The following is a 72,089-nucleotide window of genomic DNA, read 5'->3' as shown; positions in this document are numbered from 1 at the left end:
AGCCAAGTGTCTTCCTCCATTAAGACTGTTGATTTGGAATATTTTACATACAGTAGGCTAAGTGTGGGTTCGAGGTTGGATTCACTATAAACTTCTTTAAAATAACTGAAAAACTGCCATCGGTAGGACGATAAGGAGAGTGCAACCTGTAATCCTATTACACTTTGTAATGTCCTCGAGTCAAATAACACATATGTGACAAAGCAGATGATTATAAAATGAATATAAAATGTTGAAGGCCTACATTTAGGTGTACACGTCAATGTAATATAGCCTATGCAATATGATTATTAGGCCATAGCAGTGGGTTTGTCTGCAAGACTGACTAAAGACGTAGCTCCTTATTAAATGTATTCTTAATTTTCATTTGTTGATTGGCTGTAGGCTACTTGTTGGCTGTGGACTACTTCCCTTCTCAACACACTAACACAATAAATGTAATTCTACATTTCAATGGGGGAAAAAAACAATTGTGAGATTTGAACCCTTGTCACAATCTGTGACAATTACATGGAGCTAGTCACTGAAAAAAGAGAGCCATTTGACCAGTCAGTCGAATAGATGTTACATAGTTGCTTTGATTATCAGAACGTGCCGTTGGACTTCTGTTAAGGACGCTTCTATGAGCAAGTGTTGGATCACGATTTTAATTGGCTGATATGGAATTTGAACCAGATATAATCAGGGCCATATGGTGAGGTTAGCATAGGGCTTAAGGTTATGCAATGAGAACAGCTCAAATGTAGCCTTTGTTTACATGTAACTAAGTCAATTGGCTGATGCTTAAACTTGAACTAACATGTGTTCTAATATTTGCAAGTATGGCCCCATTAGTTTCTATATTGTGATTCACTAGAATGTGGAGAAGTTACAGGCCTGTCCCTGAAGGGGGCGGTACGAAACCCCAGATGTTTACATGGCTATACCCACTAAATGTGATGTCTGACTGCTTTTCCCCTGTAATCTTTCTCTCTCTATTTATTTTTGCACCACATGTTGCACGTGTGTCACATACTCTACACTCTACAAAAATACACCTCCATATATTTAGAGGTAAATTGTTGGAATAAAAGGGAAAATGTAAAAATAACATGATTAATTCATCTACCACAACAATGTAATGATGTGAAGCAAAATGGAAACCTAGTTACAGCTTTGAAACGCCTCCCATCTCTGGTCAGTGGTAATGAACTCCCCACAGCCATGCCTCTGACGTCAATAGGAAGCTGTTGAGGGGAGGACGGCTTGTAATGACGGCCAGAATGAAGTTAATTAAATGGTATTAAACACATGGAAACCATGTGTCTGATGTATTTGATACCATTCCATTCATTCCACTCCAGTACACACACACACACACACACACACACACACACACACACACACACACACACACACACAAACACACACACACAACACACACGTACATGCACAATACGTGATCAATTACACTGACACACATCATGTAAACAAACCAATTGAAGCACAACCATAAACAACACAATAACAAATACATCTATATAGATTTCTCATAACAAAACCATCTAACTAATGAACAAATTAACCACCAAACCACTGAGAAAAGTCAGCTAGCTAGCTGACTGTGGTTTGGACACATGCTCTTCCTAAGTAGCAGTGTGTGTTTTTGTGTGTGTCTCCTTTTCAAGTTTCAAGTTTTAATGTCACATGCACAAGTACAGTGAAATGACTTCCTTGCAATCTCTAAACCCAACAATGCAGTAATATATAAACACACAAGACAAATGAAAATAAGAAATGAGTCTGTGTGTGTGGCGTGTGTGGCGTGTGTGTATGTGTGTGTTTGTGTGGGTGCATGCACGTAAGTGAACGCGTGTGTGTGGCTGAAGTTGTCCAATTTCCTGTGTGGGCAGTACAACAACTGAGGGTAGCTGGCTAGTCTTGTCGCCTGCCTGCCTGCCTGCCTGCCTGCCTGCCTGCCTGCCTGCCTGCCTGCCTGCCTGCCTGCCTGCCTGCCTGCCTGCCTGCCTGCCTACTATGTCTGTCTACTATGTCTGTCTACTATGTCTGTCTACTATGTCTGTCTATCTGTCTGTCTGTGCAAAAATGAAACAACCATCTGCACATTCTTATATCCAACTACAAGCTCTGATCTCATCTCAGTTCTCTATTCTCATTTCATCCTCCTTTCCTCCAATAAAGAGGAAGGAACCAGTTTGGGGCCATGTAGCTAATAAAGCCAACCATAAGGACCAGATGGGATGGCGTATCACTGCAGAATGCTGTGGTAGCCATGCTGGTTAAGTGTGCCTTGAATTCTAAATAACTCACCGACAGTGTCACCAGCAAAGCACCCCCACTCCATCACACCTCCTCCTCCATGCTTCACGGTGGGAACCACACATGCGGAGATCATCTGTTTACCTACTCTGAATCTCACAAAGATACGGCGTTGGAACCCAAAATCTCAAATTTGGTATCATCAGACCAAAGTACAGATTTCCACCAGTCTAATGTCCATTGCTCCTGTTTCTTGGCCCAAGCAAGTCTCTTCTTATTATTGGTGTCCTTTAGTAGTGGCTTCTTTGCAGCAATTCAACCATGAAGGCCTGATTCACGCAGTCTCCTCTGAACAGTTGATGTTGAGATGTGTCTGTTACTTGAACTCTGAAGCATTTATTTGGGCTGCAATCTGAGGCTGGTATCTCTAGTGAATTTATCCTCTGCAGCAGAGGTAACTCTGGGTCTTCCTTTCCTGTGGCGGTCCTCATGGGAGCCAGTTTCATCATAGCGCTTGATGGGTTTTGCGACTTCAAAACGTTCAAAGTTCTTGAAATTTTCCGGATTGACTGACCTTCATGTCTTAAAGTAATGATGGACTGTCGTTTCTCTTTGCTTATTTGAGCTGTTGTTGCCATAATATGGTATTTTACCAAATAGGGCTATCTTCTGTATACCACCCCTACCTTGTCACAACACAACTGATTGGCTCAAACGCATTAAGAAGGAAAGACATTCCATAAATTAACTTTTAACAAGGCACACCTCTTAATTGAAATGCATTCCAGGTGACTACCTCATGAAGCTGGTTGAGAGAATGCCAAGAGTGTGCAAAGCTGTCATCAAGGCAAAGTGTGGCTACTTTGAAGAATCTCAAAAATAAAATTTAGATTTTAGATTTTCTAAACACTTTTTTGGTTACTACATGATTCCATATGTGTAATTTCATAGTTTTTATGTCTTCACTATTATTCTACAATGTAGAAAATAGTAAAAATAAAGAAAAACCCTTGAATGAGTAGGTGTGTCCAAACTTTGGACTGGTACTGTCTGTATGTGATGTGAGAGTGAATGACCACCCTCCATTAAAGTTGCATCTCTGTGAGAACCTGAGTTTATATAGCAGATGCCATGCAGACCTGTGTAGTGTGGTGGTGTGGTGTACATTTAACCAGGTCACCACTCAGGAACTAAAGAGTAGCGCTAACTCAGTGGTTGCAAAATGTGCTGTCAATGACAATGAATGCAAAATGCAATATTTGTTGCTTGTGTTCTAGTATCAGCATGTGATTATTGTAAATGGTTGAGAGTTCCTTTGCTACAGTTATAGTAAACTGTGCTAAGAGATTAATGAGTGGTGTTTTGGTGTTTGGTCCATTTAAAGCTGCAGTTTGTAATTCAAACAACCACAAAACGACCACCCTGACACTTGTTTTGGTATATAGCTGAGGGATGGGGCTAGGACAATTATTAATCTAGATTGTTTGTTTAAAATGTCGTTATTTTCAAACATTGTTATAAAATAACCTTATATTTTGGGTTATGATAAGACAAGACAGTTGTACAAAGCTTATTGAGGCAATTAAAAGTTATACTCTTCAAGAAGAAATGTCTATGATTCATTGAAACATGCAAAAATGTATTTAGAAATCTCAGATTGCACCTTTAAAATAAAGTACAGGAGAGATTTGGTAATCAGTAACATGAATATGGCATGTTGTTATTTATTCCAATCTAATATTGGTGCAATGTGACTTTCTTTGTTGTAGTGCTGAATACACTCATCAACTCTGGACACTCTGAAGATGATGATGGTAGATATTTGTTCACTTTATCAAGCCTCCATCTCTTAATGCTTCATTATATTTCTTTATTTGTGATTTTTAAAGCTGCTTTTGGCTGGAAATATTTTGAGTTTTGAGTCTCTCAAAATAACATGTGTAAAGTAATTGTATCATGCTGGTTTGATTTTGTGCAGGAGCGGCAAAGGCTGTTCTGACCATACACCCCAACAGCTCCCAGATATTTAGTGGAGAGTCTGTCACTCTCAGATGTGACATACAGGGGGGAGGAGTCACTGGCTGGGAGTACACATGGAGTATACCCAGTCCAGATCAATGCCCACACAAAGAACATTAATGTATGATCAGTGCAGCTGAGTTTTCATGCAGTTGTCTGGGTTCACATCAGCAGCAGGATTCTAAATGGAGTGATGCAGTCAGACTGTCAGTGACAGGTAAGTTATATTATCTCTCATTCACATCAGTGCCTCCATACTTACAACCATTTCATTGGGCACAATTTTAAGGATGCTATTCAGTTGTTTTAAAAACGTCTGTTGTGTGTTTCTGAAGCTCTGCCCAAAGCTACCCTGGAGAGAGTTACTCTGACGTGTTCAATAGGATCTGACAGTAGCTGGAGCTATCAGTGGTTCAAAGACAGGAATGATAATGTAGTATCTCAGTCTGGTTATAGTAACATTGGAGTCTCTCACACCTTCAGTAGAGCTGGTGTGTCTGACCAGGGTCAGTACTGGTGTGAAGGGAACAGAGTATCTAGACCCACATCTTCACTACCAAGTGATCCTGTCACTCTCACTGTAAAAAATACAGAAGTGTCTCCCGAGTGGCGCAGTGGTCTAAGGCACTGCATCGCAGTGCAAGCTGTGCCACTAGAGATCCTGGTTCTAATCCAGGCTCTGTCGTAGCCGGCCGCGACCGGGAGACCCATGGGGCGGCGCACAATTGGCCCAGCGTCGTCCAGGGTAGGGGAGGGAATGGCCGGCAGGGATGTAGCTCAGTTGGTAGAGCATGGCGTTTGCAACGCCAGGGTTGTGGGTTCGTTTCCCACAGGGGGGCCAGTATAAAAATAAAAAATAAAGGTTACAAAAATAAACATTGTATGCACTCACTTAACTGTAAGTCGCTCTGGTTAAGAGCGTCTGCTAAATGACTAAAATGTAAATGTAAAAGGTACATTACTTTGTTCTGTTCTCTCTCTGGTCATACAGATAGATAGACACTGTTGTTGTTGAGACAATCATGTAGAATTTTTTTGTGTGCCTGTAGACTATTCTGCCTCACTGCATTTTGATCAGTTTCCCATCAAGAGGACATATCATGCATCAGATCAGATCCATGTTTTCCAGATGCATCACACACATTCCTTGATTCCATCAGATAGTCGTCCGACGGCTACACTGAGTTTAGACCAAGCGAACGTATTCACAGGAGACAGTGTGACACTGACCTGTACAGTAGAGTCTTATGGATGGAAGTTTTACTGGTACAGACACAGACCAGACTCTACACCAGTAACCTCAACCTCTGGATACTCATACACACTCAGCAGGGTCAGTGTCTCTGATGGAGGACAGTACTGGTGCAGAGCTGGGAGAGGAGACCCAGTCTACTACACCCTGTACAGTGACCCAGTCCAGATACATGTTACTGGTGAGTTAATACTTTTTATTATTGATCAGCCTTTTAATTTTGGCCTGTGGAATGTTGTCCCACTCCTCTTTAATGGTTGTGCGAAGTTGCTGGATATTGGCGGGAACTGGAACACGCTGTCGTACACGTCGATCCAGAGCATCCCAAACATGCTCAAAGGCTGACATGTCTGGTGAGTATGCAGGCCATGGAAGAACTGGGACATTTCCTGGAGAGCCCTGCCCTTCCCGTGACTGAAGGAGACTCTGTGTCTCTGGGCTGCATATTTACAGTGGGAAAACAAAGTATTTAGTCAGCCACCAATTGTGCAAGTTCTCCCACTTAAAAAGATGAGAAAGGCCTGTAATTTTCATCATAGGTACACGTCAACTATGACAGACAAAATGAGAAGAAAAAAATCCAGAAAATCACATTGTAGGATTTGTAATGAATTTATTTGCAATTATGGTGGAAAATAAGTATTTGGTCAATAACAAAAGTTTCTCAATACTTTGTTATATACCCTTTGTTGGCAATGACACAGGTCAAACGTTTTCTGTAAGTCTTTACAAGGTTTTCACACACTGTTGCTGGTATTTTGGCCCTTTCCTCCATGCAGATCTCCTCTAGAGCAGTGATGTTTTGGGGCTGTCGCTGGGCAACACAGACTTTCAACTCCCTCCAAAGATTTTCTATGGGGTTGAGATCTGGAGACTGGCTAGGCCACTCCAGGACCTTGAAATGCTTCTTACGAAGCCACTCCTTCGTTGCCCGGGCGGTGTGTTTGGGATCATTGTCATGCTGAAAGACCCAGCCACGTTTCATCTTCAATGCCCTTGCTGATGGAAGGAGGTTTTCACTCAAAATCTCACGATACATGGCCCCATTCATTCTTTCCTTTACACGGATCAGTCGTCCTGGTCCCTTTGCAGAAAAACAGCCCCAAAGCATGATGTTTCCACCCCCATGCTTCACAGTAGGTATGGTGTTCTTTGGATGCAACTCAGCATTCTTTGTACTCCAAATACGACGAGTTGAGTTTTTACCAAAAAGTTCTCTTTTGGTTTCATCTGACCAAATGACATTCTCCCAATCCTCTTCTGGATCATCCAAATGCACTCTAGCAAACTTCAGACGGGCCTGGACAAGTACTGGCTTAAGCAGGGGGACACGTCTGGCACTGCAGGATTTGAGTCCCTGGCGCCGTAGTGTGTTGCTGATGGTAGGCTTTGTTACTTTGGTCCCAGCTCTCTGCAGGTCATTCACTAGGTCCCCCCGTGTGGTTCTGGGATTTTTGCTCACCGTTCTTGTGATCATTTTGACCCCACGGGGTGAGATCTTGCGTGGAGCCCCATATCGAGGGAGATTATCAGTGGTCTTGTATGACTTCCATTTCCGAATAATTGCTCCCACAGTTGATTTCTTCAAACCAAGCTGCTTACCTATTACAGATTCAGTCTTCCCAGCCTGGTGCAGGTCTACAATTTTGTTTCTGGTGTCCTTTGACAGCTCTTTGGTATTGGCCATAGTGGAGTTTGGAGTGTGACTGTTTGAGGTTGTGGACAGGTGTATTTTATACTGATAACAAGTTCAAACAGGTGCCATTAATACAGGTCACGAGTGGAGGACAGAGGAGCCTCTTAAAGAAGAAGTTACAGGTCTGTGAGAGCCAGAAATCTTGCTTGTTTGTAGGTGACCAAATACTTATTTTCCACCATAATTTGCAAATAAATTCATTACAAATCCTACAATGTGATTTTCGGGATTTTTTTTTCTCAATTTGTCTGTCATAGTTGATGTGTAGCTATGATGAAAATTACAGGCCTCTCTCATCTTTTTAAGTGGGAGAACTTGCACAATTGGTGGCTGACTAAATACTTTTTTCCCCACTGTAGATATCAGAAAACAAACCCTAACCCCAAGGCTGATTTCTATAAAGATGAAGTACTCATCAAGAATTAGACCACAGGAGAGATGACCATCGCTACAGTATCCAAGTCAGATGAAGGATTCTTTTAGTGTAAATCTGGTCAAGGGCAGTCACCAGAGAGCCAGGTGACAGTGAGAGGTCAGAAGAGCATTGTGGGTGCATGTGAGAAGAGCAATGTGTGTTCAAGTGTCTTGATGGTAAAACATGTGTTTTGCTAGTCCCTCCAGGTTCCATTGTCTCCATCTCTCTGCCCAGGCCGCTGTGTGGTCTACTGGTGGTGTCTCCCTTTCTACTGGTGTCCATCGTGATGACGGTGAAATGCTGCAGGGCTCGAGGTGAGAACTTTCTTTCAGTGTATCTACAATCAGTATATCCAGCTTGATAATCACCTTCTTTGTGTCATGCTCTCTGATGGAGTACATGTTATAGCCGTGTATAGTTGAAAGAGCAGTTGGATCAGTTTAAATCTAATGCTACTTTCCATCCGTTATATTCCTGTAGGTTTGTGTTCAACAGTCAAATCTCCTCAAGACCAGATACAATGTGATGATGTCATCGAACAGAACGAATCATCAGTGTGAACATTACAGTATGAAGTGTAAGCTGAACAACCATTTTTATGATTGTAAAGTTTTTACGGTTGATATATGATAGTGTTTACTGAGTTGAATATTACTGAATAGAATCTCACAAATGCTGAATGTTATGATTTTGTAAGTTGACATTTTCATATTTTGGTGGCTTGTATGCTTTCCTTTGTAATTATTGATTGATGTTTATTTTTCTTGAAATATTACACTTACCTGTCTTTATTTCAGTTTGTTAATTAAACACGAGTGTGGTGCCTGTTTTTGTTTAAAAGTATAATTTGCTGCATTCTTTGAATATTTTGTATTTTAGATAATGTCATGCTTTTTACATGCAAGTGGATATATACAGTCTGTGAAACTTTTCAGTTTTTAATTCGAATTTAAAATATTAAAGATGTGTTTATACTTGGTTGGTTGACCTACTATAACAGTTAAGATGGAACATGTAGATATAGTTTGTTATTAAAAATGTATATTTACATAATGCAGCTTTTATGCTTATTTTTATATTGAAGGTAGACTCAGCGAAACGACGTTGCCACGAGTGGCACTGCAGATATTGAGAAGAGTGAGATGCAATACTTCACTCTCACACAATCACACACAGTATCTGCGCATATGTACGGGTTCGCTTCACGCTGTTCAATTTGACAGCAGATATACATTTTCAACATGTAAGTATTTTGTCAAATGGTTTCAGTTGTTGTTAAATGAGACAGATGAGTATTCCACTATGAAACCTAAAATGGAAAAGGTGTGTTGTATTTTGTATTAATTCTCATGTGTCAAATAAAAAGTGCTGATTCCCCACATAATTGTATATCTTTGAAATATAACTTCATTTAAGGATGTATTCATTTTACTCTCTGTATTTCTGAGTTGAAACAATGCATTTACATCTTGAACTTTTTTCTATACATTTCTTATTATGTAAAGCAACACTTTCTAACAAAATCTCTATGCACCATAGTGCTGTCAGTCTATTGTAAATCACATTCACACTTGACTTCTACTGATATGAACCCATACAGGAGTGTTCCATGTCTGTACTATTATGATGAGATAGAGAGAGGAAGGAATAAGAGGGCAGACCCAGTAGACTGAGGGCTTATGCTGTTGCTATGTGACCAATGACCATATTAGTTTCTATATTGTGATCCACTAGAATGTGGAGTAGTTACAGGCCTGTCCCTGAAGGGGGCGAAAAGAAACCCCAGATGTTTACCTGGCTATAACCACCAAAGGTGAAGTCTGACTGCTTTTCCCCTGTAACCTTTCTCTCTCTATTTATGTTTGCTCCTTCACATGTTGCATGTGTGTCACACACTCTACACTCTACAAGAAAAACAATTTTATATATTGAGAAGTAAATTGTTGGAAAAAATTGGAAAATGCTCAAATGATACGATTCATGTACCCAGTTACCCATTTACAACTTTGAAACTCCTCCCATCTCTGGTCTATGGTAATGCATGTGTATACATCTGACGTACACACACACACAATCACACACACACACACACACACACAACACACACACACACACACATGCAAAATACATGAACAATTGCCCTGATACACATCACATAAACAACCCAATAACAACTAAATATCTATGTAGACAGTATCTAACTAAACGTATCCCTCAGAACAAAACTATCTGACTAATGAACAAGTCAACCACCAAACCCCAGAGAAGAGTCAGCTAGCTGACTGTGGTTTTGACACATGCTACTACTAAGCAGTGGTGTGTGTGAAGAGAGGGGGTGAGGAGGGGGAAGGAGGTGGGGGTGAAGATGTCTATTTGAGGGCAGTGGAACAACTGAGGTTAGCACCCTAGGCTTGCAGGGAGGCCTACACTCAGTAAGGGATATCTATCTATCTATCTATCTATCTATCTATCTATCTATCTATCTATCTATCTATCTATCTATCTATCTATCTATCTATCTATCTATCTATCTATCTATCTATCTATCTATCTATCTATCTATCTATCTATCTATCTATCTATCTATCTATCTATCTATCTATCTATCTATCTATCTATCTATCTATCTATCTATCTATCTATCTGTGCATTGTGGGTGCAAAAATGAAACAACCATCTGCACATTCTGATATCCAACTACAAGCTCTGATCTCATCTCAGTTCTCTATTCTTATTTCATCCTCCTTTTATCCAATAAAGAGGAAGGAACCAGTGTGAGGCCATGTAGCTAATCATAAGAGGTTGATCAGAAAATAAACACGCAAGCAACTGTTACTCTTTTTCCTCACAGTCTTTGTACATTTCTGTAGAATATTTCTCTCTCTATTTCTCTGTGTGACGGTAAAGAGGCGTGAACTAATCGGTCTGTCATCTTATAGGAAGTAGAGGGGTTTGTCAGAAGAACTGTAGTTCAGAGATCGTTGGCAGGACAGAATGGAACACATCTTGCTCTGTGTGCTACTCTGTAAGTACTGAGTTAGTGTTTTTGTGTATCAACACTAGTTACCTGATTTACGAAGGCTTTGATGGAACAAAGGAATTAGACAATCATGTAAATGAAGACAGTTTCAATGCTTTAGATTTTTTGTGTGTTTCATCCCTAATTGATAAAACAGTGCACATGCTTATTAGTAAATGGCACTAAAGTGGGATTGCAGGACATGGTACGTCAGTGGTCATTTAAAGCTGCAGTCCGTAATTGAAATTACCAAAAAATGATCACCCTGCCACGTTGTGATATACGGCTGAGGAACAGGTCTAGGGGAATTCATTAATGTATATTGTTTGTTTATACTGACATTTTAAACAAGCATTGTCATAAAATAACAGTAGATTTTGTGTTATGATGGGATATGACAGTTGTACTACCCTTAAGGAAAAACGGCATGAAATTCACATGATCACGTGTCTCACAGCTAAAAGTTAAACTGTTCAAGAAGTAATGGCTATTATTCATTTAAAAGCGCAAAAATCTATAAATCACAAATGCAATATTTTTTGGATGTGTTGTAGCATAAATTTGTTATTATGGTAAATGGCTGAGAGTTCCTTCATTACAGTTAAAGTAAACTGTGCTAAGAGATTGAGTGTTGTTTTGATGTTTTTGGTCTCTGTATTCTCTCTCGATTGATTCACCGGTGTGTCAATCTAAGTTACATAACAAAAAAATCCCCATCAAAATCTGTCAATTTAAGCTAGAGATATCTGTGTCATACTTCCGTATCTGCGGTGAAAGGTGGCAGAGCTAGAGCGGTGTTTGTCAGACCATGAGACATCCTGAAAATTGGTCTTCTCACATAAACATCTGTAGTGTATGACCACTATGGAAAGGGGAGACTCTCATGAACATGATGGTGTTTTCCGTTTTGGTCTTCGACCCCCACAAGTGCCTTGAAACTCGTCTGAAGTCGGTACCGTCAATGTGCCAACTTCTGTGTGGTAGCGTACGAACCGTTTGGGCTAAAAACTAATGGGAACCCACTGTGATAAGGGGAGATTCTCACGAACATGGTGGTTTTCTCCATTTTGCTCTACGATCTCAACAATTGTCACGGGACTTGTCACTGGGCTTTAGTAGTAAAGGCCAAAATCAATATTTTTGGGATGTGTCGTAGTATAAAGTTTTGATTATTGTAAATGGCTGAGAGTTCCTTCGCTACAGTTATAGTAAACTGTGCCAAGAGACTAATAAGTGTTGTTTTGGTGTTTTTGGTCTCTGTACTCTCTCTGTGTGCAGAACATGGGAAGTCAGGGGACATTTACTAAAGCTTCAGTCCGTAATTCAAACTATCACAAAACGGTCACCCTGCCACTTGTTGTGGTATAATGCTGAGGCATGGTGCAAGGGAAATTCATTCATCTACGATGTTTATTATAATTGTAATAAAATAGCCTTATATTTTGGGTTCTCTTTCAATTATTTATTTCGGTATCTCTAAATGGGAATTGATAGGAACACCTACTCTCAGAAAAACCTCAAGGGTCTGTTGGAGACAGACAGGTGGAGTGGCAAGTGAGGTGAGTCACTCAACTCCATAAAAGGAGCCAATCTCCCTCCCTCTGAGTGTTCTCACTTTTCCTCACGAAGTTATTACTCTCAAGCTCTTCTCAGTTCGACTGGATCCCTGTTTCCTGCAACCCCCTAGAGTCGATTGACTCACCGGTGTGTCAATCTAAGTTACATAACATTTACATTTACATTTACATTTTAGTCATTTAGCAGACGCTCTTATCCAGAGCGACTTACAGTTAGTGAATTTTTTATTTATTTTTTATACTGGCCCCCCATGGGAAGGGCCAGTTATAACAAAAATATCCTGATCAAAATCTGTCAATTTAAGCTAGACATATCCGTTTTTTTTTTGCATTGGATGCGTCTCAGTCCATTGCATCCGCCAGTGTCACACTTCCGCATCTGCCGTGAAAGGTGGCAGAGCTAGATCGGTGTTTGTCAGACCATGAGACATCCCAAAAATTGGTCTTCTAACATAAACATCTGTAGCGTATGACCACTATGGAAAGGGGAGATTCTCATGAACATGATGGTGTTCTCCATTTTGCTCTTCGACCCCCACAAGTGCCTTGAGACTCGTCTGAAGTCGGTACCGTCAATGTGCCAACTTCTGTGTGGTAGCGTACGAACGGTCTGGGCTAAAAACGTATGGGACCCCACTGTGGAAAGGGGAGGTTCTCACAAACACGGTGGTGTTCTCCATTTTGCTCTACGACCTCAACAATTGTCACGGAACTGGGCACTGGGCTTTAGTAGTAAAGGCCAAAATCAATATTTCATCCCAAAAAAAGTTGTTGACATTTAAATTAAAAATCGAATCGCTAAATGATAAGTGGTATGAGCATCTTAATACTATTGCATATGTAATTTTAGCACTTAACCCTAATTGCTCTTGTAAGTCGCTCTGGATAAGAGTGTCTGATAAATGACTAAAATGTTCATGTGTTAATGATATAGAAGCGTGCGTCAATCAACTCTTAAGAATTGACTAGACCGACCATCTCAGCCTCACAGCTCTATCTGTCGCGTGGAGCACACTATCTGAAGGCTAATTCCGCCCCCACACGGTTTCCTTCAGCCAGCACTGAGCTAGCTGAGCAAGCTACAACCTTCACCACGAGGTAGCTGCTAGCTAGCTAGCTAGCTAACGCCCAAGCCAAGCTAACAACACCAGCATTACTACCTGCAAGACAGTAATATTGTTAGCTTCCCTCTCTCGTCTAGTTTAACCTACGTTTATTTTTTTGTATTTCTATATTGACTGGCTGGCCTTACGGCTCTGCGGTTGTGGGAGAATACCTACCGGAAATCGAACTGCCCCCATACGGTTCCCTTCAGCTAGCACTATGCCAAACACAGCCACCGGAGGTTGGAGGCACCTTAGTTGGGGGAGAATGGGCTCATGGTAACGACTGGAGCGGAATCAGTGGAATGGTATCAAATACATCAAACACATGGTTTCCAGGTGTTTCATTCCATTCCATTTATTATGAGCTGTCCTCCTCTCAGCAGCTTCCACTGGCTACAGTAATACCTAAGCTGCTTACCAGCTTACACGTTACTATGCTCACTAGCTAGCTTATGGTGGAAATCAAGCTAACCACACTAGCATTCCTACCTGCACATACAGTTGCATTAGCATGGCTAGATAAATCGGAAACGAGTTCCCTACCTGCCAGACGGTATTATTGCTAGCTCCCTTCTCTTGTTTAGTACAACTTACATTCACTTGTTTGTGATGACTAGGCTGACCGGTTTAGCCTCACGCATTACGATCGTATGAGATTTTGAATCCGAATTTGAACACTGCACCCACGCTGTTCCCTTCAGCTAGCACTGTTCTAGCTATAGCTTATCCTTACTCTCACGAGGTGGCTGACAGCTAGCTAACGCTTACACTAGCCTCCCGGCTATAGCGTTCATAAACACTGCTTACTTCAGCTAGCCATTAGCCACAAGGCATCTAATGAGCTAGCTCATGCCTGTCAAGGATAATTCACAGCAATGCTGAAAAGCTAGCTACTACTGGCCATCTTGCTCCTCTCATTTAGTACACCTAATGTTTACTCGTTTTCGTTGGTTAAACTGACCAGATACACCTAATAGTGCTATGGACAAAAGAGAATCTCAAGACTGAAGAAAAAAATGCTATTCATATGGTTGTCTTCGGCTAACGTGGTACTATCTAGCTAGGCTATTAGCCAACTAGGTGAACACTAGCAAGCTAACAACAAAAGCTCACAGCTAAGCATCGACTTGCACACGCAAAACCCAGCAAAGCAATGCGTTTCTCCCAGAGTTATTATTGGCCACTGTATGATTTTGCAAGGTTTTACTGATTACCGGCCTGTGCTGAGATTAAACCAGGTTTTACTGATTACCGCCCTGTGCTGAGATTCAGCCACACTCCAAGTCCTCACAACTAATGCCAGATAGCTAACCACCGTCTGGGTATAACTATCTTAGCTCTTGTATGTAGTTCACCTTGCATTGAGTTGCTTTGTGCCTACTAACTGAACCAGCCCCACTTTGTGGTGATTCGATCCACGTCAGTTATATAGCTAAAAGTGTCTCTGTTTGATGCCACCTCTTTGACGCCAATACCTCTAGTGAGAACGAGTCACCAGACTTGTGGACAGCACTAACTCAGAGCGGAGAATAGATGTGCGTGCGCATTTGCTCACTAAATGCTGTCCACTATTATGAGGGCATACAAGCTTCAGTTCGATATGAAATACATTTTCTACTGGATTCTATTTTCAATAGCCAATGTCAACAACCAAAGTCTTGGCAATGCAGCAGAAGTGTGACATTCGCATGAACGAAGGTGAAGCCTTCAACTGCTGACAGCCCCACAGACCTGGGCCCCATGGCAGCCTTTTTGTTCTATGTTCCTACATCTCGCCCCAGCCTCACAGCTCGGAGGTAGCAAGAAGCTGGCCTTGGGGACTGAGGTCCCGGCGATGCAGAGGTCTGCTAATACTCAGGCTGAACCAGGCCAAACCTGTAGGGAAGCAGTCCTACGCTGCAGCCGAATCAACGACCAGCCCCTCTAACTCTCCTAAGGGCGGTAAGAAGGGTCGGCCAACCTAGGGCCCAGTCCTGGCAGATAAGTAGGATAGAGTGCCAGGACTGGGCCCTAGGTTGTAACATTTTCTATATGCGTTTTTCTGGATTTTTTTGGTGTTATTCTGTCTCTCACTGTTCAAATAAACCTACCAATGAAATTATAGACTGATAATTTCTTTGTCATTGGGCAAACGTACAAAATCAGCAGGGGATCAAATACTTTTTCCCTCACTGTAGTAGTGGGAAAGCAGGGCTGTGTGAAGACAAAACCCTATTCTCTGTGCAGCAGCTGACTTTAGTGGCTGTGCTGTGCTCACATCAGAAAATGTAGGAAACACACTTTTTGTTCCCCCGAGTGTCCCCCTCCCTCAGGCTTTCCCCCTGGAACTTTCTCATGTTTTCAGCCAGGGGTGGAAGTCAGCATGTCAGCCCTCCCTCCAGTGTCACGACACAAGGAACAGGACGGCAATATGTCTATCGCCATCCACAGTGGCCCTTTTTGCCTCTAACTGTTGGCGCAAGCAATCACAATCAATGGGCTGCCTAGTCAGTTGCAGAACTGAATGCATTAAACTGAAATGTGGCTTCCGCATTTAATCGACATCCATGTCATCGGCGCCCGGGGATCAGTGGTTTTGGGGGTTAACTGCCTTGCTCAAGGGTGGAACGGCAGATTTTTCCACCTTGCCGGCACAGGGATTCAAACAACCAACCTTTCAGTTACTGTCACAATGCTCTAACCGCTAGGCTACCTGCCGCCCCTCATTTTTCTCATCAGAGGACGATGCTACTCTATACAACAAGGCAGGGGAAATCTAACCATATTGGCTTCCTTGTTCTACAGTTTAAAACGTTTCCAGCGATCACTGTGAAAACCCCTCAGCCCTTTTAAGGATTCTGGGAGATTTTTTTGGCAAAGGCGACTTGACTCTGTTACGGATAACACTCTCCAGCTAGAGATCAGTCAGTATAGTAATTCCTTACTTTACTTTCTGGGTCTTAGGGAAGAAGTGTGGTGGGGGTTTGCTTCGCCCTCACCAGGCATCAGAGCCCCACACAGCTATCTGTTACAAAGTCCACAAAGCTTCAGCTTTTCCTAGTCCATCTTTTACTGTGATTGGTTCACGGAGCCGGGCCACTACCTGCTTTGCTTCCCCATCTTACAGGAGCGAGCGGCTGAGGAGATCTCTCTGCACTTGACTACCCTCCTCCATGGAGCAGGGCCAAGACCAGTTATGTAGCTGTCCTACTGCAATTGTTTCCTTTGTAGTGTCGAGTTAACGTTGCTAATTATGCTGTGATGACCAAGGAGGACCCGCTGACGCCGTATTTTCATCACAAGGTTTATTTATAACAAAGGATTACAGCGTCGATTTACAGATACCTGCAGATACCCGGAGAATAATCGCCCCATCTCTAATATGATTATTCTGACCTCTTTTGTCTTTACTGTGGTATATATTCTATGTAATCTGATATGGGTGTTCCTTACAGACCAATCCCAGGAGGACACCTAACATACTTCCTATTCTATGGTGTGTCACCACAAAACTACTCCCTCTAACACTGAATAAACATCCTCTCAGGTTCCACTTGAAAACATTAGCAAAGTCATAATTCTTCATACACTACATATTCCCCCCTTCGAGACTAACTAAAAGTCTCGAAACAAAAAGAATAGGATTATGACAAGTAACAATTTATCTAATTGAGTATTTTTTAACAATAAACCAAAAACAAATTTTTCTATGGAGTGTAAATACATTTCTATGAAATATGAACAAATCTCTATGGAGTGTGAGAGCGAAAAACCTGTCTGGCAGCCTTCTTTCCAAATATCCATCCATCAATCAAGACAGTAAAATTCTCTCACGGCCCCTCTGCCCCAGGCAACCACTTAAGTACTCCAGATCAATTCATAAATCTCTTTCAATGCATTTGAAACTATGATGCAACTAAATACACATGAAAGCCTCAGCAAACAAAATACTATCCAAAATGTCCACACTCAGGCTGGTCGACCCATCGGACCCTACTGTGGATTCTCTCTATCCCTGCCTAGACTCCATATCCCTAAGCATTCACGAAATAAACAAAAACATCTGAGATCCCCACATGTATCCAATAACAGCAAATATCATTCTACAAAAATTAATACCTAATACAGAAAGAATATGACACAAATTATGTATTACACATGCAAATATGTCTATATATCATTGCAGACACTGGAATGTAGTCCACTACACTTCATCTCCTTAGCAGTGTCGACTTCCAATGCATCTTCGATGATGGAATCGGAACATTTCCACACGTCCTTGTTCCTTCTCCTCCAGTCCCTTCATATTGTCCTTTCATATTGTCCCTTCATATTGTCCTTGTTTGAGTATTTCAATCTCTACATATTCCCCCAAATGCTTCTGGAAGAAAATAAAATACCAAACAGTATCTTTGTCACGCCCTGGCTCTGGGGACACTTGTATGTTGAGCCAGGGTGTGAGTTTCCTTTGAATATTCTAGTTTTTTGTATATCTATGTTGGCCAGGGTGGCTCCCAATCAGAGACGGCTGTAGCTCGTTGTCTCTGATTGGGAGTCATACTTAGTTAGCCGTTAGGCATTCATTCATTTTGGTTTCTTGTTCCGTGTTGGTTCGTGTATGTAACCAGGGACGTCACGTTTTCGTTTTGTTCGTGTGTTCATTCTAATTAAATAAAATGTTCGCATTCCACGCTGCGCCTTGGTCCTCCTCTGTTCCCGACGAGCGTGACAGAAGAAACCACCAAGACTGGACCAAGCAGCGTGTCCAGGAGCCATCGCCAGGGAGATCTCTAGCAGATCTCCTTCGCCTCCTCGACTGGGTCAAGCCGGGTGAGGAAGAGAAGGGCTTGACATGGAAGCAGAAGGGCGAAAGGCTGGCGAGGGACATGGAGACCTGGTCCACGGGTAGGAGAGACGCCCAGAAAATTTTTAGGGGGGGGGGCTAACGCCGTGGACGACGGGCCAGCAGGAGACCGCGGCAGAGCGGCCCAGCGGGTTGGCAGAGGAGGCCGCCAGGTTACGGGGGCCACTGGTCGAAGAGGGGATGGAAGGTGTAGAGGCACGGCGAGAGGTACTGGGGTGTGTTACCAGTCTGGTCCGGCCCATTCCAGTTCCCTGCGTAGGACCAGTGGTGTGTGTCCCCAGTACGGTCCGGCCTGTTCCTGCTCCCCGTACCAGGCCAATGGTGTGCGTCGTCAGCCCGGCTCGGCCCGTTCCTGCTCCCCGCACCAAGTCAGTGGTGCGCTTCGTCAGCCCGGCTCGGCCCGTTCCTGCTCCCCGCACCAAGTCAGTGGTGCGCTTCGTCAGCCCGGCTCGGCCTGTTCCTGCTCCCCGCACCAAGTCAGTGGTGTGCTTCGTCAGCCCGGCTCGGCCCGTTCCTGCTCCCCGCACCAAGTCAGTGGTGCGCTTCGTCAGCCCGGCTCGGCCCGTTCCTGCTCCCCGCACCAAGTCAGTGGTGCGCTTCGTCAGCCCGGTCCGGCCCGCTCCTGCTCCCCGCACCAAGCCAGTGGTGCGCTTCGTCAGCCCGGTCCGGCCCGCTCCTGCTCCCCGCACCAAGTCAGTGGTGTGCGTCGTCAGTCCGGCACAGCCCGTGCCTGTTCCACTGGTGCCTGGTTCAGCACCGGTCAGCTGCTTCACGCCGGAACAGGGGTACTTTGGGGGGTTGGAGAGGGAGTGGGGATCAGGCCCGGAGCCGGATCCACCACAAAGGTGGAGTGCCCACCCGGTCCCTCCCCTGTGGTGTTTGGTTGGCGCGGCCGGAGTCCGCGCCTTTAGGGGGGGGTACTGTCACGCCCTGGCTCTGGGGACACTTGTATGTTGAGCCAGGGTGTGAGTTTCCTTTGGGTATTCTAGTTTTTTGTATATCTATGTTGGCCAGGGTGGCTCCCAATCAGAGACGGCTGTAGCTCGTTGTCTCTGATTGGGAGTCATACTTAGGTAGCCGTTAGGCATTCATTCATGGTGGTTTTGTAGTGTATGTTATTCGTAGGTGTTACCGTCAATCAAGGAGTCTGCTCATACTGAACGTCGATCATAAGGTTTATTCAGATCATAAGCTTCAGCATGAGTAACAGGTGACATGACACCCGGAGAGCAGTAGTGTCGTCCAATTCTGATGTCTGCTCTGACCTATCTTCTTCGTGTACCCCTATTTATAACCAATGCAACAAGATGGCTCCCTCTGCTGGCCAGTTTACAATACACTTCCTGTCTATTATATGTTACATTATACTAACAACCAACATTCCATTTCGTCATGAAAAACATTTAACAAAGGCATAATCTTCAGATACGATAGTTTCTTGTTCCGTGTTGGTTCGTGTATGTAACCAGGGACGTCACGTTTTCGTTTTTTTCGTGTGTTCATTCTAATTAAATAAAATGTTCGCATTCCACGCTGCGCCCTGGTCCTCCTCTGTTCTCGACGAGCGTGACAATCTTTTGCAAAACAACACATTCAAATTAAAACATCAATATCAACTAAGAATATAAAAATGATATATAAAATTAATCTAAATGAATCACATTCTATTCTCCCCTTTGATTCATAACAAAATACTAAAATCACACTAATATTGAAACCTCTGAAATCTATCTATCAATACTCCTTTGAGTCTTCAAAGAGGGTTAAACCCTCTTATCGTTTCATTTGCAAAACCCCTCAAATTATAGGTAATATTATCTGTTATCTTCCCAAAATTTTACACCATACCATGGAAAAATCCCCACTTCTCTCTTAGACTTATCCTCCAATGATAAGCTTCCCAGACGATGAAACTTCTCTCTTTCAGAATCAGATTTATCTCTTTCCCTGTGCTTCCCCTCTTTTAATTTAAAAATCCTCTTATGGAAGCTTCAACATCAACAATATCCTTTCCATCCATAGGTAAGAATATATTTTCTCACCACACAAACCCCTAAATAACTCCTATCCATCATATGTTTTATTAGAACAAAAACAGCTTTTAGCCCTCACTGGTTTCCTCTCCAATGCTTCATGAAGCGCTGTTAACTGATTTTCCTTCCTATCTAACAAATTCACCTAGGTTAATTAATTTAACCAATAACACTTAAACCTAGGCCTAAACAAATGTTTCCACAACTACAAGGAAAATGAGCTGTATCACCCATCCTAACCCTAATAACAGTATTTTCCTCTAAAATTGGTGCTGAAGCTATTTGCTCCCTTGTAATCAAATGTGATATATTTATGGCTTTAATAACTGTCAATGTTGAAATAGTTAAATTGCTTCTCACTATTGTTATAATATACTAAAGTGTTGATGTCATTGTTGTTGTTTCATCTATTTCCCCCCTAAAGCTTTGAACTCTTTACTTGTACTTCCATCTATCACCACTAGTGTCACTACATTAACTCTCAGTCCTAACTCTAATCCCTCACTTTCAAACTTTTGATTATAAAAAATACACTTACAATTACCTTGATCTTCCTGCTGGGAATTGTAAATATAGATACTGCAATTACCCTCAATCTTCATTTTTATCTTATCATTCAGCAACGCATACTTTCTCAATGCATCTGCTCCTAACAGATCTTAACTCCTACCATATCTATCTTCCCACTAAACTCTAAATTTTCCTTCACCACTGTTCTCTCTCTCTTACTACTAACATTGAAGCTTAGCTAACTGTCCTAGAGTTCCTTAAACCCTAGTTTTCCTAACTTTTTAATCTAATCTTTTCTCCTAACTTTTTAAAAAATAATTTCACTGATTTATTCACAAAATCCTCTCCCTCTAATTTTTAAATATGTGATCGGGAAGTCCCCACCTGCTTATGATTACTTTACACACAGACTTGGCAAACGATTGAGCATATTTTAGCCTAGATTGAAATCTCTTGGTGTAGGAATGTAACCAAGAATAACAGTCACCCTTTTAACATTATTTTTCAAACAGATTGTGCTCCTTCTATGATATAATCTTTTCAAGCAAATATGGTTCCCAAAAACCCTACTCTTTTAAAATCTTCTACCAGACAGCCGTCTGGTGTACATCTTATTGTACAGTTCAACTTACACAATGCTTCTCTTCCCAACAATGCAATAGGTATATGTTCTGATACCAGTATGGGTATTTTAATTTTCTCTTTGATTTTTATAGCAGATCTCAATTGGTTCCTTAAGAGTAATCAGCTGTTTTACTCTCTCAAATCCCTATCCTAATTAGTTAATTTTACATAGTGAGATGTGTAACTGTCACGCCCTGGCTCTGGGGACACTGTTATGTTGAGCCAGGGTGTGTAGATTTCTGTGTTATAGTTCTAGTTGTTTCATTTCTATGTTGGCCAGTGTGGTTCTCAATCAGAGGCAACGAGTGTCAGCTGTGGCTGGTTGTCTCTGATTGGGAACCACATTTAAACAGGCTGTTTTCCCACAGTAGTTGTGGGAACTTGTTCCAGTGTGGTTTGTGTTAAACCGTAGACGTCATGTTATCGTTTGTTGTTTTTGTTCGTGAGATCACAATAAAGAGTATGTTTGCTTTCAACTCTGCGCCTTGGTCCTCCTCTGTTCCCGACGATCGTGACAGAAGATCCCACCAGAACTGGACCAAGCAGCGGGTCCAGGAGCCATCGCCAGGGAAATCCCTAGCGGATATCCAGCGCCTCCTCGACTGGGTCAAGCCGGGTGAGGAAGAGAGGGGCTTGACGTGGAAGCAGAAGGGCGAAAGGCTGGCGAGAAGTATGGAGACCTGGTCCACGGGTAGGAGTGAAGCCCATAAAATTTTTAGGGGGGGCTAACGCCGTGGACGACGGGGCAGCAGGAGACCGCGACAGAGCGGCCCAGCGGGTTGGCAGAGGAGGCCGCCAGGTTACGGGGGCCACTGGTCGAAGAGGGGAAGGAAGGTGTAGAGGCACGGCGAGAGGTACTGGGGTGTGTTACCAGTCCGGTCCGGCCCGTTCCAGATCCCTGCGTAGGGCCAGTGGTGTGTGTCCTCAGTACGGTCCGGCCTGTTCCTGCTCCCCGCACCAAGCCGATGGTGCGAGTCTCCAGCCCGGTCCGGCCCACTCCTGCTCCCCGCACCAAGCCTATGCGGCGCGTCGCCAGCCCGGCCCGGCCTGCTCCTGCACCCCGCACCAAGCCAATGGTGTGCGTCGCCAGCCCGGCCCGTCCTGTTCCTGCTCCCCGCACCAGGCCAATGGTGCGCGTCGCCAGCCCGGCCCGTCCTGTTCCTGCTCCCCGCATCAAGCCAATGGTGCGCGTCGCTAGCCCGGTCCGGCCCGCTTCTGCTCCCCACACCAAGCCAGTGGTGTGCGTCATCAGTCCGGCACGGCCCGTGCCTGTTCCCCACACCAAGCCAGTGGTGTGCGTCGTCAGTCCGGCACGTTCCGTGCCTGTTCCACCGGTGCCTGGTCCGGCACCGGTCAGATGCTTCACGCCGGAGCTAGAGCAATCCGCTCCACCAGTGTGCAGTCCAGCTCCGGCCAGCGGGGCCAGACCGGGCCTAGGCGGAGTGCCCACCCGGTCCCTCCCCTGTGGTATTTGGTTGGCGCGGTCGGAGTCCGCGCCTTTAGGGGGGGGTACTGTCACGCCCTGGCACTGGGGACACTGTTATGTTGAGCCAGGGTGTGTAGATATCTGTGTTGTAGTTCCAGTTGTTTCATTTCTATGTTGGCCAGTGTGGTTCTCAATCAGAGGCAACGAGTGTCAGCTGTGGCTGGTTGTCTCTGATTGGGAACCACATTTAAACAGGCTGTTTTCCCACAGTAGTTGTGGGATCTTGTTCCAGTGTGGTTTGTGTTAAACCGAAGACGTCACGTTATCGTTTGTTGTTTTTGTTTGTGAGATCACAATAAAGAGTATGTTTGCTTTCAACGCTGCGCCTTGGTCCTCCTCTGTTCCCGACGATCGTGACAGTAACCTCTTCAGGCTGAACACAGATAAAAGCTTTTCCACTATCACTTCTCATAGTCCTTTTATTTTCACTTCAATTGTTGGATCTTTTTCCCTAATTGGTGCTACCAGCTGACACCCCCCTTCGGATCTTCTAGGCACTCCTAGAATCCTTGCTCCTTTAAGGGTTCACCTGTCCTCCAGATGATCTTCACTTGCTCCTGTATCTTCCTCTGAAATTCCCTCTTTCCAGAAACTATCTATGGATATGAAACAACTTATACCACTAGTTGTGGCTGGTACAATTGCAATTGACCTCATTCAGTTGAAGCTATGGCAGTGATTGTTGATTTGGTGCACACTGATTCTTCATAACCAAAGCTTTTCTTCTCCTTCTTCTTCTCCCCCAGTTGAATTTCATCAAGTTTTCTGAGAGTTTCTTGGTCCTGTTCTTTCTTGTTGTTGACATATCAGTATTCTTCAAAAGCTTATATTCTAAGTTTTGTCCTCGAAATATCATCTTCCATCATCTTCTTACTTTTCTCTCTTTCATTGGCCTCAATGTATTCTTCTCCTCCAATTCTTGGGATCCTTTTCTCAGCAGTTTTTCCTTCTCTTCTGTATCTTCAGCTTCTTGAGTTGTTCTTCCAGTTCTCTTTGTCTCTTCTAAATTATTCACTTTATCCAGGCATGATACGCTTCAGTCTATATCTCTTTCTATTTCTTCTTTGCTAATCATTGTTGGAAAAAATCATCTTGAACATGAAGCACCTTTAATCTCCAAGTCTTCATCTTTGTCTTCATCTTTCCGAACCTCATTCTTCTCTTAGTTTCCAGACATCTCGGTTTTTTCTTACTTCTGGAGTTTTGGATTCATCTTTCTGGTCGTCTCTGCTTCTCCTCTCTCTATTATTCAATCACTTTCATCATTTTGATGACGTCAGGGTTAAGATTCCCTCCACTGGCTATGGTTGTTCAATGTCAGGCCAACTTTTATTCCCTTTTCCAGATAACCTTTAGTTAATGGTATTGCAATGTTTACTATTTTCAACTATATCAACAGGTGTAATTACTTTCATAGTTCTTATGTCCTTTTCCCCCCCATGTAACAACTATTTTATATTCCTTTATTGTAAATTATTTCTATTTTAGACTATGTAGCCTATTGTTTCCTCCCTATTTTTTCTCTCTTTCTATTTTTTTTCTTCTTCCCCTAATTAATTAATCAATTAATTTATTCATCAATTTATTTATCTATTCATTTTATTTTATTTTACCAAATTATTGATTAGTGGCAATCTTACCACATCCAATCAGGAAAGTAAATGAAAGTAGTCAACTTCAGAGCAATCCAAAAAATAAAGACTTATAATCCTACAACACTACAATACTCATAAACCCATTGCTTAATAAGCATCCAATTACCTTAATTTTACAGAATAATGTCAGTACTTGATTCCCCCACACAACTCTAATCAAACCCACTCATGCACAAAAACTCCAATATGCAATTCCATCAATTGATCAGTCTTTTGCCAAGTCCCTGTGAAATTGTCATAACATCAAATATGCTAGGCACACAACATATCCTTTATGGGAAGGCAAGGTTTTTGTAAATAAAACAGTACTAGACTTGATTTTTTTGACTTGATCCTGTCGCAGCAGACTCTGTCGCGTCACACCCTGTCGCTTGATGTACACGTCAGCACTTCCGCTCTCTCTCTCTCTCTCTCCTCGTTACTCTTTTGTCTCTCATATCACAAAAGAACAAAGAAACAGACAAGAATTTAGCAGTTTATGCAGTCACTGAGTTATTACAACATTTCAATATTCCTCCGTTCACATTCGCGCTAAGAATTAACTCAGGAATAATATAAATAGCTCAATAACATTTTTTATTTTTTTTATTTAATTATTATTTTTATTTTTTATTTAATTTTTTTTTATCCGTCAACATCTCTCTCATTTATCAATTCAATAGGTCTCAAGAAAACAGTTTCATCGTCAAACAGCCGATGTAACAACCAGAATACACCATTAGCCTCTAAATGTTCCCTTCTCTTTGTTCCTTCATTCGTCTGCGTCTCCCCGCAGCACAGTGTAGCAGAGGAGTGGCATATTTACCCCTACGTCACTCTAGAGTCATAAAATCACGCCCAATGCGCAGTTCAAACATCACTACGATTTCACAGTGGAAGGAGCTCTCTCCCAGCTCTCTCCAAGCTAGGCAACAGAAAGTTAACAGTCCCGCTGTATTTCCTCTCTTTTACCCCTCATAGACAAACAAAAACACTTAACAGAGCTCACACTATTCTAAAGACAATTTTGGAGTCTCGATCCATTCCAATGGACCCCCAAGGTAAAAATTAGCATGTAGCATGTATCATTTTAGCAATTAGCATGTAGCATGTATCATTTCAACCTCCGCCGTGTCGTAAAATTCCTTTGTTCCTAAATTTCTGCTACCACGAGATCCCGCCGGAAATCTAATGAGCGGTTACGTCAATCAAAATGATTCGTCAACCACAAGCTGAGAGGTAACATACAATCAAATTTATACCACAGCCTCAAGTCCCCTGGACTTACCTACTTCACCTAACGTGTTATAGGATTTTTTGGCCCATCAAAATGATCGCCTCCTTAAGAGGGCTACCGTAGATTCACAGCGGTTCTAAGTTACACACATATTCCTAGGCCTTATTCCTCTCAATCTATTCTTCTTGAACTTAATTCAAGCAAAATATCCCTATAGACACTCCCCCCTTTTTGCGTTGTTTACCAGCGCAAACAAATTTAGAACGGACTCCTATCTCACAGCACATCAGCAACGCACACACGCAAGTACTTTAACGGTGCATTCTTTCAACGCACACACTCAGACACACGAACTGACCAGAGCCCAAAGTTGTGAGCAAAACTCACCCTTATCTGCCTCTGGAGCAAGAGTCAGCTCGGCGCCCATGAATGAAACGCTGAGGAAAAACGCAATACCTTCCAAATCCTCGCCGCCATTTTGTAGTGTCGAGTTAACGTTGCTAATTATGCTGTGATGACCAAGGAGGACCCGCTGACGCTGTATTTTCATCATAAGGTTTATTCATAACAAAGGATTACAGCGTCGATTTACAGATACCTGCAGATACCCGGAGAATAATCGCCCCATCTCTAATATGATTATTCTGACCTCTTTTGTCTTAACTGTGGTATATATTCTATGTAATCTGATATGGGTGTTCCCTACAGACCAATCCCAGGAGGACACCTAACAGACTTCCTATTCCAATGTGTGTCACCAAAAAACTACTCCCTCTAACACTGAATAAACATCCTCTCAGGTTCCACTTGAAAACATTAGCAAAGTCATAATTCTTCATACACTACACCTTCTTCCTCCGGCTATGTTGCCTGACGTCTTAAGTCATGGTACTGGCTGCTCTGTGCCCATAGAGGCCGCTTCCCGCATCTATCCAGACTGACTTGCTGCAACCTGGTAGAAGTGACAACCCCATGTGGGTCCTGGGAGACCCCATCTCGAATGCGACAAAATATTTTGCTGTGCGACAAGGAGATTTATTTTGGAAGCACTGTGTGACTAGGAAAACATCTCCCAGATAATAACTTTTGTAATGATAAGGCTTCCCTAGGGTGAGCTAGAGAAACAAGCGAGTGCAGATTTGTCAGCATCATGGTTGCACCATTACTGCAATGAAAACGGCTAGCTTCTTGCCCAACCAGGTCAAAAGATCTGACCCATATTACAGGCCCGACATTTGTATCTTCCAATAGCGGATCACCGGAACCATATTTTATACTCATATATCATGTCATGAGCCGTTCTAAAACTACTCTCCCGTCATTAACCATTTGTTTACACTTTGTTCAGTCACCTGACGTTTTAAAGGGACAGTGTACAATTTTTTATGTAATGCATCTCAATAGGAAAATTGTGACTTTACACAATGTAGAAATCTAATATTCCACCAATTACTGTAATTTCAATTACAGGTATTCGTATACACATTTTAGCTTTTATAATAAACTAATGTCTTTACAGTGTAACATATTAGTTTCTAGGTCACAACATATGCTTCAAAAGTAGCTACAATTCATGTAGGCCCAACATACGCTATATTTCAATCAATATAACAAATACTATTTTCTGGTGCTCCTAAATTTAATCTGGTGCTCCTAACATTACATTTTGGAGCAACAGTGTTACCAATGACAAATGTTATTTTAGAGCCCTGCGATAGGTCCTGGCCGCTATCGTCATGCAGGGTTTATATCCTAGCGACAAAGCAATTGTCTATCCTCACCCGGATGCTTTAGCCCTCGGGGCATAGCCAGGGAGAGAGGGAACAGAAAAGAGAACAGAAAGAAGGGAAAGAGACAGGCCCTTGGATGGAGAGAAAGTTCACCGTTGTTAAGGTCTTTTAGTGAAAGACAATGCAACAGTTTATTCTTAACTGTTGTGTTGTCTCTGAGGGGGGCACGTTGCTTACACCCAGTCTTTAAGCCTTTGCGTACACACACACAGTCACAGACACACGCGTTCAAGCATGTGTGTGTGTATGTGCGGGAGCGTGCATGTGTGTGTGTTTGTTATGTGAGGGGGTGGCTGAAGTTGTTATATGTCCTTTGTGGGCAGTGGAACAACTGAGGTTAGCTGGCTAGGCTTGCTACCTGACAACTTAGCAAAGGGCCTACAAGCATCTATTCTATTCTCATTCCACCCTCCTTTCCTCCAATAAAGAGGAAGGAACCAGTGTGAGATCATGCAGTGTGGGGCCATACAGAGAAGTTGGTCAGAAAATAAACACGCCTTTAACCGCTACTATTTTTTTTTCACAGTCTTTGTACATGGCTGTAGAATGCTTCTCTCTCTATTTCTCTGTGTGACGGGTAAGAGGCATGACCTAATCGGTCTGTCATCTTATAGGAAGTAGAGGGGTTTGTCAGAAGAACTGTAGTTCAGAGATCGTTGGCAGGACAGAATGGAACACACCTTGCTCTGTGTGCTACTCTGTAAGTACTGAGTTAGTGTGTTTGTGTATCAACACTAATTACCTGATTTACTAAGGCTTTGATTGAACAAAGGTATAAGACAATCATGTAAATGAAGACAGTTTCAATGCTTTAGCTTGTTTGTGTCTTTTATCCCTAATTGATAAAACAGTTCAAATGCGTATTAGTAAATGGTACTAAAGTGGGATTGGAGGACATGGTAAGTAAGTGGCCATTTAAAGCTGCAGTCCGTAATTGAAACTACCACAAAATGGCCACCCTGCCACTTGTTGTGGTATACGGCTGAGGAATGGGTCTAGGGGAATTAATTCATGTACCTACATTGTTTGTTTACACTGACATTGTTAACAAACATTGTCATAAAATAACAGTAGATTTTGAGTTATAATGGGATATGACAGTTGTACTACCCTTACGGAAAAACGACATGCATTTCACATGATAACGTGTTTCACAGCTAAAAGTTAAACTGTTCAAGAATTAATGGCTATTATTCATTTAAAAGCGCAGAAATCTATATAGAAATCACAGATTGCAACTTTAAAAATAAAGTACAGCACAGATTTGGCAATCAGTAACATGTATATGGCATGTTGTTATTTATTCCAAGCTAATACTGGTGCAATGTGACTTTCTTTGTTGCAGTGCTGAGTACACTCATCAACTCTGGACACTGTGAACATGATAATGGTAGATATTCGTTCACTTCATCAAGCCTCCATCTCTTAATGCTTAATTCTATTTATTTATTTGTGATTTTTAAAGCTGCTTTTGGCTGGACGTATTTTGTGGTTTTAATGTCTCAAAATAACATGTGTATAGCAATTGTTTCATGCTGGTTTGATTTAACATGTGTAAGGGAATTGTATCATGCTAGTTTGATTTTAACACGTGTAAAGCAATTGTATCATGCTGGTTTGATTTTAACAGGTGTGAGGCAATTGTGTCATTCTGGTTTTATTTGGTCAGAAAAGCACAAAGGCTGTTCTTACCTACACCCCAACAGCTCCCAGTTACATTAGCTACTTATGTATCCAGTTTAGGTAATATGTCTAATCTGTGATATGTTTTCACAGCTCTGCCCAAAGCTACACTGACTGTGAAGCCAAACCCTGCATACCCTGGAGAGACAGTTACTCTGACGTGTTCAGTAGGGTCTGACAGTAGCTGGATCTATCAGTGGTACAAAGACAGGAATGATAATGTAGTATCCCAGTCTGCCAGACACACTGTAACAGGAGACACCCTCACCATCAGTAGAGCTGGTGTGTCTGACCAGGGTCAGTACTGGTGTGAAGGGAACAGAGTGTCTAGACCCACATCTTCACTAACAAGTGATCCTGTCACTCTCACTGTAAAAGGTACATTACTTTGTTCTGTTCTCTCTCTTGTCATACAGATAGATAGACACTGTTGTTGAGTCAATCATGTAGACATTTTCTGTGTGCCTGTAGACTATTCTGCCTCACTGAGTTTTGAACCTTTACCCATCAAGAGGACATATCATGCATTAGATCAGATCCATGTTTTCCAGATGCATCACACACATTTCTTGATTCCAACAGATAGTAGTCCGACGGCTACACTGAGTTCAGACAAAGAGGACGTATTCACAGGAGACAGTGTGACACTGATCTGTACTGTAGAGTCTTATGGATGGGAGTTTTACTGGTACAGACACAGACCAGACTCTACACCAGTATCCACAACCTCTGGATACTCCTACACACTCAGCTGGGTCAGTGTCTCTGATGGAGGACAGTACTGGTGCAGAGCTGGGAGAGGAGACCCAGTCTACTATACCCTGTACAGTGACCCAGTCCAGATAAATATTACTGGTGAGTTAATACTTGTTATTATTGATCAGGCTTTTAATTTAGTCCTGTGGAATGTTGTCCCACGCGAAGTTGCTGGATAAAGCTTCACTGACAGTAAAGCCAAGTCCTGCATACCATGGAGAGACAGTTACTCTGACGTGTTCAGTAGGGTCTGACAGTAGCTGGAGCTATCAGTGGTACAAAGACAGGAATGATAATGTAGTATCCCAGTCTGTCAGACACACTATAACAGGAGACACCCTCACCATCAGTAGAGCTGTTGAGTCTGACCAGGGTCTCTACTGGTGTCAGGGAGAGATCCGGTCCAGATCCATATCATCAATCATCAGTGATCCTGTAAGAGTCACCCTGAATGGTAAAAAAATAAATACAAATAACAGTAGGGAGGCTATATACAGGGGGTACCGGTACAGAGTCAATGTGCAGGGGCACAGTTATATGTAACTGTTTGGCCATTCAACTGCCAATATTTGTCTATGGAGATTTTATTGCTGTGTGCTCGATTTTACACACCTGTCAGCAACGGGTTTGGCTGAAATAGCCAAATCTACTAATTTGAAGGGGTGTCCACATACTTTTGTATATATTGTGTATATGTCTAAAATAATAGTTACCGTACTACTTACTGAAGTCAGATCATACATTGGAAAGATTGGTGCTCTGACTGCATTTGTCTTCATATAACTGTTTCCACAGCTCTGCCCACGGCCTCAGTGAAGATAGTCACTCCACAGGGTCTCCTCTACCCTGGAGATACAGTCACTCTGCAGTGTGACATATCAGACTACACAGACTGGACGTACCACTGGTTCAGATACAACCAAGAGCTTCCCCTTCAGAACAGAAACACCATCACCATCTCACTCCCTCACCAGGCTGGTCACTACAACTGTGATGGGACAAGGACAGGTCGGCCCCAGAATTCATATTTCAGCTTTTCTCTCCCCATCATCATCACGGGTGAGCTCACTGTTTGTCTTCAATCTAGACTTTCTAAATTCAGAGCCACTGAGGGTTAATATAAATGTATACACTGTATACACACTTAATATAAATACACTGTAAACACTGTAAATTCTAACTGAATGGAGTCAACATAACATATGTAAAATAGACTTGAATCACAACGTTACAGAAACAGCTGAATTACCAGGCATGTATTAAGATGTTTTGTGCTCTGTTTCCTCAGCTCTTCCCAAAGCTACTGTCACGGTTTCGGCCGAGGCTGCCTCTCTTCCTTGTTCGGGCAGGCTTCGGCATTAGTTGTCTCCGGAATACTAGCTGCCACCGTTGCATGTTTCTATGTTCGTTTGCTTTTGTCTGTTTGTTGTGACACCTGTTCTCGTTTAGTGTAATTAGTGTCCTATAAGTTTCTCGTTGTGTTTGTCTAGTGTTGTGTGTGATTGATTTATTTCTGTCGTGTGTTGTGCTTGTAGCATTACTTATTCGCTCGGTTGAGCTTTACTCCACAGTGTTGGAGCGTTTTACGCACCTGTGTAGTGCGCCTTTTGTTTTGTCGCCTTCGGGCGAGTTTGTTCGATTTTCCTTGTTGGAAATTGCACTAAAGTCTTTTGGACTATACTTCGGTGTCCTGCGCTTGATTCCACCACTACACCCACCTACAGCATTACTGACAGCTACACTGACTGTAAAACCCAACCCTGTGTTCCCTGGAGAGACAGTCACCCTGACGTGTTCAGTAGGGTCTGACAGTAGCTGGAGCTATCAGTGGTACAAAGACAGGAATGATAATGTAGTATCCCAGTCTGGCAGACACACTATAACAGGAGACACCCTCATCATCAGTAGAGCTGGTGTGTCTGACCAGGGTCAGTACTGGTGTGAGGGAGAGATCCAGTCCAGATCCATATCATCAATCATCAGTGATCCTGTCAGAGTCACCCTGAATGGTAAAAAAAAAAAAAGAAGAACAGTAGGGAGGCTATATACAGGGGGTACCGGTACAGAGTCAATGTGCAGGGGCACAGTTATATGTAACTGTTTGGCCATTCAACTGCCAATATTTGTCTATGGAGATTCTATTGCTGTGTGCTCGATTTTACACACCTGTCAGCAACGGGTTTGGCTGAAATAGCCAAATCTACTAATTTGAAGGGGTGTCCACATACTTTTGTATATATTGTGTATATGTCTAAAATAATAGTTACCGTACTACTTACTAAAGTCAGATCATACTTTGGAAAGATTGGTGCTCTGACTGCATTTGTCTTCATATAACTGTTTCCACAGCTCTGCCCACGGCCTCAGTGAAGATAGTCACTCCTCAGGGTCTCCTCTACCCTGGAGAGACAGTCACTCTGCAGTGTGACATATCAGACTATACAGACTGGATGTACCGCTGGTTCAGAGACAACCAACTTCCCATTCAGACCAGAAAAAACACCATCTCACTCCGTGACCAGGCTGGTCAGTACAAGTGTGTTGGGACGAGGAACGGTCGGCCCCAGATATCAAATCTCAGCTCAGCTCTCCCCATCATCATCACTGGTGAGCTCACTGTTGGTCTTCAATCTAGACTTTCTAAATTCAGAGCCACTGAGGGTTAATATAAATGTATACACTGTATACACACTTAATATAAATATACTGTATACGATGTAAATTCTAACTGAATGGAGTCAACATACCATATGTAAAATAGACTTGAATTATAACGTTACAGAAACAGCTGAATTACCAGCCATGTATTAAGATGTTTTGTGCTCTGTTTCCTCAGCTCTTCCCAAAGCTACACTGACTGTAAAACCCAACCCTGTGTTCCCTGGAGAGACAGTTACTCTGACGTGTTCAACACGGTCTTACAGTAGCTGGAGATATATGTGGCACAAAGACAGGAATTATAATGTAGCATCCCAGTCTGTCAGACACACTGTAACAGGAGACACCCTCACGATCAGTAGAGTTGCTGTGTCTGACCAGGGTCTCTACTGGTGTGAAGGGAACAGAGTGTCTAGACCCACATCTTCACTAACAAGTGATCCTGTCACTCTCACTGTTAAAGGTACATTACTTTGTTCTGTTCTCTCTTGTCATACAGATAGATAGACACTGTTGTTGTTGAGTCAATCATGTAGACACTTTCTGTGTGCCTGTAGACTATTCTGCCTCACTGAGTTTTGAACCTATACCCATCAAGAGGACATATCATGCAGCAGATCAGATCCATGTTTTCCAGATGCATCACACACATTTCTTGATTCCAACAGATAGTCGTCCGACGGCTACACTGAGTTTAGACCAAGCGAACGTATTCACAGGAGACAGTGTGACACTGACCTGTACAGTAGAGTCTTATGGATGGAAGTTTTACTGGTACAGACACAGACCAGACTCTACACCAGTAACCTCAACCTCTGGATACTCCTACACACTCAGCAGGGTCAGTGTCTCTGATGGAGGACAGTACTGGTGCAGAGCTGGGAGAGGAGACCCAGTCTACTATACCCTGTACAGTAACCCAGTCCAGATAAATATTACTGGTGAGTCTAAAACAGTTTTATGATAAACGGCTGCTATTGTATATGGATATAAAGTAATTTAAGGTGTAATATTTGGTCTGCTCATTGTAACCATTATACCTAACATGAGTAGACCTTTTGATAAATAAAGACATTTACAATTGTGCAACTGTTTATTCAGTTAGTTGTCTGTGTTGTGTCTGTGCAGAGAGACCTGTAGCTGTTCTGACCCTCCAACCCAACTGGACCCAGATATTTAGAGGAGAGACTGTCACTATGAGATGTGACATACAGGGAGGAGACACTGACTGGCGGTATGAGTGGTATAAGAATGGTTATTCAGTCTACTCTAATACAAAGTCTGAGTACAGAATCAGTCCTGTCTACGTGTCTATCAGTGGTTCATATACCTGTAAGGGTGTAAAGGGAAACAAGATCTCCAAGACCAGTGATGCTGTACAACTGACTGTGTCTGGTGAGTCTATCTAATCATGTAAACATCTCCATGGGTAACAATAATCATTGATAAGACTGAAAGTTAGAAAACTCAAACATGTCCTCTGTCTGATCACAGATCAACCCAAGGCTGTTCTGAGTATCTATCCTCAGTGGCTGAACCCTGGAGACTCAGTGTCTCTGCGCTGTGAAGTTGACAAGACGTCTACAGGCTGGAGGTTCTCCTGGTACAGGACGGTTCCCACTTTAACAGAGCAGTCCTACTCTTTTCAGCGTCTACCAGAAGCAGGCAATGGGACTACTGAAGACTCCAACACTCTGATCCCTGCTGGTCCTACTCCCACAGGAGGATATGTGTGTAGGGCTGGGAGAGGAGACCCAGTCTATGACACACTCTACAGTGAACCTCAGTTTCTCTGGTCAGGAGGTAACTAACTGCATTGAAAATGTATTGAATCATATTTAAGTTACCCTCATGTGTGTATATAACTATAGGTTTGACTCTGTCTCTCTGTTTCAGATCTGCAGCCTTCAGTGTCTCTCAGAATAAGTCCCAACGCAACTCAACACTTTACATCAAAGTCTCTCTCACTGAGCTGTGAGGAGAAGGGGAACTCTACTGGATGGAGACTGATGAGCTACAGAGAGAGAGGAGTGAGGTCAGGGTGTGTCTCTAACCGGGGATCAATAACAGGGTCCACATGTACCATCAGCTACACATACACATGGTCCAGTGGAGTGTTCTGGTGTGAGTCTGGATCAGGAGAGTACAGTAATGCTGTCAACATCACAGTAAATGGTACGTCTATTGTACAACACTCACTAATATTTCTACATATATATGATAGGATGTTCAATTCTCTAACTGAATGATTGCATCTCATAAATACAAGCTCATAAGATGTTGATGTATTGTGAGGGATGACTCCAGATTTACAGTATTATTTCTATATTATGTTACACAGATGGTGATGTGATCCTGGAGAGCCCTGCTCATCCCGTGACTGAAGGAGACTCTCTGACTCTGAGCTGTACATTTAGATATCAAGAAACAAATCCTAACCCCAAGGCTGATTTCTATAAAGATGGACTACTCATCAAGAATGAGACCACAGGAGAGATGACCATCCCTACAGTATCCAAGTCAGACGAAGGATTCTATAAGTGTAAATCAGGTCAAGGAGAATCACCAGAGAGCTGGGTGACAGTGAGAGGTGAGAAAACATTTATGATCACAAGTTAGTTACCTCTTTATTATCTGTGTGAAAAACATGTGATTTAAGTGTTGATGTTAATATAGTTTTGGATTTGCAATCCCCTAGAAAATATGATCTCTCAACTAAATTGTCAAAAGATGGGCCAACCTACTTTCTTTTCATGCTCTATACTCTAAACCTATATAACCTCTATCAGAGTGTGTTCTCTCTCCAGTCGTAGCTCCTGGATCCTCTACATCAGTCCTAGTAGGAGTGGTTGTGGGTCTGGTTGTTGCTGGTGTTCTACTGGTCATTCTCCTGGTCCTGCTGTGGAGAAATCAATACAGCAAAGGTGAGACTTTGGCTGTTTGTCATTTAATACAAAACATTCTATTACATGTTTAGGAGAGACATTTCTAAATATACGTTTTTGAAGAAAGTTCAGTACATAACACAATGCGTTTGTCATTAAAGGTTCCTGTTTCATCAGAATATTCTGGTGAGTACACCTGTCTCTCAACTATATTGATATGTACAGTATAACATCTTCTCTGTGCTTCCTATGCTGAGTATCTCTCTCCCTGTAGGCCCCCTCAGCCCCAGAGCACCAACCAGGACCCCCAACAGGACCAAGGATCTACCCAGGGCCAGGCTCCTGATACTGGGTATACACATCAGCAGCATGGTCAGTCTCTCAGCCCAGACCTCTACCACTCTCCTCTCTCTGTAACCTCATACACTGGCTCATCAACATCCACTTTGTTTACAACATGTTACCGTACACTGTGTCCCTAGTCAAGCTAAGGGATAATCAACCTAACTAACCTGCCTCTCTCTTCTATGACCAACAGGTGGCACTAACATCTACAATACGATCAATCCCTCAGACAACAATGATAATGGTAGTGTAATGTAATGTTTTCAGTATGAATGTGTAGTAGCCTGCTTGTCTTCATTTAATATGACATGTAGAGTTTGACTAAGTGGAGGTGTTTGTGTATTATGTCTCAGATGCTGCTGGTGCTTCTGCTGCTGGACCAAGTCATGTGACTTACGCCCAGATTCAACTGAACAAGTTGGACAAGAAAAAGAAAGGTGACTCTCAACTGTGACATATATTGAGAAAGAAATATAGCAGTGGATCTAAGATGAGTTACAATGTGTACATATATATACACACACACTACCGTTCAAAAGTTTGGGGTCACTTAGAAATGTCCTTGTTTTCGAAAGAAAAGCAAATTATTTGTCCATTAAAATAACATCAAATTGATCATAAATACAGTGTAGACATTGTTAAGATTGTAAATGGCTATTGTAGTTGAAAACGGCAGATTTTTTATGAAATATCTACATAGGCGTACAGAGGCCCATTATCAGCAACCATCAGTCCTGTGTTCCAATGGCACATTGTGTTTGCTAATCCAAGTTTATCATTTTAAAAGGCTAATTGATCATTAGGAAACCATTTTGCAATTATGTTAGCACAGCTGAAAACTGTTGTGCTGAATAAAGAAGCAATAAAACTGGCCTTCTTGAGACTAGTTGAGTATCTGGAGCATCAGCAATTGTGGGTTTGATTACAGGCTCAAAATGGCCAGAAACAAATAACTTTCTTCTGAAACTCGTCAGTCTATTATTTTCTGAGAAATGAAGGCTATTCCATGCGAGAAATTGCCAAGAAACTGAAGATCTCGTACAACGCTGTGTACTACTCCCTTCACAGAACAGCGCAAACTGGCTCTAACCAGAATAGAAAGAGGAGTGGGAGGCCCCGGTGCACAACTGAGCAAGAGGACAAATACATTAGAGTGTCTAGTTTGAGAAACAGACGCCTCACAGGTCCTCAACTGGCAGCTTCATTAAATAGTACCCGCAAAACACCAGTCTCAACGTCAACAGTGAAGAGGCCATTCCGGGATGCTGACCTTCTAGGCAGAGTTGCAAAGAAAAAGCCATATCTCAGACTGGCCAATAAAAATAAAAGATTAAGATGGGCAAAAGAACACAGACACTGGACAGAGGAATCGAAATTTGCCATCTGTCAAGCATGGTGGAGGCAATGTGATGGTCTGGGGGTGCTTTGGTGGTGGTAAAGTGGGAGATTTGTACAGGGTAAAAGGGATATTGAAGAAGGAAGGCTATCACTCCATTTTGCAACGCCATGCCATACCCTGTGGATGGCGTTTGATTGGAGCCAATTTCCTCCTACAACAGAGAATAACCCAAAGCACAGCTCCAAACTATATAAAAACTATTAAGCAGTCAGCTGGTATTCTGTATATAATGGAGTGGCCAGCACAGTCACAGGATCTCAACCCTATTGAGCTGTTGTGGGAGCAGCTTGACCGTATGGTACGTAAGAAGTGGTGATCAAGCCAATCCAACTTGTGGGAGGTGCTTCAGGAAGCATGGGGTGAAATCTCTTCAGATTACCTCAACAAAATGACAACTAGAATGCCAAAGGTCTGCAAGGCTGTTTTTGCTGCAAATTGAGGATTATTTGACGAAAGCAAAGTTTGAAGGACACAATTATTATTTATATAAAAAATCATTATTTCTAACCTTGTCAATGACTACATTTCCTATGCATTTTGCTATATTTCCTATTCAAACTCATTTCATAAATGTTTTCATGGAAAACAAGGACATTTATAACTGACCCCAAACCTTTGAACATTAGTGTATACTTTATATATATATGACACACACACGTATAATAATATATATATTTACAAGTTCTCTGTACTTCTTCCTCCTCAGTAAAGAGAGATTATCCAAAAGAAAATCCTGTCTACTCTGAGGTGAAGACAGGGGAAGCCACTGGTAAGAACCATTATACAGGTTGGCAGTCATTAAAACCTTAATTCGTAATTTCTGAGTTTGTGATGAAGAGGTCAAATATGCAATAAGCTAATTCCTTCATTTGTTGACTGGAAATGTCCATTGTCAGCAGCAGCTGGACCTGTTGATGTGACCTATGCTGAGGTTGACCTCCAAAAGAAGGTCAAAGCCAAGAAGAAGAGAGGTAAGACTAGACATCCCTCCCTCCATATTCCCCCTATCAGAACCTCACTCCTCTTTGACCCATATTGAATAAATGTTTATTATTCTGTACATTATTCTGGATATTATTATGAATATTATTATGGATATTATTATGGATATTATTATTGATATTATTATTGATATAACTATTATATTATGCTGATGTTTATCCTCCTACATAAACAGCAACCCCACCAGTAGCAGATTCAGTCTATTCTCAAGTGAAGCCACACAAAGCCACAGGTAAGACTAATAGCCATATGCCATTGACACTAATACAGGTGTAGGATCTTAATTTGACCAGTTTCTCACAGAATGAAAATACTCCTGCAGCAAAAGGATATGTGAATTATTGTGTGTATTAGAATGCATGGACATTTTTGTAGGGCTTGATACATCTGTATTTAGGGAAAATCAAGTCTGAAATTCTGAAGTGGAAATACAAAACTTTAGAAGCCTCTTTTAAACCTTGAATACACTACGAGTTTGCATTTCATACTGTGCAGGAAATGTCCTGCAACAACAGGATGATCATATTAAGATGCTACACCTGTATTATACTTATTGAGCCAATGCTTTGATATCAAAGTATACTGCATCTATTTAAAGTATACCTCTAAAAAAAAGTTGTGTGGTGATATGTTACAGGTCCTTGAAGGAAATGGATGGATATATAACTTTGTGTGGTGATATCTTACAGGTCCTTGAGGGAGATGGAGGGATATATAACTTTGTGTGGTGATATGTTACAGGTCCTTGAGGGAGATGGAGGGATATATAACTTTGTGTGGTGATATGTTACAGGTCCTTGAGGGAGAGGGAGGGATAAATACCTTTGTGTGGTGATAAGTTACAGGTCCTTGAGGGAGCTGGAGGGATACATCACTTTGTGTGGTGATATGTTACAGGTCCTTGAAGGAAATGGAGGGATAAATCACTTTGTGTTGTGATCTGTTACAGGTCCTTGAGGGAGCTGGAGGGATAAATCACTTTGTGTGGTGATATGTTACAGGTCCTTGAGGGAGATGGAGGGATAAATCACTTTGTGTGGTGATATGTTACAGGTCCTTGAGGGAGCTGGAGGGATAAATCACTTTGTGTGGTGATATGTTACAGGTCCTTGAGGGAGATGGAGGGATAAATCACTTTGTGTGGTGATATGTTACAGGTCCTTGAGGGAGCTGGAGGGATAAATCACTTTGTGTGGTGATATGTTACAGGTCCTTGAGGGAGATGGAGGGATAAATCACTTTGTGTGGTGATATGTTACAGGTCCCTGAGGGAGATGGAGGGATAAATGACTTTGTGTTGTGATCTGTTACAGGTCCTTGAGGGAGCTGGAGGGATAAATCATTTTGTGTGGTGATATGTTACAGGTCCTTGAGGGAGATGGAGGGATAAATCACTTTGTGTGGTGATATGTTACAGGTCCCTGAGGGAGATGGAGGGATAAATCACTTTGTGTGGTGATATGTTACAGGTCCTTGAGGGAGCTGGAGGGACACACCATCAGAGGAGGAGCAGGAGAAACCTGGGAACATGGATTATGCACACAAACACACACAAACACACACACACAATAACACATTGTAAACTCAGCAAAAAAAGAAACGTCATCTCACTGTCAACTGTGTTTATTTTCACCAAACTTAACATGTGTAAATATTTGTATGAACATAACAAGATTCAACAACTGAGACATAAACAGAAATTGAATAATGTGTCCCTGAACAAAAGGGTGGTCAAATTCAAATGTAACAGTCAGTATCTGGTGTGGCCACCAGCTGCAGTAAGCACTGCAGTGCATCTCCTCCTCATGGAATGCACCAGATTTGCCAGTTCTTGCTGTGAGACGTTATCCAACTCTTCCACCAAGGCACCTGCAAGTTCCCGGACATTTCTGGGGGGAATGGCCCTAGCCCTCACCCTCCGATCCAACAGGTCCCAGACGTGCTCAATAGGATTGAGATACGGGCTCTTCGCTGGCCAAGGCAGAACACTGATATTCCTGTCTTGCAGGAAATCACGCACAGAACGAGCAGTATGGCTGGTTGCATTGTCATGCTGGAGGGTCATGTCAGGATGAGCCTGCAGGAAGTGTACCATTTGATTTGATTTGATAAGGAAGGAGGATGACTTCCCTGTAACGCACAGCGTTGATATTGCCTGCAATGACAACAAGCTCAGTCCGATGATGCTGTGACACACCGCCTCAGACAATGACGGACTCTCCACCTCCAAATCGATCCCGCTCCAGAGTACAGGCCTCAGTGTAACGCTCATTCCTTCGACGATAAACGCGAATCCGACCATCAACCCTGATGAGACAAAAACGCGACTCGTCAGTGAAGAGCACTTTTTGCCAGTCCTGTCTGGTCCAGCGACGGTGGGTTTGTGCCCACAGGCGACGTTGTTGCCGGTGATGTCTGGTGAGGACCTGCCTTACAACAGGCCTACAAGCCCTCAGAACAGCCTCTCTCAGCCTATTGTGGACAGTCTGAGCACTGATGGAGGGATTGTGCGTTCCTGGTGTAACTCTGGCAGTTGTTGTTGCCATCCTGTTCCTGTCCCGCAGGTTTGATGTTCGGATGTACCGATCCTGTGCAGGTGTTGTTACACGTGTCTCCCTGTAGTGCTGTCTTAGGCGTCTCACAGTCGGACATTGCAATTTATTGCCCTGGCCACATCTGCTGTCCTCATGCCTCCTTGCAGCATGCCTAAGGCCCCTGGGCATCTTTCTTTTGGTGTTTTTCAGAGTCAGTAGAAAGGCCTCTTTAGTGTCCTAAGTTTTCATAACTGTGACCTTAATTGCCTACCGTCTGTAAGCTGTTAGTGTCTTAACGACCGTGGTGCATGTTCATTAATTGTTTATGGTTCATTGAACAAGCATGTGTTTAAACCCTTTACAATGAAGATCTGTGAAGATATTTGGATTTTTACAAATTATCTTTGAAAGACACTGTCCTCAAAAAGGGACGTTTCTTTATTTGCTGAGTTTACATGAAGGATTTGTGTTTTTTTTTAAACAAAACAAAAAAAACATTGTTTTTAATTAATCATGGTTTAATTGTGTATTACTGTAACAGTTTTTTAAACAGTTATATGGTGTAATTTTTATGGATCTTATCTGCAGCTACAGCAATATAATCAGCTTTGTATTGAATTGTATTGTTTGTTGGTTAGTTATTTTGTTTTTACATTTTAGTCATTTAGCAGACGCTCTAATCCAGAGTGATTTATAGGAGCAATTAGGGTTAAGTGGCTTGCTCAAAGGCGCAGAGCGATTTTTCCCTTAGTCGGTCCGGGTATTCGAACCAGCAACCTTTTGCTTGCTCCTAACCACTAGGCTACATGTTGCCCTAGTTCAGTAGACTTATGTTGCATAAATGGCAGTTAAAAGCTGAGTTGCTTATAGAAGAACAAACAAAAAACATAAACAAATGTATAAATTGTGAGAGTAATGGAACTGGACAAGATGACGGATGATCAGGGAAGCAGATCTGATGGCATTGAGAACTGAGGAAGCATTGATGGTCTGATGATCCTATGAGTGGAGGAGGGAGCCGGTCAGAGTAGAGAGACAGTCAGCAGCTGCCCCCCCCCCTCATGTCCTCCGTGCTCTGGGTTGGTGATAGTTAGCTTAGCTGGCTAGCCACTCCTCTCCACTAACTCCATGTAGCACCCACTTGGGTGATGCTATTATGCTGCCTCAAAGGCACTAGAAGCATAACATTAGCAGTCAGAGTATCTTATCCACTAGTCCCAGCCATCTCCTCATGCAGTCCTCTCACTTCTTCTGCTTCTCTCCAAGCCGGTGTTGTGGCATTCTAAACCATTCACATCCAAACAGTCTCCAAGCTAGCTTGGTAGGTAGCAAGTGAGCCAAACTGGCAAATTCTAACTTAAAACTCATTCAGGATGACCAATTAATTACGGATTCTGAATTACCAATCAAAAAACAAAAAGCTGATAGAAAAATGGCAAAAGAAAACGACTTAAAGTCCCAGCGCTGTCAAAAACGTGATTTTCCTGTGTTTTATATACACTGAGTATACCAAACATTAGGAACACCTACCTAATATTCAGTTTTCCCCTTTCCACTCAGACCACACCCAGACATTCCTAGCAAAATTCTTGATTGTCAAATTGCGCTTTGCTTAGAATTTTTTTTTTTTTTAGGATCATTTTAATTGAAAACAATCACATGAAGATACTTAATTGTTACCCAGAAATTATTTGATATTGAGATAAAAATGTCTGCATTGGACCATTAAAAACAACTAATGTAGAAAAAATGTATGGGTTCCATAGCGGCACCATCATGGCAATTTTGTATTTATTGTTTATGTTATCAATGTCTGAAATGTATTATCTTTGATTCATTATATCTGTCATTCGATGATAGATTAACATATTTCTTTATGAATTTTACAGAATATTATCAGTATTATACTTTTATTATGTTTTTTTTTCTATTCAACTGTACTTTTTGAATATATATGCATTGTGCTTTTTAATAAACTTTAGTTTTTCATCCAAGAGATGACATTAGTGCTTTCTTACAGTAAATGGACGTTGTCATCATTGTCAACTCTTTCATACAACCTGTTTTGGCCAGCCCTCCTTCAGCCTAATAAAGTTATTGGGTTTGTCAATGTATGAGTTAAATCTGTGATCGGTACATACATTTTGGGACTTTTAAATTAAAGACATACTCCGGAACTGTGGAAACTACAAAGTACACTACATGACCAAAAGTATGTGGAAACCTGCTAGTTGAACATCTAATTCCAAAATCATGGGCATTATTATGGAGTTGGTCCCCCCTTTGCTGCTATAACAGCCTCCACTCTTCTGGCAATGCTTTCCACTAGATGTTGGAGCATTGATGCAGAGACTTGTTTCCATGTAGCCACAAGAGCATTAGTGAGGTCGGACACTGATGTTTGTCGACTAGGTCTGACTCGCAGTCGGCGTTCCAATTCATCCCAAAGGTGTTCAATGGGGTCGAGGTCAGGGCTCTGTGCAGGCCAGCGGCGCAGCGGTCTGAGGCACTGCATCTCAGTGCTAGAGGCGTCACTACAGACCCTGGTTCAATTCCAGGCTGTATCACAATCCGGCCGTGATTGGGAGTCCCATAGGGCGGCGCAAAATTGGCTCAGTGTTGGCCGGGGTAGGCTGTCATTGTAAATAAGAATTTGTTCTTGCCTGGTTAAATATCTATTTTTATGTTCTTCCACACCAATTTCGACAAACCATTTCTGTATGGACCTCGCTTTGTGCCATAGGGCATTGTCATGCTGAAACAGGAAAGGGCATTCTCCAAACTTTTGCCACAAAGTTGGAAGCACAGAATCATCAAGAATGTCATTGTACGCTGTAGCGTTAAGATTTCCCTGACTTGTTGGAAAGGTGGCATCCTTGACAGTGACATGTTGAAAGTCACTCAGCTCTTCAGTAAGGCCATTCTACTTTAAATGTTTGTCTGTGGAGATTGCATGGCTGTGCGCTCGATTTTATACACCTGTCAGCAACGGGTGTGGCTGAAATAGCCGAATCCACTAATTTGAAGGGGTGTCCACATACTTTTGTGTATATGTACAGTAGTGTATTGTGTAATATGAGCAGAATTACTGTCTTACCTTAATTACCCAGGAAGTCCCTAGTTTGACAGCGACTGTTTTTCTGGAAGCTGTGTTGTGCCATTGTCCCTACATTTCCCCCAAGTGGGCCAGCCCCCTAGCAATTTGAGTTCAACCAATGAGCTTCAGCACCTCGCCATGTGAGTGACAGCTAGCAAGAGGCACATCATGCACCCACAGCAGAGTGAGAGAGAGAGCAATCTGCACATATGTGATATAGTATGCAATTTTCAAGGACCACTTTTGGCTTGTGAGCGATTCTTTCACAACTACTGGCTAAAAAGTGTACAAAAGTACCGGTTCATCTCTTTAATGATATATACCCAATGAATCTTGAAGAATATAACATATAAATGCCTCATGAGCTTAGTTCAACTGCTGTTTCCCATCAGCTGAAGACTCATTGAGATTTTCATAATGATTTTTTAGGGAAGGGTGTGCCTGAAAAGGACCATTTTCTAATGTCATATCCTCTCTGCAGCAGTTCTGAGGAGCTGGTCAGTACTGGTACTGTGTATCACTTCCTCTTTAACAAACCAGGAAAAGTGCTGGGGTGGCAACATTTCAGAGTTTCAACATCATTACTGATAACAAAACTCTATAATTGAATGTCTGGCATTTGATTGGAAAACCCCTGGTAATAAAACAGAATAGAATATTATAGACTATTAGAGAAGAGAAGAGAAGAGAAGAGAAGAGAAGAGAAGAGAAGAGAAGAGAAGAGAAGAGAAGAGAAGAGAAGAGAAGAGAAGAGAAGAGAAGAGAAGAGAAGAGAAGAGAAGAGAAGAGAAGAGAAGAGAAGAGAAGAGAAGAGAAATGTCAAAAGAGAACTCTCCAAACTAGTACTTTAGGTTGATCAGTTATGGTTTAGTTGCAACATCAGGAAATACTAACAGAAATACATATCAAGAACTTGAGACACGTGATGTCCTTTCTCAGATAAAAATAGTGATGTGCAACATTTTATAACCGCCCCCTCATCTAAGAAAGCAAGGACCTCTCACTATACTTTAACATTAACCTGCTGTAGTTCTACAACCAACACAAGCAGACAGACAGACAGACAGACAGACAGACAGACAGACAGACAGACAGACAGACAGACAGACAGACAGACAGACAGACTGACTGACTGACAGACTGACTGTGTCTGTGTCACAGAGACCACCAGACAGGAAGTGACACAATATGTTACATGAAACGCAGAAGGGGGCCTTTGTCAGTAAGCTAGGACCCACTTCCTCACAAAAAACACACTGAACAATGAGCATGCAGGATAACTCATGTAAACCCTTCTGCAGGCATACGATGCCTACATGAAAATACACACACACCGTTCTGATACCATCAGCCTGATCACCGCAGTAACAGACCCCAAACACGCACTCCTCATTCTCTAACTCTCAAGCTGAGTGAAGGGGTATTTTCAGATAGATTGTGACTTCCTTTTCAACTAACATACAGGCAGTCTTTTTTAGAACAGCAGCTCTCATCAAAATAAGTCTCTTCTCTCCCTTCTCTACTCTCTCTCTCTTCTCTGTGTGTTTTGGTGAGTCTAGCTAGCTACCAGTCAGTCACAGAGAGATAGGGAGGACGTACAGCCAGAGGAAACAGACACACAACACCTAACAGAGATGTCTGGTGGTCCCCTCTCCTGCTTCTCCAAACAGGGAATACTCCTACTCTCTATCCTCCACTATGGTTAGTATTGTATGGATTCTTCACTTTCTCCTGTTCATGTTTTGTATCTATTACATGTACTTGCTTGCATAATAAAGTTAGGAAAACTGTTAAACGGTTAACTTCCTTGTTGGTTTGTACATGGTGTGTGTTGATTGGGAAGTGCCTTGTCAGTGATTGGTTGGATATATCAAAACATTGACTTTATTACTTTGTGATAACACCTCTGACTATATTCAGACAAACATACATGGTGTTTTGATAATGCATTTTTTTATGAAACACATTACGTCTGTGATGGTGTAGTTGGATCAATAGCTTTTGCAGTGCCTCTGGAAAGCAGGAGATCTTACGATCATGTTCTAGATGCATGTCATTCATAAAATGTAAGGTGATACTGGATTGTATCCAATGTTTTTAAGGCGTCCCTTACAAAAATAACTCGCTATCACTTTATTTGGATAGTCCCAAGTAGGTAGTTTGTAGATGGTTTGTAGATGTTCAATAACTGTCAACAACATTTCCACTAACTATCTACTAACCCTAACCCTAGCCCTAACTCTAACTTTAACCCTTATCCTAACCTTAACCTTTACCCTAACCATTATTCCAAACCTAACCTTAACTTAAACTTAGCAAGCAGTTGTTTTTCAACAGATAGTTTGTTGATAGTATGACCATCTGTAGATCATCTACAGTGCATTCGGAAAGTATTCAGACCACCTCCCTTTTTCCACATTCTCTTACGTTACACCCCTATTCTAAAATGGAATAAATAAATACAAATTCTCATCAATCTAGATACAATACCCCATTATAACAATGCGAAAACAGGTTTTTAGAAATTTTTGCAAATGTATTAAAAATGAAAAAACAGATACCTTACAGGACCTCAGACTGGGGCGACGGTTCACCATCCAACAGGACAACAACCCTAAGTATTCAGAACCTATGCTATGAGAATCAAAATTATATTCAGGTGCATCCTTTTTCCATTGATAATCCATGAGATGTATTTTGATTGGAGTCCACCTGCGGTAAATTCAATAGATTTGACATGATTTGGAAAGGCACACACCTGTCACTATATAAGGTCCCACAGTTGACAGTGCATGTCAGAGCAAAAACCAAGCCATGAGGTCGAAGGAATTGTCGGTAGAGCTCCGAGACAGGATTGTGTCGAGGCACAGATCTGTGGAATGTTACCAAAAAATGTCTGCAGCAATGAAGGTCCCCAAGAACACAGCGGCCTCGATCATTCTTAAATGGAAGAAGTTTGGAACCATCAAGACTCTTCCTAGAGCTGGCCGCCCGGCCAAACTGAGCATTCAGGGGAGAAGGGCCTTGGTCAATGAGGTGACTGAGAACCCAATGGTCACTCTGACAGAGCTCCAGAGTTATTCTGTGGAGATGGGCGAAACTTCCATAAGGACAACCATCTCTGCAGCACTCTACCAATAAGGCCTTTATAGTAGAGTGGCCAGATGGAAGCCACTCCTCAATAAAATGCACAAGACAGCCCGCTTGGAGTTTGCCAAAAGGAACCTAAAGGACTCTCAGACCATGAGAAACAAGATTCTCTGGTCTGATGAAACCAAGATTGAACTTTTTGGCCTGAATGCCAAGCGTCACATCTCGAAGAAACCTGGCACTATCCATATAGTGAAGCATGGTGGTGTCAGCATCATGCTATGTTGTTTTTCTTCAGCGGCAAAGACTGGGAGATTAGTCAGGATCGAAGGAAAGATGAACGCCGCAAAGTACAAAGAGGTCATTGATGAAAACCTGCTCCAGAGCGCTCAGGACCTCCGACTGGGGCGACGGTTCACCTTCCAACAGGACAGCAACCCTAAGCACACAGCCAAGACAACGCAGGAGTGGCTTTGGGACAAGTCTCTTAATGTCCTTGAGTGGCCCAGCCAGAGCCCAGACTTGAACCCGATCGAACATCTCTGGAGAGACCTGAATATAGCTGTGCAGTGACGCTCTCTATCCAACCTGAGGATCTGCAGAGAAGAATGGAGAAACTCCCCAAATACAGGTGTGCCAAGCTTGTACCATCATACCTAAGAAGGTTTGAGGCTGTAATCGCTGCCAAAGGTGCTTCAACAAAGTACTGAGTAAAGGGTCTGAATACTTATGTAAATGTGATTTTTCAGTTTTTAAATTTTAATTAATTTGTACACATTTCTAAAAACCTGTTTTTGCTTTGTCATTATGGGGTATTGTGTGTACATTGATGAGGGAAAAATAGCATTTGAACCAATTTTAGAATAAGGCTGTAACGTAACAAAATGTGAAAAAAGTCATGAGGTCTGAATACATTCCGAATGCACTATATATGGAACTATCCAAATAAAGTGTGACCAAACAACTTGTCTGTGGGACAAGAACAACTGCTATTATGTCCTACATATTAAAGTTTGCGTCATTGAAAACTGCATTCTTTTTTTCATAATTAATGAAAGAAGAAATGTTAATAATGAAAGAAGAAAGGTTAATAATACATAATTGATTGTTGCCCATGGAGTGTATGATGCATTTCTGGTACATAATTACACAGTAAAAACATTATGTAATAATAATAATAATAATAGTAATTATAGTAATATTAGTAATAATAAAAAGAAGAGTAACAATAAAAATAATAGTAATAATAGCATAAAAAATATATATATATTTAAAAGTAATAATAATAACAATAATAATAATAACAATAATAATAATAATAATAATAATAATAATGATAATAATGATACTAGTAATAGTAGTAATAATAGTAATAATAATAATAATAATAATAATAATAATAATAATAATAATACATGGTTTTTATATAGAGCTTTTCATGGATCCAAAGTGTTTGCATTTCCACATAGTTGATTTGTACTTAGACGTGAGCCAAGGAGCATTTATTGATAAAGATCCACCCCTACTTCTCTTGTCCTGTAATCTCATCCTGTTCTGCTGAATGTGGGGGAGGAGTGGACTTTAATAAACTAAAGTATAGGACCCACACACTCAAATATGTAAAGATAGGTTAAATGTGGATATTTAAAATGTCATACAGTATAAATGAAACCTGGAAAAGTGCTATTTAAATGAAATCCATTAATATCTATTCATTGATGGGGTAACACTTTACATTGCAGTGTATTATTGTGTCATTATTTGTGTAGGCACACTGTAGGTACACTGTGTACAGTGTAACAATGAGTAACTACAATACTTTCTACACTGTACTTACATGAATAATACATACAGAGTAAAAACAGCCCAGTAGTGTAAGTGTAACCATTGATTGATGTCAGAATGTCATGTTGTGTATTTGTGTGTTTCAGGTGTGGGTATTTCTATGTTGTTCAACAAAGAAGTGGGGGACTCAGTGGAGCTGCCCTCAGGCTTAGAAAGGAAAGATTTAAAGTCAATGGAGTGGAAGTATAACAAAATGGTCATTGCAGAATTTGAAGATAACTTTACCTTACCAAGATCACAGTTTGAGGGGAGACTAGAGATGAACGACAATAACTTCAGTTTAACAATCAGAGAACTGACACTGCAAGACTCAGGGGAATTTCTAGTTTCTGCTGCATCAAACGAAGGACACCAGATTCCAACCAAGACCATCCATCTTCAGATCCATGGTAGGCTGCTTTGTGTTATTCCAAATGTGTATCCTGTATTGTCTATCTCCTGAAGGTATGTTCCATTTAGAATGATTCTCTCTCTCTCTCTCTCTCTCTCTCTCTCTCTCTCTCTCTCTCTCTCTCTCTCTCGCTCTCTCTCTCTCGCTCTCTTGCTCTCTCTCTCTCTCTCTCTCTCTCTCTCTCTCTTTCTCTCTCTCTCTCTCTCTCTCTCTCTCTCTCTCTCTCTTTCTCTCTCTGTTTCTCTCTCTCTCTCTCTCTGTCTCCCCCTCTCTCTCTCTCTCTCTCTATCTCTGTGTTTCTCTCTCTGTTTCTCTCTCTGTCTCTCTCTCTCTCTCTTGCTCTCTCTCCCTCTCTTTCTCTCTCTCTATCTCTGTGTTTCTCTCTCTGTTTATCTCTCTGTTTCTCTCTCTTGCTCTCGCTCTCTCTCTCTCTCAGAGCCTATATCCAAGGTGGCGATCCAGAAGAAGATGAAGCTATTGGCCAACCAGTCCTGTTCAGTGTGGTTAATGTGCGACGTGTCAGTCTTCTCCAACCTCTCCTACACCTGGGAGAGAGGGAATGAGACGTACAGGGACGACCAGCAGATACACTTCTCTCTGTCACCAGCAGACGGAGACATCAGTGTAACCTGCAACGCCTCCGACTCAGTCAGTTGGAAATCTGCATCTACAACAGTAAAGTGTAGTAATGACACAACAACCCCAGGTAACCAGATATCATAATAATCCACTCCATACACTTTTCATACAGTGTGCTTCTGTGCTTATGTTGTCAAATATAATATACAGTATTATGTAGTACATGCGATTACATTGAGTAGATATAATATATAGTATTATGTAATACATGTGATTACATTGAGTATATATAATATAGAACTCTGTAGGCTTTAGCATACTGCAGAGTCTAATCCAGTGGTTCCCAGCTCCAGTCCTCCAGTACCCCCAACAGTACACATTTTTATTGTAGCCCCGGGACAAGCACACATGATTCTACTTGTCATTAATCATCAGGCCCTCATTGAGTTAATTCTGGGGGGGTTTTTTGGTCTGGGACTACATTTACATTTACATTTTAGTCATTTAGCAGACGCTCTTATCCAGAGCGACCTACAGGAGCAATTAGGGTTAAGTGCCTTGCTCAAGGGCACATTTACGTCATTTAGCAGACGCTCTTATCCAGAGCGACTCACAAATTGGTGCATTCACCCCATAGCCAGTGGGATAACCACTTTACAATTATTATTTTTTTTTGGGGGGGGGGGGGGGGGGGTAGAAGGATTAATTTATCCTATCCCAGGTATTCCTTAAAGAGGTGGGGTTTCAAATGTCTCCGGAAGGTGGTGAGTGACTCCGCTGTCCTGGCGTCGTGAGGGAGCTTGTTCCACCATTGGGGTGCCAGAGCAGCGAACAGTTTTGACTGGGACTACAACATAAAATGTTTGCTGTTGGGGGTACTAGAGGACTGGAGTTGGGAACCACTGGTCTAATCCAGTGTTTCTTAGTCCTGGTCCTGGGGACCCAAAGGGGGGCACAACTTAGTTGTTGCCCTAACACTACACGCTTGATTCCACTAAGGTATGATGATGAGTTGATTAGTGGAATCAGGTGTGTTAGTGCTAGGGCAAAAAAGAAAACGTGGACCCCTTTGGGTCTCCATGACCAGGTTTAAGAAACACCAGTCTTATCACATCTGTGTTATAGAGTATGATACATGGCTGACCTGGAATAGGATCTACATCGGGGTACCAGTAGGTGGCGTTGTGGTGCTGATCCTCACTGTAGCTGTGGCAGTGAATTACTGCAAGGGCCGCTGTAACACAGGTATGTACAGCATAGGGCCTCATCTATACTTAAAGGGACATTTTAGGCTCTGGATGTATTCTTAGGATGTTTATGATGTGGCATAAGCATAATTAGATAATTTGTTCAAAATGTTGGGCTTAGGGATTTATGGAAATCGGAAAGCGAGTGTGAAACCTCAGAAGTGTGTAATGTATTAATTATTGGGTATGTTTGTGGATATCCTGTCTAGTATCTATCTTATTGGTTGATATTATGTTCTTGTCATAAACAGCAGATCTAACTGACAACACAAGAATGAAAGATGTAAGTATGCAGTAAACTACCAGAATTTTGGTAACTTTCAAGAATTGTATGGAATTTATCACTAGACAACTAGAGCCCCTTTTGGTATTTCAGATGATCACAGGTGTCTGTAATTATCTCTGGCCCTCTGTGTGGCCTTATCACGTAAAATATATGAAATAACTAAATCACAAAGCTGTGAAAAAAATATATATATATCAAAACGTTGTTTTATATGAGGGTTTTAGCATAAATATCCTTTATATTTGTAAAAAAAAAAATGTGGGGTCAAACTGGTGGCACTTGTGAAAAAAGTTAATAGCTGGAAGAGTTACAGAGTTAATTGAAAATATGGCCATTGTTGATTAGATGCTTTTTAAAATTAATAAGGCTAGTTTATCTTGAACCATATGGTCTATCCACTAGAAACTCACAGACAATATGGACACAGCAGAGGTGTAAAGTACTTAAGTAAAAATATTTTAAAGTACTACTTAAGTAGTAATTTTGGGTATCTGTACTTTTCTTTACTATTTATATTTATGACAACTTTTACTTTTACTCCGCTACATTCTAAAGAAAATAATGTACTTTTTACTCCATACACATCCCTTACACCCAAACGTATTCATTACATTTTGAATGCTTAGCAGGACAGGAAAATGGTCCAATTCACACACTTATCAACAGAACATCCCTGGTGATCCCTACTGCCTCTGATCGAAAATCCGATTTATTCAATTCTCCACATGGTCTAAATGTCACGATCGTCTTGACGAGAAGGAGTAGACCAAGGCGCAGCGTGTGAAACGAACATGACTTTAATTAGTAAAGCACAAGAACAAAACAAAACACGATCGTGAAGTCCACAGTAACACTGACTGAACACGGAACAAAAACCCACAACCACAAGGTGAAAACAGACAGTTTAAATATGGCTCCCAATCAGAGACAACGAGCCAACAGCTGACACTCGTTACCTCTGATTTGGAGTCACTCATCCAAACAAAGAAATACAACCACATAGAACAACCCAACCAAACAGAACACCACGAAACGAACACACCCTGGCTCAACATACAAAGTCCCGGAGCCAGAGCGTGACACTAAAGGGCACATCATGTAATTTAACAGGCTTTCAAAATTAAAATGTACAATTTATACATAAAATATCAAAGGGATGTTCCTCTGGATTATATGTATAAAGTGGTTACTATGGAGACTGGGATGTCCAAGCACTGTTTTCATGGAACGACCCATGTATGTGTACTGTATTCCGCTATACTGTGACTGTAATTGCTGATAGGCAGTGTTTTTGTGCAATGTTCATCCATTTTGTTTAAAGATTTCAGTACCTTTTTCTGTATATATTCCAGAAAAGATCAAACAGTCAGGCAATGTCCATCTATGAGACTGTAGGTGATCTGGCTGTCCCAAGACTGAACACGGTGAGAGCGAGACATGAATGGTCATACCTGATATCTTTTAACATAAATGAAATAAAACTGTCTCTGCGTGAATAGGAGACTATGTAGTCTACTTGGAAATTGTCTACATTTTATAATGCTGAAACAGTTTCTTCTTGGTTGCCTGTCACATTTAGCCGCAGACTCTGTATGACAAGATCACATTTGGACGCCAGCCAGAAGCCCCTTCTTCTTCCAACCAGGAAGTACTGTGAGCTGAACAGGATGTGGTCATAATCTGGGCATCTATAGATATAGAACCCTCTGCATCCTCAGCATCCTTCATGTGTACCTTCTGTACATAGATGTTACTGTTTCATTTCATCACGACCTGCACATTTCTGTTTTGTTTTGCTTACTTGTTCAGAACTAGAATCTTCGTCTGTTCATGAACATTATGTGGTACAACTTGTTATTTTCAAGATATTCAGAGTTACATAACTATTTCCTAGGTTCTATTGCATTATATTGTTGCATTAAGTGTTTATATTTGCGTAATAACAACTAATAGCAATACAAAACTATATTCTTAAAGATTACCGGTGATTCTGTGGGACTCTACAAGAGTTGAAAACAATTTGTTTGTATGTATTGTGGTTTAGATGTGTATTGTACAGTAAAAAGTTTTACATTCCACAGACATGCTTTGTAGAAATCACATAGGCCACATTCCCATCAATTCAAAATATGCTCAAACTATATTTTGTTATTGTGTGAAATCAGACAATGAATAGACCTTAAAACAATAATACTGTCTTTACATATTGAGAAAAAGGAGAGAACATCCTAATAAATATAATGATTTGTAGAAATCATAACGCAGAGATCATATAATGATTCACAGTCACAAAAGTGCAGTATTTGAGAAAGGCTACCTTCAAGTGATAGAAAAACATGAATTACAACATAAATTACATTTTTGTATTTCAGCTGTACTATCCTCTTCATTACATAATAATAATAATAATAATATATGTATTTTATAAAGCGCTTTCATTTAAGAACTTTAAAAAAAACTATCACAAAAACAAAAGGATCTGGCAGATTCTTGGGCGATTGGATTCAACAGCTTCAGATGATAAGGCATTGAGGCAGTATGTATAGGCAGTAGCTTGAGTGGGGGAGCCAGGGAGAAATGTCAGTCAGGGCAGGTGCTCTTCTTCAGGCACTTTGTCGACTACGATGTTCAGCTCCTTTCTATAGGTAGGCTGGAGTTTTTTTTTTTATCCCGAAAGTGTAGTACGGACCTGGTTGATGCTTCGACGCCTGTAAAAACACCAAAAAATACCAACAAACCTTGGTATAGACATTTAATGTACATACCCACTGGTCAAACAGTCAAACACTGGTTGAATCAACATTGTTTCCACGTCATTTCAACCAAAACAATCTATGTGAGGAGATTGAAGCAACGTGGAAAAGTGATTGGATTTGAAAAAAATCTGTAATGTAAAGGCATTTCATATTTTTTTCACCAACCTTAGACCTAAATCCAATGACATATTGATTTTTTGGGGTTGATTTCACATTGAATTCACATTAGTTGACAACTCAACCAAACGTAAATCAAAACTAGACGTTGAGCTGTTTGATGTCTGTGCACAGGAGGAAGTTGTTTCTAAAGTAAAGCTGCTTACTTGTTGAACCTGATTGATAACCAGGTGGCGAATCGCATCTCTGCATGTCTGGCAGACATATCAGTGTGGATGACGGATCACCACCTCAAGCTGAACCTCGGCAAGACGGAGCTGCTCTTCCTCCCGGGGAAGGACTGCCCGCTCCATGATCTCGCCATCACGGTTGACAACTCCGTTGTGTCCTCCTCCCAGAGTGCAAAGAACCTTGGCGTGACCCCCAGTCAAAACTGTTCGCTGCTCTGGCACCCCAATGGTGGAACAAGCTCCCTCACGACGCCAGGACAGCGGAGTCACTCACCACCTTCCGGAGACACTTGAAACCCCACCTCTTTAAGGAATACCTGGGATAGGATAAAAGTAATCCTTCTACCCTCCCCCTACCCCACCCCCCAAAAAAGTGATATATTGTAAAGTGGTTGTCCCACTGGCTATCATAAGGTGAATGCACCAATTTGTAAGTCGCTCTGGATAAGAGCGTCTGCTAAATGACGAAAATGTAAATGCATGTGAAGGACTCTATGACAAACATAAAACAAGGCAGTCAGTGATATCTTCTATTTTGCACCTAGCACACAAAATATAGGTTGTAACACGTCTTCATTTCAGCTAGAACTTAAATTAAGGGAGCGTTTATTTATACACAAGACACTGTGAAATTTGATAGAAATGTTTTTTTTTTGTAATTTTTAACTCCCACTCACCTCTGAAAATATATGTTAAGACATCCGAACAGAAATCCTAAGAGCAACATTATGATCCCAGGGACGCGGGTCTCCCCCTCCACCACCACGTCAGGCTTGGGCTGTTCATCTGAGGACATAGGAGAGAACAAAAGAGTGTGGTAACAAGGTAAGAACACAAATAATGCCTCACTTTGTTCACAAATTCAACCGCAAGCTTCACCAGCATCTACAATAATTCCTCCCTGTCTTACTGCATAGCTGGCTGGCCTAAGAATTCCCTGCCCAAAGGTTCATGAATACACCAGTTTTTCCTGGTCAGGTCATGTGTTACAGAAATAAATCCTGGCCCTAGAAATGACCATACCTTGGCATGTCTCCCTCACAACCCTAGAGGCGTCAGTGAGCCCGTTGCTGGCAATACAGATGAAGGTGACATTTCTGTTGGGGCTGTAAGACGACCAGACAACGGTTATGTTGGCGTTGGGACTCCCCCTCCAGAAGGAGCCGTCAAACAAAGCCTCTGGCTCCCAAGAAAAGCTGGTGTTCTTCACTGTAGAGGAGCACTGAAGAGCCATCACACAGTGGCCGTCCTTCAAAACGCTGAAGACCTTACAAACACTAGGCTCAACGAGACGCTCTGGACATTTGAACAGAAACAAAGGAAGGTTTTGTGAATAGATAACACATTTTACAAAAACAAAACGTGCAATGAAATTTGAATAATGTAGAGATAAAAATTAGCAACACTTTGAAATGATTTGAAAGAACAGTTTTGCCTATAATAAATAGGCTATCAAACTAGTGAAATGTACAAAATATGAAATTCCTAAACTTTTACTTCTGGGTGTGGAGGGTCACTTATGTCCAATGATTGCATTTTGTCTCACTTGCGCCCCTAGAGGCAAATCTTGTATAAATCCTACAGAGTGCACATTTAAAACAGGGCACGGTTGTGATTGAGACCCTTACCTGTCACAGTGAGCTGTACCTTACTGCTGCTTATCAGCTGCTCTCCCTGACCGTGTGTGAGGAGAACAGAGTAAAACATTTCATCCCTCTCTTATCATCTCTGATCTCCAAGTCATCAGACTCAGATACATACAGGAATTAAACTACTTTATTTATTTTCTGCCTCAGAGTCTGATGGTGTTGTGCTGTTCTCTCTCCAGTCTCTCCAGTCGTAGCTCCTGGATCCTCTACATCAGTCCTAGTAGGAGTGGTTGTGGGTCTGGTTGTTGCTGGTGTTCTACTGGTCATTCTCCTGGTCCTGCTGTTGAGATATCAAAACAGCAAAAGTTGAGACATTTACAATTTCTCATTTAATTCAAAACATTAAATTACATGTTTAGGAGAGAAATGTCTAAATATAATATAAATATTTGAAGAAAGTTCAGTACATAACACAATGTTTCTAGTTCAACAGAATATTCTGGTGACAACACCTTTCTCTCAACTATATTGATACGTACAGTATAACATCTTCTCTGTGCTTCCTATGCTGAGTATCTCTCTCCCTGTAGGCCCCCTCAGCCCCAGAGCACCAACCAGGACCCCCAACAGGACCAAGGATCTACCCAGGGCCAGGCTCCTGATACTGGGTATACACATCAGCAGCATGGTCAGTCTCTCAGCCCAGACCTCTACCACTCTCCTCTCTCTGTAACCTCATACACTGACTCATCAACATCCACTTTGTTTACAACATGTGACCGTACAGTGTCCCTAGTCAAGCTAAGGGATAATCAACCTAACTAACCTGCCTCTCTCTTCTTTGACCAACAGGTGGCACTAACATCTACGATACGATCAATCCCTCAGACAACAATGATAATGGTAGTGTAATGTAATGTTTTCAGTATGAATGTGTAGTAGCCTGCTTCTCTTCATTTAATATGACATGTAGAGTTTGACTAAGTGGAGGTGTTTGTGTATTATGTCTCAGATGCTGCTGGTGCTTCTGCTGCTGGACCAAGTCATGTGACTTACGCCCAGATTCAACTGAACAAGTTGGACAAGAAAAAGAAAGGTGACTCTCAACTGTGACATATATTGAGAAAGAAATGTAGCAGTGGATCTAAGATGAGTTACAATGTGTACATATATACACACACTACCGTTCAAAAGTTTGGGGTCACTTAGAAATGTCCTTGTTTTCGAAAGAAAAGCAAATTATTTGTCCATTAAAATAACATCAAATTGATCATAAATACAGTGTAGACATTGTTAAGGTTGTAAATGGCTATTGTAGTTGAAAACGGCTGATTTTTTATGAAATATCTACATAGGCGTACAGAGGCCCATTATCAGCAACCATCAGTCCTGTGTTCCAATGGCACATTGTGTTTGCTAATCCAAGTTTATCATTTTAAAAGGCTAATTGATCATTAGAAAACCATTTTGCAATTATGTTAGCAAAGCTGGAAACTGTTGTGCTGAATAAAGAAGCAATAAAACTGGCCTTCTTGAGACTAGTTGAGTATCTGGAGCTTTGATTACAGGCTCAAAATGGCCAGAAACAAATAACTTTCTTCTGAAACTCGTCAGTCTATTCTTGTTCTGAGAAATGAAGGCTATTCCATGCGAGAAATTGCCAAGAAACTGAAGATCTCGTACAACGCTGTGTACTACTCCCTTCACAGAACAGCGCAAACTGGCTCTAACCAGAATAGAAAGAGGAGTGGGAGGCCCCGGTGCACAACTGAGCAAGAGGACAAATACATTAGAGTGTCTAGTTTGAGAAACAGACGCCTCACAGGTCCTCAACTGGCAGCTTCATTAAATAGTACCCGTAAAACACCAGTCTCAACGTCAACAGTGAAGAGGCCATTCCGGGATGCTGACCTTCTAGGCAGAGTTGCAAAGAAAAAGCCATATCTCAGACTGGCCAATAAAAATAAAAGATTAAGATGGGCAAAAGAACACAGACACTGGACAGAGGAATCGAAGTTTGAGGTGTTCGGATCACAAAGAAGAACATTTGTGAGACTCAGACCAAATGAAAAGATGCTGGAGGAGTGCTTGATGCCATCTGTCAAGCATGGTGGAGGCAATGTGATGGTCTGGGGGTGCTTTGGTGGTGGTAAAGTGGGAGATTTGTACAGGGTAAAAGGGATATTGAAGAAGGAAGGCTATCACTCCATTTTGCAACGCCATGCCATACCCTGTGGATGGCGCTTGATTGGAGCCAATTTCCTCCTACAACAGAGAATAACCCAAAGCACAGCTCCAAACTATATAAAAACTATTAAGCAGTCAGCTGGTATTCTGTATATAATGGAGTGGCCAGCACAGTCACAGGATCTCAACCCTATTGAGCTGTTGTGGGAGCAGCTTGACCGTATGGTACGTAAGAAGTGGTGATCAAGCCAATCCAACTTGTGGGAGGTGCTTCAGGAAGCATGGGGTGAAATCTCTTCAGATTATCGCAACAAAATGACAACTAGAATGCCAAAGGTCTGCAAGGCTGTTATTGCTGCAAATTGAGGATTATTTGACGAAAGCAAAGTTTGAAGGACACAATTATTATTTATATAAAAAATCATTATTTCTAACCTTGTCAATGACTACTTTTCCTATGCATTTTGCTATATTTCCTATTCAAACTCATGGAAAACAAGGACATTTCTAACTGACCCCAAACCTTTGAACAGTAGTGTATATATATACTTTATATATGACACACACACACACGTATAATAATATATATAAATATATTTACAAGTTCTCTGTACTTCTTCCTCCTCAGTAAAGAGAGATTATCCCCAAAAAAATCCTGTGTACTCTGAGGTGAAGACAGGGAAAGCCACTGGTAAGAACCATTATACAGGTTGGCAGTCATTAAAACCTTAATTCGTAATTTCTGAGTTTGTGATGAAGAGGTCGAATATGCAATAAGCTAATTCCTTCATTTGTTGACTGGAAATGTCCATTGTCAGCAGCAGCTGGATGTCACACCCTGGCTCTGGGGACACTGTTATGTTGAGCCAGGGTGTGTAGATCAATGTGTTTTGTTTCTATGGGTGCTATTTCTATGTTGGCCAGAGTGGCTCCCAATCAGAGGCAACGAGTGTCAGGTGTTGCTGGTTGTCTCTGATTGGGAGCCATATTTAAACAGTCTGTTTTTCATTCGTGTTTGTGGGATTTTGTTTCCAGTTGGTTTGTGTTAGACTGTGAACTGTCACGATATCGTTTTGGTCGTTTGACGCTAAATAAAGAGTATGTTTGCCTGCAACGCTGCGCCTTGGTCCTCATCTGTTCCTGACGATCGTGACACTGGACCTGTTGATGTGACCTATGCTGAGGTTGACCTCCAAAAGAAGGTCAAAGCCAAGAAGAAGAGAGGTAAGACTAGACATTCCTCCCTCCATATTCCCCCTATCAGAACCTCACTCCTCTTTGACCCATATTAAAAGCTGTATTCTCTATGTAACGGATCATCATGACCTCATACCTTTAACTGTGTATTGTATAACTGTATATTATTCTGTATAACTGTAACATAATGCTGATGTTTTATCCTCACCCCCTATAGAAACAGCAACCCCACCAGTGCTGGATTTCCAACACAACTCTAATCAAACCAACTCATGCACAAAAAAACTCCAATGTGCAATTCTTAATTACATCAATTGATCAGTCTGTTGCCAAGTCCCTGTCAAATTGTCACAACATGAAATATGCTAGGCACCCACAATATCCTGTATGGGAAGGTAAGTTTTGTGAACAGAACAGTACTGGCTTGATTGGACTGGATCCAGAGCAGCACAGACTGTCGCGTGACGCACTGGTCAGCACCTCCTCTCTCTCTTGTCTCCTCCTTCTCGTCTCTCATATCACAGGAGAACAAAGAACACAGACAATAATTTAGTATTTTATGCATTCACTGGGTTATTTCAACCATACAATACCCTTTTAGACATACCTATGTTCACATTCACGCTAAGAAATAAGCAAACAGCTTAACTCAGGAATATTATAAATAGCTCAAACATTTTATTTCATTTATTTTTAATCCGTCTACATATCTCTCATTTATAAATTCCATAGATCTCAATCAAATAGTTTCATCGTTAAGCAACAGCCGATTTAACAAACAGAATACTTTATTTGTGTGTAAGTCTCCCCCTCCTTCTCTGTCTGCATGTCACAGCAGCTCAGTGCAGGCAGGGGAATGGCATATTTGCTCTACGTAACTCTAAACTCATAAAATCCCACACATGCGCAGTTCATTCACCAATGCGATTTCAGAGTGAGAAGAGCTCCCAAGCAGCTCTCTCCAAGCTAAACAGAGTAGACAGACCAGCTGTCCCTCCGTTATTTCCCCAACACAGACAAACATTAACACTTAACACAACTCACAAACCAACACAGAACATAGAACACAAATCCTACTTCGAAGTTTCTTATCTTTATTTATCCTGATCTGCAGATTTACAGTTATTTTCTTATCCATTACAAAACATCTCTATACACTCTTAAAATCCTCCCTGTAGTCTCACAATCTTTTAACAGTTATTAAACGTTCTGTTTTTATAGAGACTCATAAGAATTTAACCTTAACTTCCATATTTCCTTACAAAAAACTAAAACCCCTGTTGTCATAGCCTTAGTCGACACACAGCAGAGACCTTTTTTCACACAGACGCACAGGCTCTCTCTCTCACACACACACACAAAATTCAAGAGGAATGTATCCGTTCCTACGGTCCTCTAAAGCATGCTACCGTCGTTCCTTATTTCTCATTGTTCCCAAATTTCTGCTACCTCGAGTTTGCAGATATTCAATGAGAGGTTACATCGAGAACATATACCTCGTCAACTATAAGTCGAGGGGTAACTTACAACCGAATGTATCTACCACAATCTCCAATTCCCAGAACTGATCTTAAAAATCAACCTAGTGAGTTTTCAGGATTTTCGGCCCATCCTAATGATCGCCTCGTTTGAGGGCTTCCGTAGATCAACGACGTCCTAATTAGTATACATTTTCCTTAGTTCCTGGCCTTATTCATTCATTCTATTCCTTTTTCCTTTAATTTTATTCAAGCCAAATATCCCTGTGCCCAGTGTTATCAATTCGTATAGACACTCCCCCCTGTTTGCGTTGTTTTCAACGCAAACAAATTTAGAAATGTTTAATGGATTCTCATCACACAGCAAATAACAGCAAAGCGCACACGCAAGTTCTTAACGGTGCATTCATTCAACGCACACACACGAACTGACCAGTGCCCAAAGTGGTGAGAGAACTCACCCTTATCTGCCGGACTCTGGAGCGAGAGTCAGCTCGGCGCCCATGATGCAACGTTGAAACAGATGCAACACGTCCAAAATTCCTCGTCGCCATTAATGTAGTGTCGAGATAACGATGCTGTGATGACAAGAAATCCGCTGACACTGTCCTTGATTATAATAGTTTATTACATCAAAGATTTCAGCGTCAATTTACAGACTCCTGCAGACATCTGGAGAACAACTGACCCAATCTCTAATATGTTGTTCCTCCCCGTCCTTTGTTTCAACCATGGTATTTATAATCTGTAACCTGATATGGGTGGTTTTCCCTACCGGCCAATCCCTGGCCTCCACATAACAGACTTCCTCTAACACACCATTTGCAAACGTCAGCAAAGTCATAAACTGTTTAGACACTACAATCCCTCTCAGAGACCTCCTACTAAACTACCCTCCATCCCTCTCAGAGACCCCCTACTAAACTACATTTACATTTACATTTTAGTCATTTAGCAGACGCTCTTATCCAGAGCGACTTACAGGAGCAATTAGGGTTAAGTGCCTTGCTCAAGGGCACATTAACGTCATTTAGCAGACGCTCTTAGCCAGAGCGACTCACAAATTGGTGCGTTCACCCTATAGCCAGTGGGATAACCACTTTACAATTTGGGGGGGGGGGTTAGAAGGATTACTTTATCCTATCCCAGGTATTCCTTTAAGAGGTGGGGTTTCAAATGTCTCCGGAAGGTGGTGAGTGACTCCGCTGTCCTGGCGTCGTGAGGGAGCTTGTTCCACCATTGGGGTGCCAGAGCAGCGAACAGTTTTGACTGGGCTGAGCGGGAGCTATGCTTCCGCAGAGGAAGGGGAGCCAGCAGGCCAGAGGTGGATGAACGCAATGCCCTCGTTTGGGTGTAGGGACTGATCAGAGCCTGAAGGTACAGAGGTGCCGTTCCCCTCACTGCTCCATAGGCAAGCACCATGGTCTTGTAGCGGATGCGAGCTTCAACTGGAAGCCAGTGGAGTGTGCGGAGGAGGGGGGTGACGTGAGAGAACTTGGGAAGGTTGAACACCAGACGGGCTGCAGCATTCTGGATGAGTTGTAGGGGTTTAATGGCACAGGCAGGGAGGCCAGCCAACAGCGAGTTGCAGTAGTCCAGACGGGAGATGACAAGTGCCTGGATTAGGACCTGTGCCGCTTCCTGTGTAAGGCAGGGTCGTACTCTCCGAATGTTGTAGAGCATGAACCTGCAGGAGTGGGTCACCGCCTTGATGTTGGCGGAGAACGACAGGGTGTTGTCCAGGGTCACGCCTAGGCTCTTCGCACTCTGGGAGGAGGACACAGCGGAGTTGTCAACCGTGATGGCGAGATCATGGAACGGGCAGTCCTTCCCCGGGAAGAAGAGCAGCTCCGTCTTGCCAGGGTTCAGCTTGAGGTGGTGATCCGTCATCCATACTGATATGTCTGCCAGACATGCAGAGATGTGATTCGCCACCTGGTTATCAGAAGGGGGAAAGGAGAAGATTAGTTGTGTATCGTCAGCGTAGCAATGATAGGAAAGGCCATGTGAGGATATGACAGAGCCAAGTGACTTGGTGTATAGGGAGAAAAGGAGAGGGCCTAGAACTGAGCCCTGGGGGACACCAGTGGTGAGAGCACGTGGTGCGGAGACAGCTTCTCGCCACGCCACTTGGTAGGAGCGACCGGTCAGGTAGGACGCAATCCAGGAGTGAGCCGCGCCGGAGATGCCCAGCTCGGAGAGGGTGGAGAGGAGGATCTGATGGTTCACAGTATCAAAGGCAGCAGACAGGTCTAGAAGGACAAGAGCAGAGGAGAGAGAGTTAGCTTTAGCAGTGCGGAGAGTCTCCGTGACACAGAGAAGAGCAGTCTCAGTTGAATGACCAGTCCTGAAACCTGATTGGTTTGGATCAAGAAGGTCATTCTGAGAGAGATAGCAAGAGAGTTGGCTAAAGACGGCACGCTCAATAGTTTTGGAAAGAAAAGAAAGAAGGGATACTGGTCTGTAGTTGTTGACATCAGTGGGATCGAGTGTTGGTTTTTTGAGAAGGGGAGCAACTCTCGCTCTCTTGAAGATGGAAGGGACATGGCCAGCGGTCAAGGATGAGTTGATCAGCGAGGTGAGGTAGGGGAGAAGGTCACCGGAGATGGTCTGGAGAAGGGAGGAGGGGATGGGGTCAAGCGGGCAGGTTGTTGGGCGGCCTGCAGTCACAAGTCGCAGGATTTTATCTGGAGAGAGAGGGGAGAAAGAAGTCAAAGCATAGGGTAGGGCAGTGTGAGCAGGACCAGCAGTGTCATTAGACTTAACAAACGAGGATTGGATGTCGTCAACCTTCTTTTCAAAGTGGTTGACGAAGTCATCCACAGAGAGAGAGGAGGGGGGGGGGGAGGATTCAGGAGGGAGGAAAATGTGGCAAAGAGCTTCCTAGGGTTAGAGGCAGATGCTTGGAATTTAGAGTGGTAGAAGGTGGCCTTAGCAGCAGAAACAGATGAAGAAAATGTAGAGAGGAGGGAGTGAAAAGATGCCAGGTCGGCAGGGAGTTTAGTTTTCTTCCATTTCCGCTCCGCTGCCCGGAGCTCTGTTCTGTGAGCTCGCAATGAGTCATCAAGCCACGGAGCTGGAGGGGAGGACCGAGCCGGCCGGGAGGATAGGGGACACAGAGAGTCAAAGGATGCAGAAAGGGAGGAGAGGAGGGTTGAGGAGGCAGAATCAGGAGATTGGAGGGAGAAGGATTGAGCAGAGGGAAGATATGATAGGATGGAAGAGGAGAGAGTAGTGGGAGAGAGAGAGCGAAGGTTGCGGCGGCGCATTACCATCTGTGTAGGGGCAGAGTGAGTAGTGTGGGAGGAGAGCGAGAGAGAAAAGGAAACAAAGTAGTGGTCGGAGACATGGAGGGGAGTTGCAGTGAGATTAGTAGAGGAGCAGTATCTAGTGAAGATGAGGTCAAGCGTATTGCCTGCCTTGTGAGTAGGGGGGGACGGTGAGAGGGTGAGGTCAAAAGAGGAGAGGAGTGGAAAGAAGGAGGCAGAGAGAAATGAGTCAAATGTGGACATAGGGAGGTTGAAATCCCCCAAAACTGTGAGGGGTGAGCCATCCTCAGGGAAGGAACTTATCAAGGCGTCAAGCTCATTGATGAACTCTCCAAGGGAACCTGGAGGGCGATAGATGACAAGGATATTAAGCTTAAATGGGCTAGTGACTGTGACAGCATGGAATTCAAATGAGGAGATAGACAGATGGGTTAGGGGAAAAATTGAGAATGTCCACTTGGGAGAGATGAGGATTCCTGTACCACCACCCCTCTGACCAGATGCTCTCGGGGTATGCGAGAACACATGGTCAGACGAGGAGAGAGCAGTAGGAGTAGCAGTGTTTTCAGTGGTGATCCATGTTTCCGTCAGCGCCAGGAAGTCGAGGGACTGGAGGTTGGCATAGGCTGGGATGAAGTCAGCTTTGTTGGCAGCAGAACGGCAGTTCCAGAGGCTGCCTGCGACCTGGAACTCCACGTGGGTCGTGCGTGCAGGGACCACCAGGTTAGAGAGGCAGCAGCCACGCGGTGTGGTGCGTTTGTGTAGCCTGTGCAGAGAGGAGAGAACAGGGATAGGCAGAGGCATAGTTGACAGGCTGTAGCAAATGGCTACAAAAATGCAGAGGAGATCGGAATGAAATGAGCTAAGCATCTGGGAGAGGAGAGAGCAGGGCCTTCCTCACCAAAAACTTCTACCTCAGAAACTAAAATTGTTTCACTGAACCACCCGAACAAAAACTCTCCCAACTTCCACCTTTAGAAATCAGAATTGTTGTGAACCACAGCGGTTCAATGTTTAAAGGAATAGACTCAACCCACTTTATTCAGCTAGCTAACTATGACACCATAGCTAACTAGCAAGCTAGCATCCAATAACAATAACACACCGTTTAGCACCAACACTTGGTCACAACAAACCACCAATAGTGTGATAACACACTAAACAGATCATTCGTGTCTGTGTCAAGTTCCTTTCATGACGCAGCAATGATTAGACGTTGGCTAGCTAGGACAAGTATATTGTATTTAGCTACTACCGTACAGTTAGCTGGTTACCGTACAGTTACCTCCATCCCTCTCAGAGACCCCCTACTAAACTACCCTCCATCCCTCTGAGACCCCTACTAAACTACCCTCCATCCCTCTCAGAGACCTCCTACTAAACTACCCTCCATCCCTCTCAGAGACCCCCTACTAAACTACCCTCCTTCCCTATCAGAGACCCCGTTGTTACAAGACTTGACATAGACTCAGATACCGAACCGCAAATACGGAAAATTGTGAACATGAAACATTTAGATCATGAAATGTTTATTTATTGATTAATTCATGTCTAATTCCATCTATTAGACCTGCACATACAAATCTATAAAAACAGCTGAATCAATGAATCCTATTTTTACAATAAATCCATAAAAACTGCTGAATTAATGAATCCCATTGTTAGAACCCATCTCCAACAAACGAGTTACATTTTCCTGGAAAGAAGGTTGAGATAACAGGCTAAACCATGCAGGCTAAACCGTGCAGGCTAAACCGTGCATCCTAAACCGTGCATCCTAAACCATGCAACCTAAACCAGCATTTAACATCTTTACAATAATACTTTCTCTAATACTACTGTATATCTAATTATTTACTAAAATACACTAACTGTAAGTCACTCTGGATAAGAGCGTCTGTTAAATGACTAAAATGTCAAATTTAAAATGTTACATGAGAAAGCATATTTACAAATATGAATAGAAAAGTTCAATTAAATTTAGTAGGATCTGTCACATCCAGCTGGCTATGTGGAGGAAGTAATCAAAAGGTAACAATGGTGCTCTCCCAGAAGCTTGGCTGGTGTGTAAAACCCACAAATTCAGACAAACAAAAAGCTCTGAAGCTAGTACTCTGCATTAACCCGAATGATACATTATGGGTCGGTTTCCTGGACCCAGATTAAACCTAGTCCTGGACTAAAAACACTAAATGGGGAATCTCCATTGAATATGCTTCATAGTCCAGGACTAGGTTTAATCTGTGTCTAGGCAACTGGTCCTATATACTACCCAACAATGAGGTGCCTTGTGCTGGTTACTCATTCAATACACTACATCTAGCAATTATATGGAGAGGCTGCCTGACTTTCACAGACTGAACGACTCTCACAGATTCTCTTAGATGGTTCGGCACATGGAAAGTCAAACCAACAATTGTTATCTCTGTGACAGTGTTGACCAATTCGGACACAGTTTTCTATTTCACCTTTAGGCCCACCATTATTTGGTTAGCTGGAGTCCCAGTACCTAGAAAAGTGAGAAGGGAAACCATTACTCCATACAGTATGTCGCAGCAGAAGGAAAAAATACATATTTAGAAAATAAAGACAAAATGGCATGGACAAAATGATTAGCACACTGGAGCTGGTACTTGGTTGCAGACCTTTTGGCCAAGATAACTCCCGACAAATGCTTCCTGTAGCCCTCAATGAACTTTCTGAACCTTTCTACTGGCAATTTGGCCCAATTTTCAGCAGCAAACTGCTCTAATTCTTCAATGTTTGAGGGGTGCCTTCCACCAACTGCTGTTTTCAGCTCTCGCCATAGATTATGGATGTGATTCAGATCTAGACTCTTCACTGGCCACAAACAAACAAAACAATATTTGATCTCTTTGGAAATACAGATCAGCACTGCGTTGACCGATGACCAAATGAAGCATTCAATTAAAAGAACACCATCCCTACAATCAAACATGGGGAGGTTTGATAATGCTGTGGGGTTGCTTTGCTGCCTCTAGTACTGGGGGCCTTGAACGTGCGCAAGACATCATGAAATCAGCAGATTGGAGTCCAGTATTAAACCCAGTGTCCAAAAACTGTGTCTCCATTGAGGTTGTGGGTCCTCCAGCAGGACAACAAACCCAAACACACTTTTATTTTATTTTACCTTTATTTAACCAGGTAAGTCAGTTGAGAACAAGTTCTTACAACTGCGACCTGGCCAAGATAAAGCAAAGCAGTGCAATAAAAACAACAGAGTTACATATATGGTAAAACAAAACACAAAGTCAAAAATACAACAGAAAATACATATATACAGTGTGTGCAAATGTAGCAAGTTATGGAGGTAAGGCAATAAATAGGCTATAGTGCAAAATAATTACAATTAGTATTAACGCTGGAATGATAGATGTGCTATCGTATCTGAAGATTATGCCTTTGTTAAATGTTTTTCATGACGAAATGGAATGTTGGTTGTTCAGGCCAAAGGGGGGATGTTTTATGATGTTATTTGAAATGTGCCGCTTGGAGGGTGACGCCCGAGGGGAGACTGGTGATTGGCCAGAAGAGGGAGTAGCCCCTCCCTTTGCATTGTTTATAAATAGGGGGTAAACGATGAGACGGCAGAACGGCCATATCAATCTGGGAGCCGTTCTCCGGACATCGCGAGTCTGTATCTATGCTGTAAATTCGTGATTTTAATAAAAGCCTCTAACACGATGCAGTATGGCGAACTCTTTGTTGACAGCGATAATTGCCACCATTCATCATATACGACATAGTGGCGCCCAACGTGGGGCGGGTTTTGCGTCTCTTCCTTGTTTCAGTCAACCGCCGGCCTAACTCTCTCTGAGGCATGGAAAAAAGGGTGAGTTCTTACCGCTTCGGAGTTTGTTAGATTGGATATGACTTGTGTACATTGAGGGGATGTTCCATTATGACCCGGCCTCGGTGGCGTTGTTGCTGGTCAACTAGAGTCGGCTAAAATTTATCCCAGGGGAAACGGCAGATAATTGGGAGTTTTTAGAGCATGAAACGGTAGGATTTAAGTATTGAACGTGTATAATTCATTGGTAACGGGTGAAAATGGGTTAGTAGAGAATAATGTTGGGAAGATGTCTGCATAATTAGGGCACCGGGGGATCTGGAAAAGCCCTCGAATCGAGGCGATTCATAGGAATGGGCCATAAAATCCTTGCAACGCGTTATGTGGTGTATGGTTAATTCAGGGAATTATTAAGCTGGACGGATTATATGTATGTTATATACTCATCGTATGGTTGACGAACTATAATGCTTGGGGTAACCTCTCTATGATTATCCAGAACTTACGGCAACACAAAGTTAGAAGGAGGTATTATTGATAATCATGAACAATGATTGGGCCACGGTGCGGGGTGTTCATTTGTATAGCTAGTAGGCTGCAGTTAGCTGGAGGTTGGTGTTAATGCTGGATTGTTTCAGGCCACGTGGTGCCTCGTGGCTAATGCTTGATTGTTATGGGTCACGTGGTACATCGTGGCTAAATGCTAAATGCTAATGCTACATGCTAATTGTGTTTTGTGCCACGGTGTACCTTAGGCTAAGGTTGAAGGCTAATTGTGTTGCGTGCTACATGCTAACGGATATCCTTAGAGATTCCATTGCGATGGATTAAAATCTCTTAAATTTGTCACTGTCTGTAAGTCAGGTTGTATGTTTTGTGAGCGCTGTTAAATGTTGTTTGACTATAAGGGGGAAATGGGAAGTTACAGCTGGCTGTTATTCTTTCTGTTTGGGGAGAGAGAGTAGAGAATCAATCTTTCACGAGGAAAGGTATTTTTGAATGGTTGTGCGCATGCGTTTAATTTTGCGATACTACCCTACAGAAAGGGGAGGTTATGACACGAGATTAGGACACGTGGTGATTTTACGGGGCTAAAAACTACGAAATGAGGTTGGCTAAGCCTACAAAACAAAATGGTGGCTTAAGGTCATAGGTCCCATTTGGCGTTACCCTGCAAGGGAAAATAGACAGAGGAGAAATTTTAACACGATGATTCTAGTTTAAACTGCGATTGGTTAAAGATGAAACTTGTTTGGGACCTATTAAATTTATAAATTAAATATATGTTGACGAAGTATAATGCATTGAATTGAATAACGGATTATAATAGATTGAATTAAATTAAATGACGGATGAAAATAAAATTTAAATGTTTTGAGCGATCTATAATTCGTCCTGAGTTAAAGTCTTAGAGCGAATGTAAAACGGACGAATATTGAATGTGGATAACTTGGTTAATTGCATAAACTGCTGAAATCTTGTGTGTTTCTATGTTTTTGAAATATGAGAGGAACATTGAACGGCGAGACGAGAGAGAGATGAGGGGCTGACGTGTGCGTGGCGTGACGTCACATGACGTGACATCACATGATGCAGGAGAGGATCGGATCAGGCTAGTACACAAAATCATCCTAACAAGATATGTGATGTTATGACAATTTTACATGGGCTTGGCAAATACTATTTCATTAAAAATTGCATTTTGGAAGCTGTGTATCACTGGGGTTTAATTACAGATGTGTTGGGAATCCAGGATGGATTGAGGAGTCTTCTGTAAATTTATGATAATTAGAGCTAATAGAGCAAGGGGTTATGGGAATTGGAGTATTGTAGTATTGAAGGTTAGAAGGCTTTGTTTATGGGTATTTTAGTCTGAAGATGACTAACTTGCATTTACTTGCATTTGATGGGTTGTGGTAATATACTCAACACTAATGGATAAGTTGGTGACATAGGATATAGGAGTAAAATTGTGTTTAATTATTCAGGATTTATTTGGAGTTGTTAGGGTTATATTAATAATTACAGGGGGGAAGTCTATATAACTTATACAGTCTAGAATAACATAGTTCACAATAAAGGAAGTTAAAAGGGTTGATATAGGGGAACATTGACTAAAATAGTAATTATTTAACTAAGGTAGTGTTAGGAGAGACTAATGGCAGATGTTAGTACACCTTTCTCACATACGGATTCAGCAGAAAGACATCATCCAGCAGGGTGATTATGGCATCAGAGATGACGACGAATACGAGCAGAAACGACGATGAAGATGAATTCAAAACTCCAGAAGGAAGGAAAACCGGGATGTCTGGGAACTTAAGGAGATGAGGAGGATGAAGATGAGTGATTGAGAGAGGTCAGGGGTGGATATGACTCTGTGATCAGAAGGAAGTGGCAAGAGAGGAAAGAAGAAATGGATACTAGAGATTTGATCTCTGATGAAAGTTGAAGGTACAAGAGAGGAAAGGAGAAATGGAGATATAGGCAGATTGCTTATCATGCCTGGATAAATCGAATGAGAAGTAACACGACTGGATGAAGAATTCAAGAATGGAAGGAGAAGAACACATTGAGGTCAAGAAGAGCCCACTAGTAAGAAGATGATGGAAGATGATATTTCGAGGACAGAACTTAGAAGAGAACCTTTTGAAGAATACTGATATGTCAACGACGAGAAGAACAGGACGAAGAAAACTCAATCAAATACAACTTATAACTGGTGGTGGAGAAGAAGAAAAGAAGTGTTGGTTATGAAGAATCAGAGTGAACCAAATCAACAATCACTGTTACAGCTTCAACTGAACAATATCAAATGCAATTGTACCAGCCAAAGGGGGGTACCAGATGCTCCATATCCACAGCAACAAGTCAGGAGAAAACAACAGAGGAAGATGAAGGAGCAAGTGAAGATCACCTGTTCTTCAGGTGAACCCTAAATATTCTAGAGGGCCTAGAATATCCGGAAGGGGGGTGTTAGCTGATAGCACCGATTAGAGAAGAACAAAAATATCCAACAATTGAAGTAAAAATAGAGGACTGTGATAGTGAAGAGGGGAACATTTATGTGTTCAGCCTAAAGAGGTTAAACATCTCACTAATTAAACATCTAACTAATTAGGTTAGGATAGGGATTGGAAGTAGTAAAACAGTTTAAATACTCTTAGGGAATCAATTGAGCTCTGCTATAGAAGTCAAATAGGAATTAAAAGAGACAATATACCAATGACATTGTAGGAAGAGATGCATGGTGTAAATTGAAGTGTTCAATCAGAGGCACAATAGACGACTGACTGTCTGGTAGACTATTTTAAGAAGTAGGGTTTTTGGGGAATCATTTGCTTAAAAGATAAATATCATAGGAAGGGTGATAATGTATTAGATTGCCTGTTAGACAATCTGTCTGGGAAAAAACTTAATAGGGGTGACTGTTATTTTGGGTTACATTCTTACACTAAGAGATTTGAGGTTAGGCTAAAAGGTGTTTAGTCGGTTTTGCCAAGTCTGTGTGTAATGAGTCAGAAGCAGGTGGGGAACTTTCCCAATCACATATTCAAAAAATTTGGTGGTAAGAGATTTTGTCAATAAATCAGGGGAAAAGGTTTTAAATGTTATGAGAGAAAAGATTAGATTAAAATAAGTTAGGAGAACTAGGGGTGAAGGAACTCTGAGACAGTAAGCTAAGTTTTAACGTTAGTAGTAAGAGAGAGAGAGAACAGTAATGAATGACACTTTAGAATAGGAAGATCAAGGTAATTGTGGGTACCTTTTGTTATAATCAAAAGTTTGAAAGTCAGGGATTTAGAGATAGGACTGAGATTTGGGGAAAAAGTGACACTAGTGGTGATGGATGGAAGTACAAGGAAAGAGTTCAAAGTCTTAGGGGAAAACTGGGGGAAAACTAGGAGTAAATAAGGACATTAACACTTTAGTCTATTAGAACAACAGGGAGAAGCAATTTAACTCTTTCAACATTGATAGGTATTAAAGTCATAAATATATTGCATTTGATTATAAGGGAACCAATACAGCACCAATTTTAGGGGGAAAACACTTATTAGGGTTTAGGATGGGGACGTTCCTCCCATATGGAGAGATAATTATGGAGAATAAGTATTGTTATCAGGACCAGGAGTAAAAGGAGGTATAGTTTAGAAG

The 72,089-nt window shown here is 42.1% G+C and overlaps 1 protein-coding gene and 2 long non-coding RNA genes across 3 annotated transcripts; all 3 read left to right on the top strand.

Moving 5' to 3' along the window:
• The first annotated feature begins 35,404 nt into the window (after positions 1-35,404).
• Positions 35,405-35,850, top strand: LOC311112899. Its single transcript, XR_014610930.1, has 3 exons — positions 35,405-35,521; positions 35,644-35,668; positions 35,757-35,850. It is a non-coding gene; the product is annotated as an uncharacterized lncRNA (long non-coding RNA).
• Positions 35,851-45,408: 9,558 nt separating this feature from the next.
• LOC311113120 (SLAM family member 8-like) lies at positions 45,409-51,309 on the top strand (the record flags this gene model as incomplete). The annotated part of the gene is made up of 5 exons (XM_084156269.1): positions 45,409-45,560; positions 48,881-49,183; positions 49,622-49,891; positions 50,890-51,009; positions 51,263-51,309. Exons 1-5 carry the CDS (start codon positions 45,494-45,496, stop codon positions 51,307-51,309), a joined length of 807 nt encoding a protein of 268 aa, XP_084012395.1. The 5' UTR covers positions 45,409-45,493.
• Positions 51,310-56,584: 5,275 nt separating this feature from the next.
• On the top strand, positions 56,585-57,085 carry LOC311112925. The gene is made up of 3 exons (XR_014610940.1): positions 56,585-56,677; positions 56,842-56,892; positions 57,002-57,085. It is a non-coding gene; the product is annotated as an uncharacterized lncRNA (long non-coding RNA).
• The last annotated feature ends 15,004 nt before the right edge of the window (positions 57,086-72,089 follow it).

This window comes from Coregonus lavaretus (assembly GCF_964263955.1).
Source record: "Coregonus lavaretus genome assembly, chromosome: 39".
NCBI lineage: Eukaryota > Metazoa > Chordata > Actinopteri > Salmoniformes > Salmonidae > Coregonus > Coregonus lavaretus.
This window is presented reverse-complemented; position numbering and strand designations above follow the sequence as displayed.